This window comes from Rattus rattus, chromosome 3 (assembly GCF_011064425.1).
Source record: "Rattus rattus isolate New Zealand chromosome 3, Rrattus_CSIRO_v1, whole genome shotgun sequence".
In the NCBI taxonomy this organism is placed as follows: Eukaryota; Metazoa; Chordata; class Mammalia; order Rodentia; family Muridae; genus Rattus; species Rattus rattus.
In genome coordinates, this window is record NC_046156.1 from 53,355,747 (window position 1) to 53,427,835 (window position 72,089).

At 47.0% G+C, this 72,089-nt stretch overlaps 2 pseudogenes; both read right to left on the reverse strand.

Moving 5' to 3' along the window:
- Nucleotides 1-37,707: 37,707 nt before the first annotated feature.
- On the reverse strand, nucleotides 37,708-38,061 carry LOC116895373 (annotated as a pseudogene).
- A 27,874-nt stretch (nucleotides 38,062-65,935) lies between these two features.
- Nucleotides 65,936-66,036, reverse strand: LOC116897439 (annotated as a pseudogene).
- Between the last annotated feature and the right edge of the window lie 6,053 nt (nucleotides 66,037-72,089).

Consider the following 72,089-nt stretch of genomic DNA (forward strand, 5'->3'; position numbering starts at 1 on the left):
CCTATGTGGAAGGGAGGGTAGTAGTGGTAGAGGGTGTGGGGGGTGTCCTGGCCGCCTCCTCTAAGGAAGATGGCTGGTTAGCCATTGAGTTACCAGTGGGAACTGCTTTAGTTGCTGATTGTTAAAGAATAAACTGCTGGTAAACTGATTGCCTATCAGTAATCTTCAGAGAGAGAGAGAGAGAGAGAGAGAGAGAATGTTTTAATTAGGTTTAAATAGAACAATTGGTTACAAGCAAAAGCATCTGAAACAGCCCCACTCCTTCTGTTAGGAGTCCCACAAATACAGCAAGCTACACAGCTATGACCTATAGACGAGGTCCTAGGTTAGACCCACGCAGGCTCCCTGACTTTAGTTCAGTCTCAGCGAGTCCCTGTAGGTCCAGGTTTGTTGGTTCTGTGGTTTGTTTGTTTGTTCGTTGTGATGTCCTTGACCCTTTTGTCTCCTACAACCTTTCCTCCCCGCCTTCTGCAGGACCCACTGAGTTCTGCCTAATGTTTGGCTGTCGGTCTCGCTTCTGCTTCCATCATTGCTAGTGGAGCCTCTCCTGCCAGTCTTCTGTCTATGAGTTATAGCATTTACTTATTTATTATATGTGAGTACAATGTGGCTATCTTCAGACACACCAGAAGAGGGCATCAGATCCTATTACAGACGGTTGTGAGCCACCATGTGGTTGCTGGGATTTGAACTCAGGACCTCTGGAAGAACAGTCAGTGCTCTTAACCGCTGAGCCATCTCTCCAGCCCTTCTTTACTTTTTTTTTCCTGGACACGTTTGGTTCTATTCTAGGTCTCTGGGCCACCCAGCCTCCGGTTTCTGATCCTTGAGGTAGTGTCAGGTGTGGGCTCCTTTTCGTCGCACAGATCTCAAGATGGACACAATTTCTGTGCCACCCCAGCACATCATGCTCGCAGGACAAATTGTAGGTCGAGGGTTTTGTGGCTGGGTTGGTGCCCCAGGCCCTCCACTGGAAGTCTTTCTTGGACCCTTGTCCTCCTACTGGGTTGCCTCATCCAGCCTTAATATAAGTGGAGGTGTTAAGACTTCTTGCAACTTGATACACAGCATTTGGTTGATATTCCTGGGAGACCTGCCCTTTTTCTGATGGGAAAGCCAGGAGGTGCAGTTGGGGTGCTGGGGTGTGGGGAAGGGTAGGGACTGGAAGGAGAGAAAGAAGAAACTGTGCTGGGGACAGAATAGATGAGAGAATAAATTAATACATAAAAAGAAACAATTCGTTGCAACTGTAGGCTTTAGTCAATTAAAAGATGTCAGAGAGGCAGAAGTAGGGCCTAGATGGGATGGATACAGACGCAGGATCCGGGGAAGTTAAGAGATATGTGTAAGATTTGGGGAAGGAAATTAGTCTTCCGTTAAGAGCAGGGCAAGGCTGTTCACTGACACATTCTGTGAAGACTGCGGTGCCCTCCTTCCCACTTAGCCTGTGGGGTTAGACTTTCACTCCCAGCGATTCCTACCCCTTTGTCCTGTCCCCCCACCCCGGGACGCGTGGCGCAAGGTCGGGTGGATGGGAGGATCGCAGCTGAGCGCGGATCACCCTACGCCTCCACAGCAGGCGAAGCATACTCGGTTCTGCGCAGAACTCAATCTAGACCCCGGGAGTCTGGACGCGCAGCGCCCCCTCGCGTTAGGACAGGCCAGGTGCCGCAATCGCAAAACTGCGGGGTGCGGGTCAACCCGCACAACCCCCGCTCCAGATCCAGAACCGCTCCCTGTTAACCCCCGACTTCTCTCAAAGCCCAGTCCCGCGGCTCCTGGAGAAAGTCTTCCCGAAGCAAGGTCCTGTGGGTAAAAAGAAATACAAGGGTGCGTGCTAATAATGTCTATTGACGGACAGTGAAAAGATTCACCTCCTTGGTTTTGGTTTCGTTCTAACCAATGTTAAAGTGCATCTTACATGCAATAAAATACTGCTATTTGAAGTAGATATTTAGCTGAGTTTTCACAGGCTTGTAGTACTTCCATGATCGGAATTTCATGATGGAGCTGAGGACGCGTCTGATGGTAGAGTTAGTGCTTACTTAGCAGGCACGAATCCCCGAGTTTATCCCCACAGCAGAAGCCTAGCTTATGGTGCATTTTGCAAACCCAGCACTCAGGAGGCAGAGACACGAAGTTGATCGAATTCACTTTTGAAGCAATCTGACTTTGTCTTTAAATGTTTTTTAAAATTATTCTGTGTGTTATGTGCATTCGTGTGTGTGTGTGTCTGTGTGTGTGTGTCTGTGTGTGTGTGTGTCCTGTATGTAAATACACCTCATACATAGCTGATACTCTTGTAGGGAGAGTGTGTAGAAACTCCTGGAAACAGACAGATGTGAGACTCCATGTGAATGCTGTGAATTAAACCAGGGTCCTCTAGCAGAGCAGTAAATACCACCTGACTATCTCTCTAGTCCTGTTTCTTTATTTCTTTTTAATTTTTTATTTATTTTTTGTGTGTGGGTTTTTGCCTGTATGTTACCCCCTGTATGATCACCCTAGAACTGGAGTTACAGACGTTGTGAGCCACACTTGTGGGTGCTGGGAATCTAACTGGGTCCTCCAGTGAATAGCCTGAGAGCCATCTCTCCAGCCCTCAGATTAACTTTTTAAAAGATTTATTATATATATATATATGTGTGTGTGTGTGTGTGTGTGTGTGTGTGTGTGTGTGTGTATGCACACTGTAACTGTCTTCAGACACACCAGAAGAGGGCATCAGAACTCATTACAGATGGTTGTGAGCCACCATGTGGTTGCTGGGATTTGAACTCAGGACCTCTGGAAGAGCAGTCAGTGCTCTTAACCACTGAGCCATCTCTCCAGCCCTCAGATTAATTTTTAATTGTTATAAAGTCGAGCTGCTCCAACTTGTTCACTGAAAACATTTGACTTGTACTAAAGCTTTATATCCCCAAATTTATATTAAAAACAGCAATACCTCATGCTTATCGCTAATTTTCCACTTGTAAATATACACTTACTTGAAGCAGGAAGATGCCTTAGCAGGTAAGGAATTTAATTCCCAGAATATACAGGGTGAAAGGAGAGAACTTGCATCCTTTGACACATTGCAAGTTGTCCTCTGAGCTCCACATGGTGCTGTATTACAGGATCAGTGTCCCCACTTGCCCCAACACAACACACTAAATATCAAATGGAACAAAGAAATAAAAAGGAAGGACACGGCTGCTCCTGGGTATGGTAGAGCAGAAGGTTTAATGTAGATAAAAGGGAGAACACAGCCAGAGGCACAGCCATCTGGGAAAAACCAGAGTGAACATGACCCTGAGCCTGGCCATATGAGGAGAGGTAGGAAAAGAGGGGAACCTGTAGACCAAGAGGCTAGGAGGCCCAAAAGAGGAGGGACAACCAGAATGTATGGATTATATAGGGAAGAGTCTCTAGGGAAGGGCAGCCCAGCCCTTGGGCTGGAGAAGTTTAGGGTAGGAGATGGAATATGCCAGCCAGAAGGACCCTATAACTGAGGGACTGAGGGATGCTGGGAGAACATGGTGGCCAAGTCTTCTTTGATGTTTAATAAGGTACCTCGGCCATTTGTCCCAGGTTTGAGACCTAACAAATAATATTAATTATATTATATACTTAAACACTTTTTAACCCACAGGGGTCAATATCTAGCATCCAGCTATTGATAACTGGAAAATGGGGGAAATATTTGAGGATAAAATGTTTCTATCATAGCAGACTTTTAAGTATGTTCTCCATATGTGCTGCATGCTAGGGGGATATTTATGGTGTCATTGTCACATGTTTGACATCAATAGTACAGCCAGATAGGCCTCGCTCAACATGTGGAATTCTCTCTCTCTCTCTCTCTCATATGTGCCATGAAACTAGAAAGAGAATTATTTGGGGAGGAGGAAGTGGAGTTAAGGAGAGAGAAGTAGGGAGCAAGGAGAGTTAGAGGAAGACAAATATCACTGTTTTTCCTTATATGCAAATTCTATATTAAATCTATAGACTTATGTATCATGAAATATATATGATACATTTGCATATGTGACATGACAGCAGAAGAAATATTACTTGGATATGAGAGGTAGTGGGGGTGTGAGTATGCATGAAGTACAATGTATGCATATGGGAAATCAACATAATGAAGTCTACCATTTTGTATGTTCATTTTAACGATAGACTGGGAAGGGTTGGAGCTTGAAGTTGTCAGCAGTCAAACATCGGAAGACGCAGCCAAGCTCTTTGCACTTGTCCTGCATTGACTATCGCCCAGGGTCTGAACATAGTTCTTTTTTTTTTTTTTTTTTTTTTTTTTCTTTGGGGCTGGGGGCCGAACCCAGGGCCTTGCGCTCCCCAGGCAAGCGCCCTCCCCCTGGGCCAAATCCCCAACCGTTCTTTTTTTTTTTGTGCCTGTTTTCCAGTTATTTTTAGCTTGGGGGTAGTAGCCATAACAGTTAATCCTTCATGGAGGAAGTAGAAGCCTGTGTGTTCCATTACAAACTGGGTCTGAGGGAGAGCTCATCCAGGTCAGGAGGAGTTCTTTATTCTGATGGGTTGACAGGAAGAACCTGGAGGAAATGGTGTACCAGACAGCCTGGGTCAGGTAGATTCTCTTTGGGGAAATCTCTGTCTGCCTCTCCTGTCTGCCTCTGGCAAGGAAGGCAAAGGCATGAGAACTTGATCTCCCAACATCACTTGTAGAAAAAGGCTTTGCACCAGTCTTGGATGAAAGACTTGTAAAACATTTGGCCATTGACAGAGTATCTTCTATATTTTGTCCCCTGTAGTCCTTATAGTAAGTGGGAGGGAGGCTAGAGGAGCTGGGAGGGACATAGGAGGGGTGACCTCTGACTGCATCTTAAGCTGACAGACCAGTAGATACAGAGAGGACAGGATGTGCCTGACCTGGAAGGAAGGTCAAAAGATTGGCAGTTAGTGTCTTGCCATGCATGTTCAATATGACTTCCCTTGTGGTCTTGGTACTATTATAACAAAGGACAGGCTGTGAATCATCTGGTGCTTAGCCAGGAGCCTCTGGAGAGCTGCACTCTTGAACCTGTTAGAACCACAGACCTGGACTTGGGCCTCCACAGATCAGGAACTTCCAATATTTGAATGTGACTCTAGGGCCTTCTGGGTTGAGCTCCTCCTGCAGGTTTCGCAGGTCATTGTGGGTGATAGCTTGAGGCCCTCTACACTTTTCTCTGCCTAGTGTCTCCACTCCAGCTGGGTCTGGACCTCCTGCCTCCTCTCCGTCCACCCCCTCCACCCAGATCTTTTTGAGATCCTGTTGGCTGGACTTACATTTTATGCCTATATTGCCTGGAAGTAGGTTGTAGCTATTCTGGCTTGTGGAATAAACCTGTGTGCAGTGCAGAATTACATCTGCATGTGGGTGAAGGATAGATGCCCAGTGTGGGAGGGTGAATGCATGAAGTGGCTGTGTAAATGAAGCCCTGAGGACCTATGGGGCCACGGTCTCTCTGTGGGTTAATACATCTGGATTCTCAGCTGGGCAGTGGGGAGCATGCTTAATTCCCTGTACTCAGGGACTGCACATACACACCACTCTCGCCTGGTTTTGCCACTCATGGGGTTGGTTGTTATTGTTTTGGGTCTTTGGTTTGGTTTGGTTTTGGTTTTTATTTGTTTGGCTTTTCAAGGCAGAGTTCCTCCAGATAGTCCTGGCTGTCCTGGAACTTGCTCTGTAGGTCAAGTTCACAACAAGGGTCTGATGGCCTCCAACTCATTAGGGCGTAAGTGTAGATAGAGCATGCATATTCAAAACAAAAGAAAAAAAAAAATTAAAAAAAAAAAAAAGAGTCGTTCTGAATAACTTGTCCCTGAAATGTTAGCCCGGAGAAAGAGGGGCACAGTGTCTTGGAGCTATAGGAGGACACAGAAGCTCCAAGGAAAGGGTACTTGTCCCTGAGCTCTGTGAAATTACTCAGACACACACTCCTCGTGAGCCCAACACTAGGCCACAGAAACATCTGATGCCAGAAAAGAGTGGGAGAGGCGATCTGGGAAGGGTCCTCATTTGGGGAGGACAGAGACCTTAGGAGGGGTGGACGGGGTTGAGTTGCTGACCAGGCCCCATCCCAATCTTTCCTCTCTGCACCCACTAGCTACTCACATGTAAACCCCAACTTTCCACTTTCCGGGGACAAAAAGGGCTGTTTAGCATAGCTACACTGGTTGGATGCTACCCTTAGGAAGTGGCTGTTAGTCCATTGTTTTGGACCTGGGAAGGCAGTATAGCATTGTAGACGAGTGTGGCATAGCAAAACCCCTCACTGTTTCCAGGAAACCCACTATTCTAGAACCCACCACCCCCTTCCAGGACATCTCCCCAGTGGCTTAAAGACTACTGTAAGACCCCACCCTATAGACTCTACCCCCTCCCAGTAGCACAAGGGCCTTTGGGGAACCCGTACCAAAATGGAACAGTTTTGGTCTTTAGGTCTTGAATTTTTGGTTCTGCCTTCTGCCCCCTGACCTCTCTTGTACCAAGTACATGCATGTGCTCCTGAACGCCCCTGACCTCTGTTGTACCAAGTACATGCATGTGCTCCTGAACGCCCCTGACCTCTCTTGTACCAAGTACATGCATGTGCTCCTGAACGTGCCCTTACTCCTTTCCTTCAAAACTTTGCAAAAGTTACAAAGAGCAACACAGAAGTCGCGGCACTCTTCCACTTCTAGTCTCTTTTTACGTTTCCTTTTCCTTTCCTTTTGCTTTTGAGGCAGGGTGTCTTTATGTGGCCCTTGGCTGTTCTGGAACTTGACAAATAGACCAGGCTGGCCTCCAACTCACCAAGATCCTCTTGCCTTGGCTACCCGAGTGCTGGGATTAAAGGCGTGAACCACCACACTCAGCTTCCTCTTTGTGTTTTCTTTGAGGCTTTAATTATTACAGCCAGGTGTTCTGTTAGGAGTGCTTTCTGCTATAAGAAACAGATAAATGGACTGTCAACACAAGTGTGAGAATTAGCTTCAAAAGAAAGGTTTAGGTTTAGGTGCTGCTGCCGGGGACCAGGGAGGCACCTGTGTTGTCTTAGCATTCAAAATGGCACCTGAGATCAAAGCTGTATTCACTCAGAACCCTTTGAAACCACATTAATTTCAATCCTGTAAGGCAGTGTCTCTCCACCTTCCTAATGCTTCGACCCTTTAATACAGTTCCTCATGTTGCAGTGACCTCCAAACATAGCTGTAATTTTGCTATTGTTATGAATTGTAAGGTAAATATCTGGTGTTTTCTGATGGTCTTCAGTGACCCCTGTGAAAGACTCCCCCAGAGGGGTTGCAACCCGCAGATTGAGAGCCACTATTAGTTGGAAAGTGTTCCCTCCACACAACTGTACCCCCGACCCATCCCCTGTGAGGCTTGGCTCTGGCAGCACAGTTATGCCTGAATTATTGGAAGTCAGAGAACAAGTTGAGGGAATTGATTCTCTTCTTCCTCAGTGGGGTCTTAGGTTTGAACTAAGGTTACCAGGCTGGGTCACAATATCTTTACTCACTAAGCCATTTGTCTCATCAGCTCCATGGGCAGGTCTCTGCAGGGTAAAACATGTCCTCTAGTTCTGGAACGATGCTTCCTGATCAGCTTCCTGACCAGCTATGACATGGTGCCTCCAGTTACATGTTCCTGAAATGCCATTCGACTGTGTGCTCTCTCGGGCCCCAGGCTAAGACCCCCTGACATGGATCCAAATGAACGGTTCTTCCTTGTTTTGTCAGATACTTTAGTCACAATGATGCACCTTGTAATAAAGTAAAGAATTTGAGCTATTGTTGGAATTTTTCAGATTTACTTTTCATTTTATGCATGTGAGTGCTTTGCCTGCATATATGCCTATGTACCACATGTGTGTAGTGCCCCAGAGGCAGAATAGGGTGTTGGAACCCCTGGAAGTTGAGTTAAGGGAAGGTTGTGAGCCACCATGTTGGGGATTCGGCACAGCAGTCAGTACTCTTAACTGCTGAGCTGTCTCCACAGCCCCTCAATATTCTTAAAGATTTGTTATTATTTTATATGTACGAGTATTTTGCTTGTATTCATGTAAGTGTACTGCATGCATGTAGCTCCTACAGAGGTCACAAATGGTCTTGGATCTGCTAGAATTGGAATTAAAGATGGTTTGATGAACCATGGATTGTGAGCCCCTGTCCTCAGCCAGAACGAGTGTTGCTCTTAACCTCAGGGCTATCTCTCACCATCTCCCCATTCAGGAACTCCTAATACTATTTTTAGGAATAATGTGGCTTAGTTTAGTTTGTGTGTACGAATGTTTTGTCTGCGTGTTATATGTGTGCACCGTATGTTCCACTGATGTCAAGGAAAGAGAGGGCGTCAAATTCCCTGGATTGGAATTGCAGACAGTTGTTAGCTGCCATGTCGATGCTGGGAATTGAACCCCGGCCCTGTGAAAGAGCAGCCAGTGCTCTTCACCACCGAGCCGTCTCTCCAGCCCCAACACCAAGTATCTTATCTCTACCTCCTAAATTGGGGATTTCAGGCGTGCATCACCAGACCCAGCTCCATGGAAATCTTCATTTTATGACCACTGACTTTAAGATATTAATATTAGAAAATGTAACTTACAAAATAAAATATTTGTTCATACAAAACACTGTTTTCTTTTTTTCAGGATTTATTTATTTTTATGTGCATTGGTGTTTTCCCTGCGTGTCTGTGTGAGGGTTCTAGAGTTAGTTTGTAGAAGGAAGCACCCATGTTTGAAAGTGATGTTTAATTGTGTGGCAGACAAAGTGTCAAATCAGAAAGATTTGACAGAATAGGATACGCCTAACTCTCAGGAAAAGAGAAAGGAAAGGAAGCCACTTAAGAGAGAGCAGTGCAGAGAGAGAGAAGGAAGTAGTTTTACCGGGATAGTTGTACAGAGACAGGTTATTAAAAAAAGAACAACTAGACGCATGTCAAGACAGAAGGAACTGAAAGAATGAAAAATACAGCCAAGAAGTCAGAAATTTAGAAATGCTATCTCACCCCTAAGAAGCCCTAAATACCTCAAATTCCCGACCCTGCTCTCTGCCAGTAAGTAGGTAAAAGGTCACATTTCTTGAGCCTGCTCTCCCAGGAACTAGATAAAAGGGCATAAGATTGGCCCTTAAGTACGTGATCCCAACCTAGTAAGATAACAGGAAGCTTCTCCCAGGAACTAGTTGACCATAAAGTTAGATTAAAATCTTGAAAACACTCTTGAGAGACAGGAAGCTTCTCCTTGTGATTTTTCACTGATCTCGACATTTTCCAATGACGCCATCCTTACCCCCTTGGGTTGTGGCTTCTTCCTTTAAATACTCCTTCTCCCAGCTACTTGGGGTCAAACTTCTCTATCCCTGCGTGGAATACGAGTCTCGACCCCAGTGCGCTGGTTCCTATCAATAAACCTCGTGTGATTACAGCAAGGACGGTCTCACGTGAGTTCCTGGGGGGTTGTGTCATTCTGAGACTTGAGTGAGGGTCTCCCTGCTTTGGGGGTCTTTCAGAGCCAGAGAATGAGAAGGAGCCAGAAGGATTAGAACAGGCTGCTACAGTTACTCTGAGGACCAAACAGAACAATTCAGCCAGAAGTAGAAGAAACCAGTTGGAATCAGTCAGCACAGAGAGGAGTTTTGAGCCAGGCCAGCAGAGGTGACCAGCCAACAAGAGCTCAGAAAGAACAAGAAAGTGTGAGCTTATTCAGCTGCAAGTTCAGAGGCTGAAAACATTCTAGGCCTAGATTAGATTGTACGGAGGATAGACACTTCCAGGACTAGGCCTAGGTTACCAGACAGAGGCAGTGAGCCTCCAAGACTACAAATAACAACAGGAAAGATACTTTTACAATGGGGTTCTGCATGGAGGTAGATTTTAAGAAGTGCCACTATTTGCCCTAAATCTCATACGATCTGTCAGCAATGCTACATACTGCTTTTCTTTCTCATTTTACAAACATGGAAACAGAGATTCTCAGAAATTAACTCATGTGTCTGAGAAAATAAGTAGATTGCAGAGATAGGGCTCAGAGCAACTTCCCCAACTGCAAGTTCAGACTTCCTAATGCACCGGGCTGCCAGGGGTCCCATCCTTGAGCTTGTGGGAGCAGGCAGCCAGCACTGATTCCTGCGTCAAGAGCAGACAGCTAGCCACAGAGATGATGTCTTCTGAAGGAGGGTAAAAGCCACAAAAACAGCGGTGGTGGCAGCAGCTTTGTGAGCCTGGAGATTCTTCTCCTGAGGCCCAGAGCCCCTGGGTTTTATCTGTTTAGGGAGTGCAAATTGATGACCTCTACCCTCCTCAGGAGAGGTAAAGCCTTAGGGGGCTCCATCTTGCCAGGACCAGGGTGGGGAAGCAGTTTCAAGTGCTCCTAAAGAGACTGTGTGAACACGGCCCAGCCTGGCTAAGTGTCTGGAGGCTGCTGAAGAGGGACAGAAGTGAAACCTCTTTTCCAGGGAGGGGCATTAAAACGTCTCTTAGTTTTAGAAGGTTGAGGCAGGGAATTTTAATGTCAGCCCTCTGGGCGCTTTGGAATTCACACACTATTCATCTTCCAGGAGAGAGCCATTAGATACCAGACTGGTCCCATTTACGGGTATTTGTTTCATCTAGTCACAGGCAGTGCCCATTAGAGGGTTATCAATAAATGGATGTGCACTACCCATGATGCTTCTTGGCACAGAGCTTTGGAGCTGAATGGCAGGCAGAGCTCACAAACATCACCTGTCACACTTCAGCCCTGATAACTTCTCAAGCTCGCTCCACTGCTCCTCCTAGCTCCATCTCTCATGGGTGTCTGAACCACTTTGAAGTTTGATTGATTGTTCGATTGATTGATCAATCGATCAATCGATTGATCAATAGATTGATTGGTTTATATGGTTGTTTGCCTGCATTTATACCTGTTTACCACTTGCAGTACCATGTGTTCTTGGAGGTCAGAAGAGGCCATCAGAACTGGAGTTACAGATAGTCAGCCAGTCACCATGTGGAGGGTGGGAATTGAACTGGGGTCCTTGGGGATAGCAGCCAGTGTTCTTAACCACTTAACCATCTCTCCAGCCCCTGGGTTTATCTCTCTCTCTCTCTCTCTCTCTCTCTCTCTCTCTCTCTGTGTCTCTCTCTCTCTCTCTTTTCTCTCCCCCTCTCGCGCGTGTGTGTGTGCGTGTGTGTGTGTGTGTGTGGGTGTGTGTGTGGGCACGGTGGGCAGGTGAGGAGTCTTAGAGATGGAGACGAACCCTTGGAGCTGGAGCTACAGGCAATGGTAAGCCGCCCAACACAGAGGCTGAGCACCGGACCTGGTCTTTTGGGAGAACGGCAGGCACTCCTCACTTTGAGCCTCTTGTCCAGCCCCAGGTTTGCATTTTTTTGCACCCCGGAGTCTCTGATGGGTGTAGTGCTGCCCTCAGAGCAGCTTTCCGCCCCACTGTGAGGTGTGCAGCTTCTCCTTGACGTTAATGTTAATCTCTTTAACAAACACAAGCCACTTTGCAGCTTTAACTGACTGCATTCCTTTCCAGGACAAACTGTACAGTTTTCACTCCAGCTCTGCTTGCTTCCTCCGGATTCTCACCTAACTCTTTCTTTCTTTCTTTCTTTTTTTTTCCGGAGCTGGGGACTGAACCCAGGGCCTTGCGCTTGCTAGGCAAGCGCTCTACCACTGAGCCAAATCCCCAACCCCTCACGTAACTCTTTCTAAAAATCGACAAAGCAGTCACCGTCCCCACAACGTGAATGTTCTGCTGTCGAATCACTGACTAAGTAGAGCTCATCCCAGGGCTTCTCCAGCCCAGATGCAAACTCTTCCTCATTCCTCCTAGAAACCAGTACCGAGGGCCACAGAACTACAGTCAGGCACCTCACCAACCACCTAACTTTCCTGATGCCAGTTTTCTACATTGGTTATTTTTGCGTAGCTGTGACCAACGTATTTGAGAGAAAACAACATAAAGAAGAGAGGGTTGGGGGTTGGGGATTTAGCTCAGTGGTAGAGCGCTTGCCTAGGAAGCGCAAGGCCCTGGGTTCGGTCCCCAGCTCCGAAAAAAAGAACCAAAAAGAAGAAGAGAGGGTTGAATCTGGTCCCTCACCTCAGAAGGATTTTGAATGATTGTGGAGCAAGAGACCACCTGACTGTGGGAGCAGCTTCTTCACCTAGAGTGACCGGGGAGCAGAGAAAACTAGATCAGAATTAGTGTCAAGTAGTGTCAAAGGCCAGGCATAGTGGCCTACTTCCCCCAACCCAGATCTTAGCTTCTAAAGGATCCAAGTCTTCCAAATAGCAAAACAAGCTAGGAACGATGCGTTCAAAACAAGAACCCCAATGTGCAGCCCATGTTCAGAGCTGTTGTTGTTGTTCTCCTCCTCTTCTTCCTCCTCCTCCCTTTCTTACTCCTCCTCCTCTTCCTCCTCCTCTTCTTCCTCCTCCTCCCTTTCTTCCTCCTTCTCCTCCCCCCTTCCTCCTCCTCCTCTTCTTCCTCCTCCTCGCTCTCCTCCACCTCCTTCTTTTCTGTTTATATAAAAGAATAGGAGATGACTCAATAGACAAAACACTTGCTAAATGACCCTGAGGATCTGTGTTCAGATCCACAGAGCCATGTAAGAAGTTGGAAGTGGAGCCAGCAAGATGGCTAAGCAGGTTAAAGGAACTTGCTGCCAAGTCTGGGGACCAGACTTCAATCCCCATGAACCATGTAGTGCGAGGAGGGAACTGACTCCCACGAGTTGTCCTCTGACCTCCACATATACCGTGGCACATATGCACCCACACAGATAGAAAACAAATAAATACAATAATGGTAGTTTTTAAAAGCTGGATACAGTAGCACGAGTGTCTGAGTATGTTCCTTAGGGTATAACAGAGGGAGAGACAGAGCATCACCTGGGCTCACATGATTGCTAATCTGGCTAGGCAGACGTAAACCACAAGAAAGACCTTGTCTCATTGGCTCTCCGACCTCAGCGTGCATACCATAGAACACACATTCACACACGGCAACATACACACATGCAATATTCTGGTTCTTTTCTTTTCTTTCTTTTTTTTTTTTTTAAGAATTATTTATTTATTTATATAAGTACACTGTGGCTGTTATCAGACACCAGAAGAGGGCATCAGATCCCATTACAGATGGTTGTGAGCCACCATGTGGTTGCTGGGATTTGAACTCATGATCTCTGGAAGAGCAGTCAGTTGCTCTTAACCACCAAGCCATCTCTCCAGCCCCTCTGATTCTTCTCTGCTGCTTCCCAACCTCACCTTTGCATGAAGCAGAGAGTATCCAGTAAAGAGCTGCCTGTCCCTGCCAATAAAGGGCATCTTTCTGCTTGTGTCTGCCCCTGTGGAGTTCGTGTTCAAGTAAAGAGTCATGAGTAGAGACACTGTGGAATAGGTCCCTTCTTGCTTTAGTTCTAGAAAGATCATCTGTGCAAGCTCGGTAAATGATATGACTAGGATTTCAATTCAGGTCTGTGTGTCTGCATAGTTTCCACCCACTTTGGATGACCAGAAGTTCTTTCCCATTTTTCCTTCTGGTGGTCATGGCTCCTCCACTGCTAATGTCTCTGACTTAGTCATAAGTCATCACCCCTCCCCTGGATGGCAAAATTTCCTGGTAATGGCCTCTTGGCCTTGCTGCCTCCAGTCCTCCTCCTTCTTCTTCAGAATTATTTCTTTTTTGTATGTATATGAGTACACTATAGCACTGTAGCTGTCTTCAGACACACCAGAAGAGGGCATCAGGTCCCATTACAGATGGTTGTGAGCCACCATGTGGTTGCTGGGAATTGAACTCAGGACCTCTGGAAGAGCAGTCAGTGTTCTTTACTGCCCAGCCATCTCTCCAGGCCCTCCAGTCCATTTCTACATCACTGTCAAAGCCTTCAGAAGCAGAAGTCGACCAGGTCCCTCTTTGTGCCATGACACAAACATCACACTGCTTAAAAAAAAAAAAATGTCCATGCTCAGGTCTCAGTGCCTGCATTTCTTTCTGTCCTCGTGATCGCAGGCCCACCCCTACCTCTATACTCCAGTCCTTCTGAATCCCTACCTCAGTTTCCCAAGCTACCCTCAGGTAAGTTGTTTAACTACTCTGGGTCCCATAGTTCCTCATTTGTAAAGGAAAATTTTCTACATAGGACCATGGCAGGCAGTAAATGAAAGAATGCTTTAGCGAAGCCTTGTAACTGCACCTGCTGTGCTCACACATCCTGTAAGAATGCTGGTATCACTGTAACTGTAGTTGGGACAGCCTCCTCCTCTTCACTTAGCAAACCTTCGGCATCTCTCAGGGCTCACCTTACTATCATCCAGGATTTGGTTCTTTTTTTTTTTTTTTTTTTTTTTCCGGAGCTGGGGACCGAACCCAGGGCCTTGCGCTTCTAGGCAAGCGCTCTACCACTGAGCTAAATCCCCAACCCCACTATCATCCAGTCTTTACAGACATCCAGATTAGAACAGACCATTGAGTCTGCGTGAATAAGACAGCCTTTCAGGGGGGATTCAGCTTAGTCAACCCGTCTGTCTTACTCTTCCTGTACCTGAAGAGCCAGGAGTCCAAAAACTGTGTCTTACTGACTTTGTTTGTTGGCACACAGTACAACATCTGGCCCCTCGTTTGTGCTCAAGACATGGTCAGCTAGTGAGCAAACAGGGTAGTGTGGTCGCTGATGAAGGGACTAGCTATTCAGACAGGGGATACCCACAGTCATTGCCCCAGCTGGGTTATAGATTCTTTGCACAGCGCATCAACATTTATGCTTCCCACCCCTGGAAAAGAGGCTGCTAATCTCCGTCATTCCAACCTCCTAGCAAAGCCTCCACCCCCACCCCCACCCCATCCCAACATCTGGCTCAGCCTGATGAAATGATGGATTACTAAGTCCTTTCAGCATGCCCAGTTAAAGCCACTGCCCACAGCTGTTTGAATTTCATCAGAGCCTTTGGCAACCTTTCTTCCCCAGCCCCCAAAGCCCACAGCTAGAAGGGGAAATTCAGTGAACAACCGTCAGATCAGCCACAGTCTGTTTGCAACTACTTTTTTATCCAACTATCTTCTAGTTTCCAGGCACAGATGAGGCAGATGAGAACCAGGAAGGGAGCTATACACCCAAGGTCCCCACCAACGCATACTCTCCTTCTGAGAAAGGCTGAGTTCCCTGGAGGAGATGTGTGTTAGTTACTGTGATGAAATACATAACAAAATGACTTAAGGAAGAAAGAGTTGATTTTTGGCTTACAGTTTAAGGGAGTAACAAGGCAGCGTGAGCTTGAGGCAGCTGGTCACCCTGCATCCACAGTCAGGAAGCAGAGAGAAAAATGATTTGCTGAGGCTCTGCTCTCTTGCTACTTTGTATTCAGTCTGAAACATTCAGGGAGGGTCTTCCCTCCTCAGCGAAACCTTTGTAGAAACAGCCTCATAAACATGGCCAGAGGTATGTTTCCAGTGTGAATCTATTCAAATGGACAATGAAGACTGACCATGACTGTCTTAGTTAGGGTTTCACTGCTGGGAACAGATACCATGACCAAAGCAACTCTCATAAGGACAACATTTAATTGGGGCTGGCTTACAGTTTCAGAGGTTTAGTTCATTATCGTCAAGGCAGGAACATGGCGGCGTCCATGGAGGCATGGTGCAGGAAGAGTTGAGAGTTCTACATCTTCATCTGAAGGCTACTAGCAGAATACTCACTCCCAGTCAACTAGGACTAGGGTATTAAAGTCCACACTCACAGTGACACACCTACTCCAACAAGGTTACCCTCCTAATAGTGTCACTCCCTGGGTCAAACATATACAAACCATCATAATGACTTAGTGATGGGAGTTGACATAGAAAATGAAAGCCATTTTGATTCAGGTCTGCAGATATCTCAACTCAGCTATCTGTTCTTCCAATGAGACCTTCAGAGGTCTCACTGATGTCCTCTATTCTTTTTTTTTTTTCTTTCTTTTTTTTCGGAGCTGGGGACCGAACCCAGGGCCTTGCGCTTCCTAGGCAAGCGCTCTACCACTGAGCTAAATCCCCAACCCCGATGTCCTCTATTCTTGCCCTGGTGAACCTGGGTGTCTGCATACTGTTGGCCTCAACAGAAAGATCATAGCCGGGGGGGCCCATGAGATGGACATTAAAAGTGCTTGTTGCTGAAACCTGATAACCTGACTTTGATTCTTGGATCCCACGGTGGAAGAAGGACCAACTCCTGAAAGTTGCCCTTTGACCTCCAAATGCATATACAAAGAATGATATATGTATATCTTAAATTAGAAGGACCATGACTGGGGAGATGGCTCAATGGTTAAGAATCCTGGTTGTGCCGGGAAGTGATGGTGCCCAACTTTAAGCCCAGCATTTGGGAGACAAAGGCACATGGATCTCTGAATTCAAGGCTAGCCTGGTCTATAGAACAAGTTCCAGGTCAGCCAAGGCTATACAGAGAAATTCTGCGTCTGAAAGAAAGAAAGGGGGGGGGGGAGGAAGGAAGGGGAAAAGAAAATAGGGGAGAAAAAATGAAAAAGACAAAGAATTCTGGTTGCTCTTCCAGATGACCTGGGTTCAACTCCCTGCAGCACATGGTGACTCATAACTGTCTGTAACTCTAGCTCCAGGGAAATCCACGGCCTTTTCCAGGTATCAGGTATATAAGTAGTGCACATACACGCAGCCAAAACATCTACACAAATTAGGTAGATAGATAGATAGATAGATAGATAGATAGATAGATAGATAGATAAACAGACAGACAGACATTTTCTTAATTTAGAGGGACAATGGCTAGAAAGAGGTCAGAGTAAACTTCAGTATGGTCCCTAGTTCTATCATGATGTAGTTGTGACTTTGAAACCAACTAAGAGTCCTCTCATCTCTGGGCCTCAGTTTCCTTAATAAATCAGAAGGTGGGAGTCTCAGTTGGTCCACTCTCTGTGGCTGCTGTGAATGTGGCATGACAGGACAAGATGGACTATTTCCCATCAGCCCTACCTAAGCTGCCTTTCCCTCTCAGCATTGTATTCCCAGCACCTGAAAAAATGCTAGGCATGAAGGAGCCACTCCTTAAAGCCTTGCTGACCAAGCCACTTGGAAGAGCTGGGTGTGGTAGGGCAGGCCTGCACTCCCAGCACACAGGCAACCATTCCACTTTATCTGTTACTGGGATGAACAGCACCTTTACTGAAAGCAACTTGGAGGAGGGAGGGTTAACTTCTTTTCACCCTTTCAGGTCACAATCCATCACCGAGGGAGGACGGGGCAGGAACTGAAGGAACACTGTCCGTGAAGGAGCACTGCTTACTGGCTTGCTTCCTCTGGCTTGCTCAGCCATTTTTCTGATACAGACGAGCCTACCTGCCCAGGGATGCCACCATCCACAGCACTCCGGGCCCTTCCTGCCCAAATCAATTAGCGACCAAGAAAACGTCTCACAGACATGCCCACAAGTCTTTCTAATGGAAGCAACTCCTTAACTGAGGTTTTCTCTTCCCACGTCTGTCAAACTGACTGCCAGGGTTAAGGCAGAGCTACAGGATCAGGTATAAGAATGAAGCCTCAAGCTGAACACCCAGAAGCGTGGGCAATCCTAGGACTGCAGGGCAGGACAGACTGCCACTTCTGCCCACTTTTGCCCACATCCCTGGCCCAAGAGGAAACTGCATAGTGCCTCTGGACACAGGAATATAGGAGCAGTCAGCTGCAGGAGTTCCACAGTCCAGATCTGCGCCCGAATCTGAACTGGTCAAACAGCTCCTTGCACACAAATCCCCTGGTGGGGGAGAGTTAGACCCTCAGAAGTGCAGACACTCCTGTGAAACCAGAGGAGACTACTCTCTGCTCACATTCCCGACTCAAGAGGAAAATGCCTAGTGCCATCTGTGCCCCCTGTGCACAGGAACCTAGGAGCAGTAGGGGCAGGAACCTTCCGGTTGCTGCCCTCACCGAGAGCTGAAAGCCAGCCACCAGGAGTGCTTACACGCCTGAGAGCAGAACACTCTGTTCCCATAACTGGCTGAAGAAAACAGAAAAACAGGTCTACAGGAGTGCTGACACACAGGCCCACAGGAGGGTCAAGCCACCATCAGAAACATCAAGACGAGCTAACACCAGAGACAACCGGATGGCGAGAAGCAAGTGCAGGAACCCAAGCAATAGAAACCAAGACTACATGGCATCATCAGAACCCAGCTCTCCCACCAAAGCAAACACTGGATATCCAAACACACCGGAAAAGCAAGATTTAGATTTAAAATCACATTTTATCATGATGATGGAGGGCTTTAAGAATGTCATAAATAACTCCCTTAAGGAAATGCAGGACAACACGAGTAAACAAGTAGAAGCCCTTAAAGAGGAAACACACACACACACACACACACACACACACACACACACAAAAGAGGAAACACAAAAATCCCTTAAAGAACTACAGGAAAACATAACCAAACAAGAGAAGAAAATGAATAAAACCATCCAGGAGTTAAAAATAGAAATAGAAACAAACAAACAAAAAATAATGAAGCCTCAGCTATATATCAAGCTTGGGACCAGGATTGTATAATACGTGATGTCCTGTCTCCAAACGACAGCAAAACCAACTCTAAAGGAATTTACCAGGCCAGGTGTGGTGGGATACATCCTTAATCCCAGTACTTTCAGCCCAGTGAAAGCTCGAAAGGTGGCTCATTGGTTAAGAGCTTGGTCACTTATCCTCTTCCAGAGGATCTGGGTTCAGTTCCCAGCACCTGACCGTTCACCTCTGTGACTCTATTCCCAGGGGATCAAACACACACAGGCAGAACACCTAGTCATATAAAATAAAAATAAAGGTTAGAAAACATTTTTTTTAAAGGGGAATGGAGAAATGGCCCAGTGGTTAAGATCTCTGGCTCTTCTCCCATAGAACTAGGGTTCAGTTCCAAGCACCCACATGGTGTCTCACAGCTGTCTGGAGAAGGGTATCTGACACTCTCACACAGACATACACATAAGCCAAACACCAATGCATAACATAAAATATTTTTTAAGAAGATGGCTTAGCAGTAAAGTGCTTGCCACCACGCCTGACAACTTCCGGAGTTAGAGCCCCAGCATCCACAAAGTGGAAGGAGAGAACTGACTCCTGCATGTGAACTGTCCTCTGACCTCCACATGTGCACCATGGTGTACACTCACAAAATAAAAATTTAAGTGTCTAATAAATATAAGTGTCTGAGAAGGACTGGCAGTGTAGGTCAATGGTAGAGCATTTGCCCTGGTTCAATTGAAAGACCCCACCTTAAAAGGAATTGTACGAGCTTAAGGTCCACAACTATAAAAGTAAAAAGTAAGTTTTAAGATCCACAGACTCAGAGCTGAAACAGGCCTGGGCGAGCCCAGGCACGCCCAGGCCCTGTGGGACCTGCCCCTCGGTTAAAACTGACAGACCACAAAGATAAGGAAGAAGGAATGCAGAACCAGCCCGAGGTATCGGAACTGACTCATAGGCCATCTGGCAGGAAGGGATAAGCCCATAGCCCCTGACCTTCCGGACGCCCCAGCCTGCACGTACTCTTTTGCTGTGTTTTAACCTCATTTGAATATGATTGAAATAGCCAATTGGGTGTAACCATGCATCCGCGCCTCATTTGAATCCACCAATCAAGTCCCTGTAACCATGCATCTGCTTCTGTATGCCTGCTTCTGCTCCCCAGAACCCTATAAAAACCCGTCCCTGGTTCTGCTGGGCGCGCCAGTCCTTCCGAGCTGACTGAGATGCCCGCAGGTACCTGTGTATCCTGACAATAAACCCTCTTGCTGATTGCATCTGGTGGTCTCAGCCTGGTCATTGGGCTTGGGGATCTCCTTCCTGAGGGAAGATTCTCTCTGAGGGTCTTTCACAATCACCAGTACCACAAGAGGGGGAGAGAAGAGGAGGAGGAAGAGGTGAGTAGGGACAAGGAGAGGAAGGGGATGGGGAGGATGAGGACAAGAATGAGGACAAGGAGGATAAAGAAAGAAAGGAGAGGGGAGAGATAAGAGACCTGCACATAAACTCATCTAGGATTATCGACAAGGAAAACAATCATGAAAAGTAATTGAATAAATGCCCACAAATTCAGGATTCTCCAAGTACTGTCCCATGTCTCCTGACAAGGGCCTTGGCCCCTAGTGTAGTATTGTTCTCTCCTAAGTGCCCATTGCAGAATGGGTGGCTATACTGGACGTTAAGCCTCCAGGACCTGTCATTTCTAGCCAGAGCAAGTCCTACTCCTGGAAGGTTTTCTTCAGCCTCCTTGCTGATGGGTATGGCTAAGGGTCAAGGACTTCTACCTGCTTTGTACAATCCATGCCTCATAAGCCAAGCAGTGGGCATGCCGGCTGTGGTCTGTGGTGTTTGACTCCTGGACTTCCTAACTCTTCAGTAGAGCTAAGCAACGACGTCTGTGATCTGAGGCTCTACCTGCTGCCCAAGACAAGAGCTGTGCTCCATGGTGATCTGGGCCCTTCAAGCATCAGTTAGCAATCAAGAAAATGTTTCCCATTCAGAGCCTGCCCCACATGTGGCCCATACATATACAACCACCAAAACTAGATAAGATTGATGAAGCTAAGAAATCCATGTTAACAGGAACCGGATATAGATCTCTCCTGAGAGACACAACCAGAGCATGTCAAATACGGAGGTGAATGCTAACAGCAAACCACTGAACTGAGAAGGGGACCCCTGCTGGAGGAATAAAGAAAGGATTGAAAGAGCCAAAGGGGCCTGCAACCCCTTAAGAACAACAATGCCAACCAACCAGAGCTTCCAGGGACTAAACCACTACCCAAAGACTACACACGGACAGACCCGTGGCTTCAACTGTATATGTAGCAGAGAATAGCCTTGTTAGGGGCACCAGTGGAAGGAGAAGCCCCTGGTCCTTCCAAGGTTGGACCCTCCAGTGCAGGGGAATATCAGGAGTGGTGCGGTAAGGGGAGTGGAAGATGGGGAAAACACCCTTATGGGGGAGGGGAAGGGGATAGGGAGCTTATGGACAGGAAACCTGGAAAGGGAATAACATTTGAAAACCAGAAAAGGGAATAACATTTCAAATGTAAGTAAAGAAATATATTATATTAATTAATTTATTCTATATTATTATAATATATTAGACTATAATAGAATGAATATAATACAAATTCATTCTATTAACATATTATATATGATATATTATATTTTTTAAATATTATATAAAGAAAATGTTGACAGACATGCCCACAAGCCAGTCTGATGGAGGTCTGAATGCACTGTGTGGACCCAGCCTGAAGCCCACTGCAGGTTAGAAATTGGGGTACCAGAAATCCAAGTGTCTTGTTTTGGTTTGTGTTCTCCTGGAACAGACCAGAGAGAGAGAGACTCGAGTGTGATCGAAAAGAGGTTTTTTTGAGAGTTAATTGTGGGAGGCCTCATTGTAGTGGGAAGTGAGTTAGAACAAAAGAAAAATAAACTTTAATAGGGGTGGGGGGAGGTTACTTGGGTGGGGACTGCATTGCCTCTGTGTGTGCAAGTGTGTTCACACACATGTGTATGTGTGAATGAGTTGTGTGCATTCGTACACATGTGTGCATGGGCTGTGTGCACAGGACAACCTCAGATGTTGTTCTTCAGGCACCATCCACCTCATAGGACAATTACTAATTGAGCTTTTTCCCACTGGTTCTGAGATGGGCATTGAACTCTAGTCCTCATGTTCATGTGGTAGGCATTTTACTGACTGAGTTTGCTCCCGGCCCCTAAAGGCATGCAATTAAGTCCACCACTGTGGGCAACTGAAGCTTCATAATACTGAATAATTTTAGAAGATGGTCTGGGGTATGCTGTGGAGTCAGCTAGGTGTAGCTTTGTGCCTGCATCCTGTCTACCCTCTTCGAATTGGCTGCAGAACTCTTCCGGGGCCTTCAGCATGCTGACACAGCCGGCTTTGCTAAGTACACCGATGTTTTTAGTAGGCAACCTTGCATATGGAGAGGTGACTGCCAAAGGCATGTCGACGCAGTCTGGATACATAAATGGCTCAGGGTCATTTTACTCAACAGAAAAGGAGCTCCCTTTTCATTGGAAGCAGTGAACTCTTGAGTATCAGAGACTTCTAGGCTTCACTTACAAACCCAGGGACTTACAGATCTCGACCAGGGGTTCTCACCTTCCCAATGCTGTGACCCTTTAAAACAGTTCCTCATGATGTGGTGACCCCCAATCATAAAATTTTTCATTGCTACTTCATAACTATAATTCTGCTACTGTTATGAATCATAATGTAAATTTCTGATATGCAGGATATCTGATGTGACTCCCAGTGGGGTCATAGCCGACAGGTTGAGCACTGCTACTCTAACCTGTGAGAATTCAAGAATTATGGCTCCAGACTTGAACAGCCAGAGGCTCTAGGCCCTAAGAACTAGAGGCTTATTATTCCAAGTCTTCAAATCCAGAGTCAGTTCTAGGTGCCCAGGTCAGAAGTGTATGTTCTGGGCTTGCCAGCTATCCAGCCCTCAGCAGTTGCTCTTACAGTTTTGACTTCCATGTTGGAACTTTGGCATTTAATTCCTGACGTTGTTCAAGAATGCCAGGTACAGGGGCTTGCAGATCTTGCTTTTGGCTCTTCGTAGAATCTCTCCTTCTTTCACCTCAGCTTTTCAGAATGGGAATTCCCAGCTGCTCTCTGAAACTCTTCAGCCTCCCTTCTCGGTGCTGCTGGGTGAGCCTGTGCTAATACCCATAGGAACCTTTTTGTTCTTTAGGCAACCAGCTTGACCCACTCTGTCCATGATAAAGACCACACAGACAATCAAAAAAAACAAAACAAACAAACAAACAAAAACACCCAAGAGAAGTCTTTACTGGACCCTGGGGAGCAGTTCTGGGACGAGAAGTCTGGACTGACCTGAGGAAGCAGCCCGCTTGAAAAGCTGGGGAAAGAGGATTGCATGTTCGCTTGGATTATAACTCTACCCATCAGTCTCTGTTCAATGCCTCTGTCAGTCAACACATTTCACACAGTCAGAAACATATCGTGTTGCACACATCATCGGTCTTTGTTGAAATGCTGGACAAGTATATCCCTTCTGCTCTAAATAAGACTAGAGCAGAGCCACCTAGAGAAGTCTTCCTAAGCTGCTACAGGTTGCCTGGAGCGGTCATGACTGGAGCAGGCCTCCTGAAGTAGCAGCCATAGCTTCATCTCTGGTTTCCAGTGTCCTTCCCACGTGAATGGCGGTTCCTTAGTGTGCTTGTTGATTGTTCAGAATAGTGGGTTAGTTACTGAAGAAGGGACTGCTTAGCTGATAGATCCCAGCCCACAGCAGCTAGGCAAAGGGGAAGCATCATCAGCTGTCCTTTGAGGGGCAGTTTTTTTTAAATAGTAAAAATCTTTGAAATGAATACTATTAAGAGACAACACTCAACTTATAACCCCACTGATCTCTGTTAAGCAGAAGCCCTGAGGTTTCACCAGACCTCTGTGTACCTTTTATACTTCGACTCCATCTTCTTCTATGAAGGGGAGTTAACAATCCATGTCCTCAGATGGTCCTTAGTGCAGTTGAGAAAATGAAGGTTTTTATGACTTTAACATCCATGAAGGTATATGGTATGTGAAAGTATATAAGGTATACATGATAACACAGAGTACTTGTTAGTTTTCTGTTGCACTAAGATACCCATGACCAAAAACTGCTTAAGGAAGAAAGGATTTATTTTAAGGCATGGTTCTAAAGGGAGAGTTTTAGAATTTGTTTGATTTTCAGTGTGAAATGTCCGCTATAGGTCCATGCGTTTGAACACTTGTCCTCAGCAGGTGACCTGGTTCTGGAAGATTGTGGGAACTTTAGGAGTGGAGCCTCATTGGAGGAAATGAGCCATGGGTGAGGCAGATCAGAGGTGGGACCTTGAGGTTTTGTAGCTGGACCCCACTGCTTAATCATTCTCTCTGATTCCTGACTGCAGATGTAATGTGACCTGTAGCCTCCAGGGTCTGCCCCAGTGCTCTTCTGGCCATGCCAGGCTGGATCCTCTCAAACCTTAAACCCTTCCTGCCGGGCTGGAGAGATGGCTCAGCGGTTAAGAGCACCGACTGCTCTTCCAGAGGTCCTGAGTTCAATTCCCAGCAACCACATGGTGGCTCACAACCATCCGTAATGGGATCTGATGTTCCCTTCTGGTGTGTCTGAAGACAGCTACAGTATACTCATATACAAAATAAATAAATAAATCTTTAAAAAAAATAAAAAAACCCTTCCTGCCTCAAGCTGCCTCTTGTCAGGCACTCTGTCACAGCCACAAGAAAAAACAGCTGATACATATGGCGGAGTGGAGGGGGCAAGGACCGTTGACAATTTGGGCTAATGACAACTCCATTTCCTGGCACGTTAAAGAGAGGCTTAGAAATCAAATACCAAAGAGGATATCAAGCTGGTTGACTCCGAGGGGAAAGGGCTTTAGGCTTTGATCTTGATTACATTTAGATCTTGATTAAGTTGGGTAATGCTGGAGGCATACCGCCTTAGGCTGACCGATTACTGGTCAGCTCACACTCAATTCATGCCCAGACCTCAGGAAGGGAAAAGCCACCTTCATCCCAGCTCCGATTTTAGATTCTATTATTACTCTGCGGTGGACCAGAACTTCCTAGGAAGCCGGGCTGCTGAGGTAGTGAAGGACTGTTATCCCTCTACAGGAAGGATGTCCCCTCACACTGCAGTCAGTGACAGGTGAACTGTGTCCCATGAGATGTTGAATGGTGGCAGGTGCAATTTCAGGCTCTCTCCCTTGAAGATCTCTAAATTCCAGGGTGGAGTGGGAAGAGATTAAGAAGGAGAAGCATTCTGTTCTGTTTTCCCTAGCCATGACAACTGACAATAAATTCAATGAATCTACCTGATTCTCATCTCAGAGGAAGAACAGACAGTTCACTGTGGGGATAACCAGGCTGTCTATAAACTTTCAAAATAGCCTGCAGATGCTTCATATGCCTTGACAGATCTTAGGAGAAGAAGGAAACACAGCAGACTGGAGAGGGGTGTGGTTCTGTAGTTTACAGGCACACGGACTTGTGGGTCTCCCCTGCAACCTCACTCCAGGCCTTTAATCCCTCTCTCCTTATAACCCGGTTCCAAAGCCAATGGGGTCCCTTTGATGTACAAGCCTGAGAGCAGCCTGGGTTGGCAAGACAGGGTTTCTCTGGGTATCCCTGACTGTCCTGGAACTCATTCTGTAGACCAGGCTGACTTCAAATTCTCAGAGATCCGCCTACCTCTGCCTCCCAAGCGCTGGGTGGTGCCACCACCACCTAGAAAGAAACAATCTCTTAAGGTAGTCACTTCACATCCTTCCTGCTCAATCTGGAATATCTGCCTCATAATTAGTCTGTGAGAAAGACTAATTTTTCCAGCCTTGTGGCACAAACCTATAATCCCAGCCACTCGAGAAGTTGTGGTTTGGCTGGAGAGATGGCTCAGTGGTTAAAAGCACTGACTGTTTGTCCAGAGGTCCTGAGTTCAATTCCCAGCACCCACATGGTGACTCAATATTTGTAATGGGAGCTGATCCTCTTCTGGTGTATCTGAAGACAGCAACGCTTTACTCATACATAAAACAAATAAGTAAATCTTTAAGAAACAAAGAAGCTGAGGGATGGAAATCAGGTTCAAGGCCTACCTGAGCGTATAGAAAAGGCAAACAGGGATCATTATTCAAAAAGATACACAGAAGTTGTTAAAAGCTAGGCATGATGTACACATCTGTAATCTCAGTGCTTGGGTGGTACAAGCAGGAAAATCAGAAGTTCAAAGTCATCCTCGGCTGTATAGCAAGTTCAAGGCCAGTCTAAGCTATACAGGAGCCTGCCTCAAATTAAAAATAAAAATAAATGCTACTAATAAAGTTAGCCAGGTACAGTAAAAACCTTAGGGCATTCGTTTGAGCAAAACAATCAGGCAGCACCAAACTGTCAGCTGTTCAGAGGCTGAGAGGTACCAGGGGAAGCCTTTGCTAAGCGCCCAGGAATCAAGAAAAAGGAAACACTAAATGGAAGGTGTTAGTGAGGGATTGAGGGCAGTGTCTAATAACTGAATGAAAGTTTTGGTTTTCCAGTTATGCTAGGTTAGGTTTCATTTTGCCTGTATAGGAACCTAGAGCTCTGGGATCATCTCAGCCCGAAAAACCAATTAATCTGTCTATGTGTAATGCTAGCTATTCACATGCAAACACATAACACATCAAACATGCCAGGAAAACACTACCACTAGGCCACATCCCCAGCCACCAATGTTTTAAACTTTGGCTGTTTATTATTATTTTTGTGCGTGCGTGTGTGTGTGTAAGCATGCATGCGTGTGTGTGTGTGTGTGTGTGTGTGTGCATAACAGCAAGTACTACAGTGTGCATGTGGAGATTAGAAGATTTGTAGAGTTGATTTTCTTCTCCCTTCACCTGGTGTCTTAGTTACTGTCCCTTTGCTGTGAAGAGACACCGTGACCATGGCAACTCTTATAAAAGAAAGCATTTTTTAATTGGGGTCTTGCTTACAGTTTTAAAGGGTTGGTTCATGTGCATTGTGGCAGCAAGCAGGTAGGGATGGCACTACATCCAGACTTGAAGACAAGACGGAGGGAGGAAGGGAGGGAGGGAGGGAGAGAGAGAGAGAGACAGAGACACAGAGACACAGAGACACAGAGACACAGGGACAGGGACTGAGCCTGGGTTGGCCTTTTAATCCTCAGATCTCCCCCTAGAGGCACCCTTCGTTAACAAGGCCAACGTCACATAATCCTTCTCACTCTATCAAAGAGTTTCACTCTCTGGCAACCAAGCATTTATAAATATGAGCCTGTATAGGTAATTCTTTTTGTTTTTCCCAACAGGGTTTCTCTGTGTAGCCCTGGCTGGTCTTGAACTCAGAGACCACCTACCTCTGCATCCGGAGTGTTGGGACTGAAGGCATGCACCACCTCCATGGATCCTATGTGGGTAATTCTTATTCAAATTACCACAGGCTTCCAGCATTTCTGAGGGCACTACTTCCCCCTCTCCAGGTGAGGCCTGTGTGCTGGGGCACACAGGAAAGTCAACTACTTCCTCCTGTGGTACTGAGAGAACAGGCAGAGGTTTGCGTTCCTCTGGGAGACCTGGCAGAACCAAGAGGATTCAAGTGTCCAACAGAAAAACATAGGTCTTAAGCCAGAGGGGTGGGTCTCACACAAGAGAAAGCCATTGTTCAATACAGGAAAACTGTTTGGAGTGGCCAGGGCCTCTGGTTACCATGTTCCAGACTGAACAATCTGAGGGTCCAGAGATCCTTCACTGGGTCACCAGACTCCAAAGGAGGCCAGCTGAGTTCACAGGTCTGAGGTTTTCCAGGTGAGAAGTGGACACCATTACCTCCTTGGAGTGTTTTGCAGGCATTTCTACGATGTCTTGGGGCTACTCACTCCCCTTACCATTTTAGATCTGTTTCTCCAACAGACAGAAACACACAGACAGGCAGACAGTAGAGACAAGCAGGGGAGGCCACCACACAGACTTAAACCAGGTGGACCAGTGATATCTTATGCAGATTCCAGACACTGCTATGTCCAGCCTTTTCTAAGTGTTCTATTCAGAAGGCACCTTAGAAAGACTTTCAGAGGCAGCCGATTTGGGTGACTCTCTGTAAATGTCTCATTCTAAGGTGGAAATTTCAGGAGCCTCTGGGCTACTAGGACTAGAAGCAGAAGTTTGTGGGACCCTGGAATGTCTCTCTGGTATGTACCCTCTAGAAACTTTCTTTTTTTATGCTATTGCCTCAGAGGGAATCCAAGACCCCCAATGTCCTGGCATCCCAGTTTCTGGGGATCTTGCTGGGGCCTCCAGAATGTCCCCAAGTAAGTCTACCAAAGACTACCACACAGACATTCTTAAAGCCCAAAAGAAAGTCTTTATTGACAGCCATCGACTGCATGGAGAACTTGCCCAAATCAACCAGCCCTGAGTCTTACAGTCCTTTGTCTTTTATGCACAAAACCCACATCCTGGTTGGCACACTTCAGTTCTACAGGAGCTAGAAAGCAAGGTTAGTACACCTAGGGACTTTTCTGGAACTATGGACTAGATCTTTGATCGATTATGTCGATTGATCGATGATTACTGTTCTTGACAGATGTTGGGTCCTTCTCCATCAACTATTAATTAAGAAAATGTCCCACAAACATGCCCACAGGCCAATCTGATGGAGGCTATTCCTCAACTGAGATTCCCTCTTCCCAGCCACATCCAATTGGCAACAAAACCAGCTGTCTACGGGCAGTGTGTATGCATGCGTGCATTCACATGAGAGCACTGTGTGTATGCATGCTCGCATTGGTGTGGGAGCACTGTGTGTATGCATGCTCGCATTGGTGTGGGAGCACTGTGTGTATGCATGCCCGCATTGGTGTGGGAGCACTGTGTGTGCATGCTCGCATTGGTGTAGGAGCACTGTGTGTGTGCATGCTCTCATTCGCGTGGGAGCACTGTGTGTATGCATTCGCGCATTCACACGGGAGCACTGTGTGTATGCATTCGCGCATTGGTGTGGGAGCACTGTGTGTATGCATGCTCGCATTCGCGTGGGAGCACTGTGTGTATGCATGCTCGCATTGGCGTGGGAGCACTGTGTGTATGCATGCTCGCATTGGCGTGGGAGCACTGTGTGTATGCATGCTCGCATTGGCGTGGGAGCACTGTGTGTATGCATGCTCGCATTGGTGTGGGAGCACTGTGTGTATGCATGCTCGCATTGGTGTGGGAGCACTGTGTGTATGCATGCTCGCATTGGTGTGGGAGCACTGTGTGTATGCATGCCCGCATTGGTGTGGGAGCACCGTGTGTATGCATGCTCACATTCACACGGGAGCACTGTGTGTATGCATGCCCGCATTCGTGTGGGAGCACTGTGTGTATGCATGCGCGCATTGGTGTGGGAGCACTGTGTGTATGCATGCTCGAATTGGCGTGGGAGCACGCATTCACATGGGAGCACTGTGTGTATGCATTCGCGCATTGGCGGGGGAGCACTGTGTGTATGCATTCGCGCATTGGCGTGGGAGCACTGTGTGTATGCATGCTCGCATTGACGCGGGAGCACTGTGTGTATGCATGCTCGCATTGGCGGGGGAGCACTGTGTGTATGCATGCTCACATTCACAGGGAGCACTGTGTGTATGCATGCCCGCGATTCGCGTGGGAGCACTGTGTGTATGCATGCTCGCATTGGCGTGGGAGCACTGTGTGTATGCATGCGTGCATTGGCGTGGGAGCACTGTGTGTATGCATGCTCGCATTGGTGTGGGAGCACTGTGTGTATGCATGCTCGAATTGGTGTGGGAGCACTGTGTGTGTGCATGCTTGCATTGGTGTGGGAGCACTGTGTGTATGCATGCGTGCATTGGCGTGGGAGCACTGTGTGTATGCATGCTCACATTCACACGGGAGCACTGTGTGTATGCATGCTCACATTGGCGTGGGAGCACTGTGTGTATGCATGCTCGCATTGGCGTGGGAGCACTGTGTGTATGCATGCTCGCATTGGCGTGGGAGCACTGTGTGTATGCATGCTCGCATTGGCGTGGGAGCACTGTGTGTATGCATGCTCGCATTGGTGTGGGAGCACTGTGTGTATGCATGCTCGCATTGGCGTGGGAGCACTGTGTGTATGCATGCTCGCATTGGCGTGGGAGCAGCACTGTGTGTATGCATGCTCACATTCACACGGGAGCACTGTGTGTATGCATGCTCACATTCACACGGGAGCACTGTGTGTATGCATGCTCACATTCACACGGGAGCACTGTGTGTATGCATGCCCGCATTCGCGTGGGAGCACTGTGTGTATGCATGCTCGCATTGGCGTGGGAGCACTGTGTGTATGCATGCTCGAATTGGCGTGGGAGCACTGTGTGTATGCATGCGTGCATTGGCATGGGAGCACTGTGTGTATGCATGCTCGCATTGGTGTGGGAGCACTGTGTGTATGCATGCTCGCACTGTGTGTTCGCATTGTGGGAGCACTGTGTGTATGCATGCGCGCATTGGCGTGGGAGCACTGTGTGTATGCATGCTCGCATTGGTGTGGGAGCACTGTGTGTATGCATGCTCGCATTGGCGTGGGAGCACTGTGTGTATGCATCCTCGCATTGGCGTGGGAGCACTGTGTGTATGCATGCTCGCATTGGTGTGGGAGCACTGTGTGTATGCATGCTCGAATTGGCGTGGGAGCACTGTGTGTATGCATGCTCGCATTGGCGTGGGAGCACTGTGTGTATGCATGCTCGCATTGGCGTGGGAGCACTGTGTGTATGCATGCTGGCATTGGCGTGGGAGCACTGTGGGTATGCATGCGTGCATTGGCGTGGGAGCACTGTGTGTATGCATGCTTGCATTGGCGTGGGAGCATTGTGTGTATGCATGCTCGCATTGGTGTGGGAGCACTGTGTGTATGCATGCTCGAATTGGCGTGGGAGCACTGTGTGTATGCATGCTCGCATTGGTGTGGGAGCACTGTGTGTATGCATGCTCGAATTGGCGTGGGAGCACTGTGTGTATGCATGCTCGCATTGGTGTGGGAGCACTGTGTGTATGCATGCTCGAATTGGCGTGGGAGCACTGTGTGTATGCATGCTCGCATTGGCGTGGGAGCACTGTGTGACTGTGTGTTACGGATAAGGTTGATGTTGCCACCTTCCTTGATTGTGCTTCATCTTGTGTATTGAGGCAGGGTCTCTTGATGACGAGCTTTCCTCCTTGCTTGGTAGACTCATCATTTCTACCTCCTGAGCACTGGGATTATAGTTGGGCAGCCATAGTTGCTGTCATTTACTTGGGTGCTGGGTGTCAAAACTCTGGTCCTCATGCATGCAGAGCAATGTCTTACTCAGTAAAGCGCTCTCTCTCTCTCTCTCTCTCTCTCTCTCTCTCTCTGTCTCTCTCTCTCTGTCTCTCTCTCTCTGTCTCTCTGTCTGTCTGTCTCTCTCTCTCTCTCTCTCTCTCTCTCTCTCTCTCTCTCTCTGTTGCTTTGTTTTTTTTTCTAGTGTGGTTTCTTTGTGTAGCCCTGGCTGTCTTGGAGCTCACTCTTCAGACCAGGCTGGCCTTGAACTCAGAAATTTGCCTGCCTCTCCCTTCCAAGCGCAGTGATTAAAAGCATGTGCCACTACTGCCTTGCTGCCCCTTATCTATTAACCTTTTAAAAAGTTTCCTTTGGCCTCCTTTCCTCTGCACTTTTGATTTTCTTTACGACCCCTTCACAGATGTATTAGAAAGAAACGACCTTCACCTCAAAAGGAGAAAAGATGTGATTTATTCTGGAGCAAAATATGAGTGACCGTGGCCTGAGAGCATAGATTTAGCTCTCCCCAAATGTAATGTTCCTACATGGAAGCAGTTTCATGGAGTTTTTATAGTAACAGAGAAAAGAAAATTATAAATCAAGACATTGGTGGGAACATCAGAACGGCAGGTTGCACCAAGTAGGGAGCTTGTCTCCTACAGCCTCAGATGCTATCCAACGGTATCCAGCTCATCGATACAGAGTAAGGTTTTGGTAAATTAATACAGTTCAAAGGTTCTTTTATCAGGAAGGTAAGTCTGATACAGACATGGGCCAGGAGTGAAACTGTAATTAGGCTATTGAGTCAACAACATTCCAAACTTCATAGGCTTTGAGGCTTTTAAACACTGACCAGGCTAAGCAGAGAGGTTCTTCCCTGAAATTGTCAGTCACAAAGAGAACCTCGCCATTTAAATACAACCAGGAAGAGACCACAGGCTCCTTGGTGAGTAGTGGACCTGGAAAGGATCTTTCTAGGTCTGAGCTCATTTTCCTGGGGGAGAGGACATGTTCTCATGGTCACTGTTACACTCTTCGACCAAGACAGAATATCAGGGTGGGTCTGGTGGCTACTCAGCCTTCCCTTACTGGCCGCTGCTTCCTGTAACAAATCCCCAGCCTTCCCACAGCTCTGCCTTGTTAGAGGCAACCCAGAGCTTGGCCATCCCTGGGCTGATCCTGGGTGGTATAAGAAAGCTGGATGAGTAAGCCAGGGCAGTAATCGAGGAAGCAGTGACCCTCTGTGGTCTCTGATTCAATTCCTCCAAGTTCCTGCTTGAGTTCCTGCCCCGCCTTCCCTCAGTGATGAACCTATAAACCAAATAAACCCTCTCATCTCTGTCTTAGGGTTTGGTTTCACTGCTGTGAAGAGACACCGTGATCAGGGCAACTTTTGTAAGGGACAGCATTTAATCGAGGCTGGCTTACAGGTTCAGAGATTCAGTCCATTATCATCAAGGTAGGAGCATGGCAGCGTCTAGGCAGGCATGGCATGGGGGAGCTGAGTTCTACATCTTGTTCCAAAGGCAAACAGGAGAAAACTAACTCCCAGGAAGCTAGGAGAAAGGTCTCAAAGCCCACCCCACAGTGACACACTTCTTCAGTTACAGTCAAGAAGGACACCTCTGCCTTGAGCCTCAGGTGCTGTCTGGTGACATTATTAACCTGTAGGTTGCTGGAAGCTAGTAGTCTGCTCAGTTAACATATTCCCAAAAGTTCCACCTGGTAGTCACAAAGATTTTAGGCCAGACCTAGAGGTGGGAAAGAGTCACTAATGTAGGAGGCTTCAGGCAGCCCAAGGTAAGTTGTGATTGGCTGTGGACTGGCAACATTCCAATCTTACCACAATCCCAGCAGCCCAGTTAATTAGCCTTGTAGAAAGTTCAGGGTAAAGTGAGGTTTCTTTCCCCAAACATCCCTTTTTCTCAAGTGTCAATGTGCCATGTTTAGGGATGTCTTTTCCTGTACCCCATCATGTGGGATGGAGTGGTGGGGCACTGACGAAGCATAGAGGCCACCCTTTCTGTTCAAACCTGGAGCAACATGCTAGAATTGTAAGAAGGATGACTAACCAGGAAGCTGCAATCTTTTCTTGCTTCTGTTACTTCCCTGTACCAAGAAGCCCTTCAGACTGAAAGCGATGGCAGGGAGAGACAAGAATGGAGCCCCAAGCCTGGTTCCCTTTCTCATTCTTACGCCATCAGTAAGTGCAGGTCGGATGTGCATGTCTGGAGATATGGAATGAGCGGGGCAGGATGAATGACTCAGAACTGTCACCAACCCCAGCATTCAGCAGAGGCAAGAAAACTGTCGTGAGCTTGAGGCCAACTTGAGCTACATAGCTAGTTCCTAGGCTGTAGAGTGAGAATCCCCCTAAAAAAGAGGAAGAGGTGGAAGACAGGAAGGAAGGGTGAGGGAATATCTGAGTCAGCTTCAAGGACTGTGTCCACTGTTTTAGTCAGAAACAAATATGGACACACAGCCCCACAGTGTGAGTTGTTTGACTAGGGTGAGTTGACTGACGTGTGAACTCAGGGCTCTCCTGTTTGCATTTAAAAGTGGAACATAAAGATGAACAATAGAAAGTAAGCTGATAACTCATTCGACATTAAACAACAAACACTGTAGGAGAAGCTCTCGAAGGGCAAAAGGCTTTCTTTGGGTTCTTCCTGTGGTTCTGCCTTGATCTTCCCTTGCACTCCCTCCAGTACCCCTGCTTCAGTCTGCCAAGCTCTGACACCCGATTCTCTGTCTGTGTATCTCCGTGTCTCTGTCTCTGTCTCTTTCTGTGTCTGTCTGTGTGTGCATGTGTGTGTCTGTGTATGTGACTGTGTGTGTGCATGTGTGTGTGTCTGCGTGTTTAAGCCAGAGAACAACACCTTGGGTATTGTTTCTCTTGTGCCACCAGCCCCATGGATCCACCTGCCCGTTCCGCCAAGGAGAGCAATCGTGTACAGCCACGCACTGCTTTTCTTACGTGGCTTCTGGGAACTGAAGAGTCCTTGTGCTTTACTGGCTGAGGCATCCCCAGCCCCTTCGGTTTACTCTGTGAGACCCTGTCAGTTCAAGCTGCCTGCAAATTTGATTCTTCCTGTGTCAGTCTCATCCTTCGTGCTGGGATTACGGCATGAGCTGTCATGCCCATGGACTCAGTGTTCTAATGACACTTCTTGTTCTGTTATTTCAACCAAATGCAGCTCAGTTCTATGGACATGTCAGACTGGAGCTACCACAGGTATCCTGGCAAAGGAGAGCTCAGCTGTGAACTGGATCCCATGGCTACTATGTGGACTACTAACTGTGGATACGTGTTTGTTTGTTTCTTTGGTTGGTTGGTTGGTTGGTTTTGGTTTTTCGAGATAGGGTTTCTCCATGTAGTCCTAGCTGTCCTGGAACTCGCTCTGTCAGAGACCAGGCTGGCCTCAAACTCAGAGATCTGCCTGCCTCTGTTTCCCAAGTTCAGGGATTAAAGGTGGGCAGCACCATTCCAAGCTACAACTGTGGAGTCTCCATTGAACTGACTCCTCATGTTATAGAACTTTTTGTGGAGTAAAAATGTAACAACATAGATATTATTCTACAGGACTATTATCAAAGCCAGACAATTGCCATCTTGGGGCATTCCACTGTGCCTGTTTGCAAAAGATCATCCCAGCTCGACTTGTTAGCTGTTTATACAGTCTCGTGGGGGGCAGGGAGGGCCACAGGACCCTCACTTGAACATCTCACTTTTCCATATCAGCTGCTGCACGAAGCTCTTCCCTCTCTGGTAGCCTTGGTGAGAGGCTGGAGTAATGGACGGGGAAGACAGAGGAGTGGGGCTCCACCTACCTGGCTATGGGGAAGCTGCCACATCTGCTAGGTAAAGACTTTCTAATGAGGCCTTTAAGGGGAGGCGCCCACATAGGCCCACATAGGCAATCCCTGGCTTCCACTCTGTAAGCTCAATAAATTCATTGATTCCCCAGAGTAAACTTTGGTGGAATCTCACCTGAGTTTGTGGTAGGGACCTTAGGAGGAAGAGTAGACCTTGTTTCTATCTCTCCCCCAGGAAGTAATTTTAGTAAAAACATAATTGTTCCTATGTATGCTGTTTCCCTACTCATTTAGAGGCAGAGTCAGGAAAGATGACTCCAAAGGGAAGACGACGTACTGAAGGATGGGGAGTCTTAGCTGACACAGAAGAGAGACTCCATTACACTAGGATGTTCTAGGGACCCTGACTCTCTTGGTCACTGTTGTGGCTCTAGCATGCAGAACGAACATTGCCTGAAAAAAACATTTGCTGAGAGGGTGAAGGAGGTGTTTATATGGAAGCAGGATGTTGGAGGAGGGAATAGAGTCTGGAGGTGGGAGAGTCCTGTCCTCTGCTCCCAAGGCAGGTTCCTTGAGAGGAACTGGGACCCTGGAGGAACAGGAGATCAGGGCTGGGAGGGTCCAGGTGTGTAGAGGGCAATGTAGATATATGGCCCCTCAGGGCTGATGGCATGCACCCAGAGGCAATGTAGGTATATGGCCCCTCAGGGCTGATGGCATGCACCCAGAGGCAATGTAGGTATATGGCCCCTCAGGGCTGATGGCATGCACCCAGAAGCAAATATGCTCGCTTGCACACTATAAATTAATAAAATGAAATTTTTAAAAATTGTCAATAAGAAGCTAACACAGGTTAGAGAAATGGCTCAGAAGTTACAAGCATTGGCTGCTCTTGCCCAGGACCCAGGTTCAGTTCCCAGCACCCACATAAAAGCTTACAACCATCTGTAACTTCAGTTCTAAGGAAACTGATCCTCTGAAGGGATTCAATGCCCTCTTTTGGCCTCTGCGGGTACTGCACACATATCGTGCACATACATGCAGGCAAAACATACTCTCATAAAATAAATCTTTTTTTAAAGAAATAAAAACAGAAAAAATAAAGCAGCTCACAAAAACTTATGTGATAAAAATCAACAGGCTTCAAAGACTAAAATCTATACAACATAAATATCTAATTTTAAGATCATTTTAGTTTTGTGTTTGTTCTGTTTTGTGGATGATTGTTTTGCTCCATGAATATCTATGTAGTACTTGTGTGCCTGGTGTCTGCAGAGGCCAGGAGAGCTGTCGGAGCCCCTGAAACTAGAGTTATGAATGGTAATAAGCCCCCTTGCGGATGCTGGGAGTCAAATCTGGACCCTCCTGAAGAGTAGTCAGTGCTCTTAGTGCAGAGCAATCTTTCCAGCACCTTAAACTATTAAAAAAAACAACAACTAGAATAAGAAAGGACAACTCAGAAGGAAGAAAGTGAGGACAAGAGAGACGGCTCAGTAGGAAAGAGCATTTGCTGGGTGCACATGAGGGCCTGAGTTCAAACACCTAATACAAAGTCAAGCACAGCTTGACAGGCTGTGTCTGACACTGGGCTATGGGGTGGGGAGGCAGAGAAAAGAGGATCGATGGAGTTTGCTATCAGCTTAGCTCTGGGCTCAGTGAGACTCTGTCTCAAAGGAACAAGGGAGAGTGACCGAACAGGACTCCTGATATCCTCCTCTGGCCTCCATAGGAACACACAATCACTGTGTGTGTGTGTGTGTGTGTGTGTGTGTGTGTGTGTGTGTGTGTGTGTGTGTGTGTTGAATACGCGTGGCCCAGGGAGCGGCACTATTAGGAGGGGTGGCCTTGTTGGAGTAGGTGTGGGCTTGTTCGAGGAAATGTGTCACTGTAGGGGTTTGAGATCCTTCTCCGAGCTGTCTGAACACTAGTCTTCTCCTGTTTGCAGTTGGATCAAGATATAGAGCTCTCAGCTCCTTCTCAAGAACCGTATCTGCCTGGGTGCTGCCATGCTTCTGTCCTCGATAATAACGGGCTGAGCCTCAGAACCTGTAAGCCAGCCCCAATTAAACGTTATCCTTATAAGAGTGGCCTTGGTCATGGTGTCTGTTCACAGCGACAGAACCCTAACTAAGACAGTAAGCATATGAGAGAGAGAGAGAGAGAGAGAGAGAGAGAGAGAGAGAGAGAGAGAGAACTGTATTCTGTATTTGTGGTAGATATTGGGGGAAATGTCACTTTGGCTTAGCGACTTTTCTACTGCTGTGATAAAATACCTTAACTAAGGCAACTTAAAGAGGGGAGGGTTTATTTGGACTTATGGTTCTAGGTGGATAAGAGTCTGCCACCACGTGGTAGGGGAGATATGGCATCGGGCAAGCATTTTATTTTTTGCCTTTATAAGGAGGCTTTTTTGTTAATTATTTACCTTACTAGTCTCAGAAAGAAGAACAGATTAGCTCAGTCCACCACGATTTGCAGTTGGCAGAATCTAGTGAGGCAGGCGTTCTGATTGCTAAGGTTTTGATTTGGGGGCTTTTAATACTTAGCTGTCTCACACTTCAAACATAACCCAGAACAGTGCCACAGCCCCTCCTTCTCACTTTAATACCCCACCTACTGCCCTCCATTACGGAAATATCTTCATTAAATATGATTCCCAGGACAGGTTCCCTGGAGCATATAGCCATGAGGACAGTGCACAAAAAGAAAACTGAAAATAAAACTCTGTATGGTAATTTACTGATCTAAGGAAACAAAACCTTCCGATATAGTAAGAAATAAATCCAGTTACAAATGCACTACTAGGGGTTGGGGATTTAGCTCAGTGGTAGAGCTCTTGCCTAGCAAGCGCAAGGCCCTGGGTTTGGTCCCCAGCTCCGAAAAAAAAAGAAAAGAAAAGAAAAGAAAAGAAAAGAAGAAAAAAAAACCCACAATAACAAATGCACTACTAGGTCTGTGTGGCGGCTCTGGCGGAGTAACTGAGAACAGCCAGTTATTTATTTACAAGATACACAGGCAGGAAGGGTGCACCCAGCCCAGCAAGGTCTCAGAAGCCAGAGGTGTTCTCTCTGCTGTAGGCCACATACAAGAATCCGTCTTCATCTTCTTCCTTCTCGTAAAGCTGTCCCATAGTTAGGCTGGACTGTGGGACTGTCTTGTCCACAAACAAGAAGATGTCCTTCTCAGAAGGAAGCTGGATCCTTTTCCTGATGATCCACATGAACTGAGCCACAGCCGTACAGATGGGACCAAGTACTTCCCGTGTCGATGTCAACAATCTGAGAGCCGGAGACTTTTTCCACGATCACGGGAACCCTGTCAGGGTACCTCGCTCTGATCTTCGCAGATTTCATGCATCTGTGTTCCAGCACAAGTGGTTCTCCTTAAACATCCACTTCATGGCGGCGGAAAGCGACGGAGCCGGCTCTGAGCCGCAGACTTCCGGCAAAGCGCCCACAGCCCAGGCAAGCATCTTAGCGGGAGCAGCAGCTGAGAGCTCATATCACAAACACAAAGGTGTCTGAAAACTCAGAGCCCGCTCGCAGCTACACACTTCATCCAGCAAGGCCACACCCCTCATCCTCCAAATAGCTCCATTAACTGGGGATTAAGTAATCAAACATCTGAACCTATGGAGGAACATCCTCCTTTATTTTATTTATTTATTTATTTATTTATTTATTTATTTATTTATTTATTTATTGTGGTGGCACATGCTCTTATTTTGGCATCCTCCTTTAAAATGAAGATGGAATAGCATTCTACTAGAGAGCAATCCTGTTACTAAAACCCGCTCTCTAGGAGAAAGGTAGATAAAGTCTACCCCTTTCCTTAAGATGCCAAAGACAAACCAAGGTACAATTCCTCAATGTTCACGGCCGGGGAATCAATGAATTTATCCTGCTTACTTACAGAGCTATGGGTGAGAGAGGTTACAGGCAGAAGCACAGGTGACCTTAAAGCAGACAGACACTCTGGATCCCATGGCTGCCAAAAGAAACGCACTCACTTTATCCCTCTTCTAGAGCAAAACCTCTCAACTTCCATAATGCTTCAACCCTTTAATACAGTTCCTTGTGTATCAAACCAAAAAATTATTTCATCATTACTTCCTTACTGTGATTTGGCTACTGCTATAAGTCATTTGGCCTGCATGCTGGAGGTTTTCCACAGAGATCTCTGGTCCGGCTAGGTGTGCGGGTTCAGGCAGAGGGGAGAGAACTCGGTCAGGGAGTGGGGACTGCTTTTGCCTCCTCTGCTACTGGTGCTGCTCCGCTGCTGCCAGCCACTTCAGTTTGGGCCAGGCTGAGCCAGCTGGAGGCTGCGAGCCAGCGAGCCAGCAGGGGTTGACGGCGATTTGGGGAGAGCAGATCTCTTCCGGAAGGCGGTGTTACAGCTCTTGTGGCAGAAGCTCTCAGACAATGGAGTAATTCCTACACATGTTTAATCCTTCTGGATAGGATCCTTATATACAATTTTGGAATAGGTCAGGTCTAACAGCAGGTACTTCCTATTGGCTTGGCCTGAGAGTTTGGGAAGACTTCATCTACATATTTGGGGGCGTGGTCCTGCTTCTACTTGACTGATCTGCCTTGAGCCTGTATGACCTGTGCTCACATCCTCACCTGTGGAGGAGGGGCTTTGGGCATTGCCCTACGTGACTGATCTTTCTCAAACCTCTCTACAGGGAGTTGTGGGGGGGCTGTAGCTACGTGAGAAGGCCCTGATCTCCTGATCTCAACCAGGAATCAGGGTACCTTTCACAGTCCACTGCCCCACAAATTACATGATCAGATTTGCTCTAGACTTTCTCCAGGACCACATGAAATTAGGACAAACTGCATATAAGTGACTGGGAGGGGTGTCTGGATACTCAGGTGAGGGTGCCATCTCCTATCTCCTTTCTTTCATGAGGAATGGTAGAAAGTCAACAGGCCCAGCTGTGATGGTTTCTATGAGCAAACCCAACAGCTCCTGAAAATGGTGGTAGTTTGGCTGGGAGGATAGACCTGTACAGCAAATGTTAATGACCACACCAGATTCTGAAGAAATTAGAAAGAAACAAACAAGAATGAAGAGCTGGACCAAACAAGCTAGTGTAACCCTTTTGAAAAAAGCCTGTATTGAGAATTATGAACTTAGGCTAGAGACTCCTCAGTGGTTAAGAGCATTGGCTGCTCTTCCAGGAAACTCAGGTTCAATTCCTAGCACCTTCATGGCAGCTCACAACTGTCTATAACCCCAGTTCTGGGAATCCAACACTCTCTCCTGAACTCCATGGGCACTGAACATATGTGACACATAGACATATATACAGGCAAAGCATTCATAGACATAAAATAAACATATCGGTTAAAATTTCAAAAGAATACCTAGTTATAATTCATACTATGAAATAGAGGATAACGAGTCCCACCACTTTCACAGTGCAGGAGAGGTTCGTACGATGTTAGACTTGTCCCTCTGCAGAAGAATGAAACTCAGGGAAAGACCACTTTAAACGTGTTGGTTTGAATAGGTTTGGCCCCCATGAATTCATGTGTTTGAATGCTTGGCCAAATGGAGAGGCACTGTTATGAGATGTGGCCTTGGAGAAGGAAGTGTGTCACTGTGGGGATGGCTTTGAGGTCTCCTATGCTCAGGCTCTGCCCAGTGTGGAACGGCACTCTCCTGGCTGTGTGTGGGTCAAGCTATAGAATATTGGCACCTCCAGCACCAAATCTGCCTGCAGGCTGCCACGCTTTCCACCATGATGATGATGGACAGAACGTTGGAAATGGTAAGCCAGCGCTAGTTAAAGGTCCTTGGTTAAGAGTTGCCTTGGTCATGGTGTCTCTTCACAGCAATAAAATCCTGACAAGACAGATGATGTAACCAAACAAATGCTGATGGGGGCAGAGAGGTGTCTGTATGAGAATATGCACAGATGTTTGTCCGTGGACCCTGTAACCAACTAATCCCTATGGATACCAAGAGGTTCCTCTATGGTCTTTCTTCCTTTCACAGAATCTCACACATCCCAGGGTGGCTCAAACTCAATAGTATTAGCAGAGGATAACCTTGAACTTTTGATCCTCCTGCCTCTGCCTCCCCAGAGCTAGAATGACAGGTGTGTGTGCTTAGGGTTGAACCAGGGCTTCAGACTTGAAACACAAGCACTCTACCATGTGAGCCATAGCCTCAACTCCATGGCCCTTTCCTGTGTAGTTTGATTCTGATGCTGTTTAAGGATTATTATTATTATTATTATTATTATCATTATTATTATGTCAATTTATCATATGAGTATGATCATGTGCTTATCACAGTGTGTGTGTAGAGATCAAAGCAAGAACGGGGGATGGGGGACACACATTCCATGTGTGGAGGCCAGAAGATATATTTCTAGAACTTTCCAGAGCCCTTTCTTTCCATCATGTGGATTCCAGGGCTATCCCTGAGTTCTGTCTCAGGTCATGGGGCTTGACAGCAATCCACTGAGCCATGTTTCCTTCCTTCTGTGCGTTCCTAACATTCCTCATAGTAAGCTGACATCAGCAAAGCCGTAAACTAATGAGTAGACCCTACCTTCGCTGAATCAACTCTGCAAAGTCTCATGTGTTGCCTCCGACACTGCCGAATGATTTTTTTTTTAAAGATTTATTTATTTATTATATATAAGTACACTGTAGCTGTCTTCAGACACACCAGAAGAGGGCATCAGATCTCTTTACAGATGGTTGTGAGCCACCATGTGGTTGCTGGGAATTGAACTCATGACCTCTGGAAGAGCAGTCGGGTGCTCTTAACCGCTGAGCCATCTCTCCAGCCCTGCCGAATGATTTTTAAGAGTTCAGTTTCCTTATGGGTTTTGGTTTTGTCGGACTGTTTTTATTTTGGGGGATGTTTGAAGATGTTTTTGCATTTTTACGGGTAGATGATACAAGCCACAGCATATGTGTAGAAGTCAAAGGACAGTTTGTGGGAGTCCCTTCTCCCTGTCCACGTACGTCCCAGGGATCAAACTCAGGTCATCAGGCCTGACAGCAAGCACCTTTACCAGTGGTGCCATCTCCTTTGTTTGTTGTTGTTGTTGTTTTATGCTGGGAACTGAATCACGGTACATGTTAGTCAAGTGCTCCATCACTGAGCTCTATCCCCAGATCCCTGTGTAAGGGATTTGTTTCCTAAACAGTGTCTGGCAAACGGGTTTGAGTAACTTGGACAAAGGGAGCAATCCACGTCAGACTGTCTGTGATGACCAAACCGTGCTACCAAAAGAGATCGGACTGCTCATGGCGGTGCATTTCATTTTCATATCAATCAAGTTCTCCCTTTGTCTCATGGTCCTCTGCAGAAGCTGGCTGATTACCAGCTGCTGGAGGAAACTGCCGAGTCTAGCCTGTTTATGCAGGGTGTGACCGTGGGTCTCAGAGATTGATGGTCATGGGCAGGCTATCCTGATGAGCCTTCCAGAAGTTTTGATAGATGCCAAAGTGAAGACCAGCAAGATGTTTCAGCTAAGAAGGACACCAGCCAGAGTTCAATCCCAGGACTCGCATGCTGGGAGGAGAGAACTGGCTGTACCAAATTGTCTTCTGGACTCCACAAAAGAGTTGAATGGGCCTCCCCTCCCCCACCCCTGCCACTTGTACACACAAAAAAATAGATAAATAAATATTGCAAAAGTTTTAAAGAGCCCAAAGTGAGATAGGATAATAACATTGGGCCACACCTTCCATCCATATGACATATTTATAATTCCTCAGGAAAAGTACCTAGGAAGCCAAAAACTCCCCATATTACCTACCCCCTCAAAGCCAATTTCCCACTAACTTAATACTCAATATGGGTGATCAGCCTTGAATAAATCATGTTCCTGTTCTAATGTGCCTGGCATGAAATATTCAAAGACGTTAATGCATTTTGCCTTAAGCTATCAACACAGCTTTTGTCCAAATCTGTGGTGAGCTTTGGTTCTGTTATCTTTGTTCCTTTGTATATATTAGATGTAGAGAGCAGGATGAAGTTTCCAGGAAGAGAAACCAGGCAATTGGCTCCCTACAGGTGGGGAGCTATGCCACGTGGGGATAAATGATAAACTGAGTGACCAGAGTCCTGGCTTCCAGTCAAGCAATCCTGAGCCCCGCTCCCAGGATACCTTGAACAACTCTGGGCCATCTTGTCAGGAAAACGCAGATCGGAATACAATAGGAAGTCTTTTCCAGCCCTTCCCTGACTGCGAACATTGAAAGTGTTTGATGCCATGCAGAGGGGTGGAGACCATAGAGACTGAGAGTAATATTCAATGGAGTAAGCAAGCGTGACTCTGCCAGAAACTTCATCAGTTCAGGGAAGAAGGCCCAGCTCAGACAGCCCATTGGTAGAGAAATAACTGACAGTCTGTAAGTCATGCTTGGGGGCTGTGGTCTTGACTGGCAGGCAGTGAGCGTGAGGAGAGTCTGAAGAGTAAGCTAATGGAAGTAGGCCACATCATGCCCACTACAACAGAGCTGCTTGCCTTGACCCTTGTGATCTTTTGTTTTAAGATTTATTTACTTTATATGAGTACATAAAAAGAGGGCATCAGATCTCATTACAGATGGTTGTGAGCCACCATGTGGTTGCTGGGATTTGAACTCAGGACCTCTGGAAGGGCAGTCAGTGCTCTTAACCTCTGAGCCATCTCTCCAGTCCAGCCCTTGTGATCTTATGATGGTTTTTAGGGTAAAGGGTTAGCAAGTGATCGCTGGTATGGGGAGCTACCTTGCTTCCCTATTCCCGGTCAGGACCCCTCCCCAGGCTTGTCTCCCACCTTCTCTTGCCCAAGATGCAGTCCATTAAGACCTAACCTGAGGGGGCTTGAAAGCAAAGGCAAGAGCACATTATTTAATTTCACAGAACCCTCCCTGTCTCCTTCCTTTATTCAGCCAGAGAGAGAACAATTGGCTTGAAGGAGAATTAGCCTTCGGTGCTCTGTGGAGCCCCAGCTTCTTCCCTGTCTTCCTCGTGGGATGTGTTGACCTCCCTCCCTCTCGTCATTCTCAGTTTCACTGAGATCCTTCAGCGTCCACCCTGGGAGCGTCTTTCCTTGGCATTTTGTACCAGCTCTGTTTCATTTCTGGACCTGGTGGATTGATGTATTTCCCCACCTTGACAGCTCTCTCCGCATATGCCTGCCTACATCCCGTGAGGTTTGCCATATGCAGCCCCTTAGCAATCCAAAGCCCAGGAGGAGTATGGGGAAAGAACTCAGATTGGCCCTAGACATTATACAGATACCTCAGTATATGGGCTTTTGCTCAACTAATGTCTCCCAACTTCAGGCCCACCCTTCTCCACTAGGACGGAGATGGCGGGGAGGGAACTTGTACAAACACATTTCTGTGTCACTAGTTGGTTCTACCAGTACAGGGACCAGAAGGTTGGCTCCCAGAAGGCTGTCCCCATTGCTTCTTCACAAGGCACAGGAGGTCCGCCCAGCAGCAGCTCTTAGTCCATCTTCTCTCCATCTCCTCCATGGTGGAGAGCCCTGGACCAAGGCTTAGGTCTGCAGGCCGTCACTTCCTCTGTGCACAGTCTCGGGACGTCGTTTCAGTCAGTTGTACATTATACACTTCTAGAGCTGACCCATTCTTGAGGCCCAGAGGGGAAGTATTAGATACTTGGGTCTGCCAACAGTTACCTTGGATTTACCAAGACAAACTTAATTTTCTAAATATTCCTTCTTCTTTGAAACAGACTTTTGCTCCCTCCTCCATTTTTCCCCCCAGTCTCTCCTTTTCCTTCTCTTTTCAAGAAGAAGATGTATTTATTTTTATTTTCTGTGTATAAGTGTTTTGCCTGCATGTGTGTCTGTGCACTGCTGGGTGCCTGGTACTGTAGGAGGCCAAAAGAGGGTGTTGGATCCCTTGTAACCGGAGTTACAGATGTGGGTGCTGGGAATTAACCTGGACCTTCTGATAAAGCAGCCAGCGCTCAACTTCTGAGCCATCTCTCCAGCTCTCTTTTTGAGGCACAGTCTTCCTATGTACTCCTGGCCGGTCTGAAGTTGCAGTAATCCCCCTGCCTCCGAAGTGCTGGGATCCCATGTATGGGCCACATGACTAGCTGTCTTCTATATCTTAATACATGCAACCACTACCCACCCAGCTGCTCAAAATCCCCTGATGCTTGATGCTTCTGCCTGTCACTAACCCCTTCCCCATCCAATCCCTGAGCAAGTGTAATCCAACACTCCACCATCTTCTCCCTTTCATCCTGGACAAGCAGCCATCAGCTTAGAGTGAGTTGGCTGAAAAGTCAGGGAGTCTTTAAGGCTTCGGTTGCAGACTCAGACCACAGTGGCTTTTCTTGATAAACAAATGAAAGGGAATCTGAGAAATGGGATCTGGTGGGGTTCAGGGGTCACCAGGAATGTTCACAAAAGCAAGCTGGAAGAGAACTACGTGCAGAAAGTTGGAAGCTGTCCTTTCTGATGACTGCTCTGCCTTGGAGGACATATCCTCCCTGTGCAGGACTGAGACGGGGCAGTGCTAGAAGACACCTAATTACCCATAAGGGCTTCACAGGGTTCAGCCCAGGTAGGAGGCCCAGGCATTTGAAGATAACAGCTTTTCTTTCCTTTTTATTCTGAGCGTGTTAGCTCTCTGCATGACTTGAAAGGCACTTTTTTTAACATGAGTACATTCAATAATTAGGTCCTGGATTCATTAAACACTGATAAGCTTCTGGCTTCTGGGTCTAGACAAGAGAAAGCTAGAAAAATGGATTTTTTCCCCCAAATGAGTTTCTAAGATGCAAAGAAGATGTGGTAGTTTGATTAGGTATGGCCCCATAGAGTCATGTGTTTGAATGCTTGGCTCATAGGGGGTGGCCTTGTTGGAGTGGGTGTAGCCATGTTGGAGTGGGTGTGGCCTTGTTGGGTGGGTGTGGCCTTGTTGAAGGAAGATGTCACTGTGGGAGCAAGTTTTGAGGTTATGTATGCTCAGGCTATAGTCAGTGAGACAGACAGACGGTCCCCTTTATCCTGCCTGTGGAACAAGATGTAAAACTCAGCTCCTTCTCCAGCACCATGCCTGTCTGCAGGCTGCCATGCTTCTCGTCATGATAATGGACTATACCTCTGAACCGTAAGCCAGCCCCAATTAAATGTTTTCTTTTATAACAGTTACCGTGGTCATGGTGTCTCTTCACAGCAATGAAACCCAAACTAAGCCAGAGGGCAAGGGGCAGCTTCCCTGTCATGATCCCCTGAGTTGAATTGAGAGGAAGTGGGAGAGGAGGAGGAGGAGGAAGAACAAGAGGAGGAGGAGGAGGCAGGAAGCAGAAAACAGATGTGTTCCTCGTGGAACAAAATGCAAGTGACCTTCCCTCTACTCAGACCTTTAATAAGGTTGACCTTGATTCTTCTTATCTCCTTGTTGTAGCCTAGAAACAGAGATCATCAGACTAGATAAGTTTAATTTTTCAATTTTTATTATTTCATGTGTATATAGGAGATAGGGTACAGGGTGGTTGTGGTGCACACCTTTAGTCCCAACACTTGGGAGGCAGAGGCAGGTGGATCTCTGAGCTCTAGGCCATCCTGGTCTACAGGGCAAGTTCCAGGATAGCCAGAGTTACACAGAAAAACCTGTCTTATAAAACCAAAACCAGAGTGTGTGTGTGTGTGTGTGTGTGTGTGTGTGTGTGTGTGTGTGTGTGTGTGTGTAAGGGGTGGGGGAGATGTATAACCCAGGGTGGACTAAGTAGCCAAGGATGACTTTAAACACCTGACCCTCTGGCCTCTACCTTCTAAGAGCTGGCATTATGGGAATGCGCCATTGTACCCAACTCAGTCCAGCTAGTGATGCTCACTTCTATGTCTTAAGGAAAAGTGAAGCCTTTGAAGGACCAGAGAGGGTATAAAACTTTCTCAGGATCACACAGCTGTATAAAGTTAGCCAGGTCTTGGCTCAATGGGTAGTATACTTGCTGTGCAAACGTGATGGCCCAAGTTCAAATCCTCAATACCCAAGTTAAAAAACTGGACGCAGTTGTGTGATTCTGAAATCCCAGTGCTCCAATGGTGAGATGAGAAGAGAGAGATGAATCCTCAGAAGCTTGAGGGCTGAAGAGGCTGGCATATCCAGTGGGGACAACAGACACCCTGTTTCAAACAAAGAAGGCAAGAACTGGTGTTGGAGATTGTCCTCTGATCTCTGATTGTAAGTGTGCTGTGACATCTGTGTGTACACACACACTCACACATACCCCCATTCACACACTGGTACATAAAAAAACCACACACTCATACGATCACATACACATCACACATAAAAACAAACCAAAGGCAAACACAACAAAAAAACAAAACCCCACACCACAGTTTTTGGGTTTTTTTTTTTGTTTTGTTTTGTTTTTTTTTGTTTTTTTTTTTGGATACTCCGTAATCAGCAATGTGTTGTTTCTCTCACTGGATCCCACAGGGTGTAGGGGAGAAGTAAGAGGAGTCTGAGGCATGAACAAGGCTATGTAGAGGCGAGGTTTTCTGGTTGGCTGGTGGTCAGGGGCCCTGGGCTCCAGGCCAGCATGGCCAGGCTGAAACACCTCCTCTCACAGGGCCCTGGAAGGGAGGAGGAAGTGAGAGGGAAGGCTTGTAAGAAGCATTTTGAGAAGCAAAGCCAGCCCGCCCCTGTCCTGGCTTGCACCCTCTTCCAGGAGGTTGGGTGCAGCTGCGAGTTCAGCCAGCACGAACCTCGGTCGGTCGGTACTGGCAATGTCTCTCCTTCCGCTTTCTGAATTATTTATTCGTCCTTTCCTCATCGCCCCCTAGACCTTTTGTAACATTAAAGCTTTAAATAGGTCTGGGTGTTGGTTTGGGCCACGGCGTTTCACCATCCCTCCTGCCAGACAGTCTCCGAGAAGCCGCATCTCAGCAGATTGATCCCCTCGGTCATGGTTATCGGCTGTGCCTGGGTCCTAGGGAACAGCCGCAGTCCTGCCTGGGGCTCTTTGGCCTGTCTCTGCTGACACTTGCTCGATATATCAAACCTTTACTCAGCTGACGGCGATTGTGGGGCCAAGAGACTCTCAGGGAAGAATCTCCTCCCTCCTTCCCTGAGGCTGGAGCTGGGCTAACCCAGCACCCACAGGTGGCACCTTAGCTGTGCAGGGACTCTGCCCCACCCTCACCCCTCAGCCCAGGGAAGAGTTAGGGTTTCCTTAAAGACCTGGAGAGGCTTTTTTTTGTGAACCACCCAGAAACTGCTGGTTACTGTAGGATGGGGACCATTATAGAGACAGGGTAGAGATATGGTTTGGGGAGTCTCCAAGGTCCAGAGGAGGACGTGCTCTGCGGGATGCCGCTCAGGGGAGTTCAGGCCAGGCTGGAAATCCTATCTGACTTTCTGCATCTTTTTGGTACACATTGTTTGTTGGTTGCAGCCTGGACAATCCACCATCCTGCCCTCCTCTCTGCTCCCTTCTGGCTTCTGGATCCAACTGTAAAAAAAAGAAAAAAAGCTACAGTCTAGCCTCAGTCCCAGATGAGAACATTCTTTTCCTCTAGCCTTCAGCACGCCCACTCACTTTGCTCTTCTGGGGATCTCCTGGCTTGCTTTCTATCACTATAATGAAATCCATGAGCCTGGATAAAGTTTTGTTAAGAAAATAGGTTTATTTAGCTCTCAGTTTTGGAGGCTTAAACTCCAAGATTTGGTAACTCCATCTATTTAGTCTCTGATGAGACACTTCCTACTCCATATTGTGGTCGAAAGCATCAGAGGAAGGAGAGAAAGGAGAGGGGGAACTCACAAGGCAAAATGGAGACTAGAGAGAGGCCAGGTTTGCTTTTCAATAACGAATCTCTCATAACCCCACAAGAATTGCTTTAATCCCGTCTCAGGATTAAAAAATCTTCTGTCTCAGGACAGAAGCCCAAATGGTCTAAACTCTTCCTACTCGATCTCCTCTTTTTTTTTTTTTTTTTTTTTTTGGTTCTTTTTTTCGGAGCTGGGGGCCGAACCCACGGCCTTTCGCTTCCTAGGCAAGCCCTCTACCCCTGAGCTAAATCCCAACCCCTCGATCTCCTCTTAATGTCACTACGTTGAAAACCAAGCTTCTAACACTTGACCCCAGCGGGAGCCTGCTGCTGACGTCATGGCCCGCTCTTTCCTTTTCAGTCCAACCTGTAGATGGCACTGTGGAGCTAGCCATCACTACATTGCTCACTCTGATGTTTCTCACAGATCTGGCTTGAGCCTCCCCTGCTGCAGTTTGAATCTGCTCTGTTCCCTCAGCAGAGTGTTAGAAGAGTTGCCTCAAAGGGAATGTGACTTCCTTGCTTTTCTCTACTTATTGTACTTATTTGCCTAGGGACACAGGGTTGTGTCACAGCTGGTGCCTGGGACCTAGATACTCTCCCTCCCAGCACAGCCTACCACCCCATCCAAACAGAGACTGAGCCCAGCCCAGGGAAAGGCTGCTGTTCTCCTTGATCTCTCTATCACCTCTCAAATTTCCTATTAGCAATGAAGTCAAAGAAGTCCCGGAGACCCGGGAACCCAGTGCAGCTACCAGAGAGGAAAGGGCCCTGGCCCCTGCCTTCCTGCCAGACACCCCTGCTGGACTGCACAGGCTCATCCAGGGTTAGAAATGGCACTGCTATCTCTTGGGGCAGCAGAAATTGGGCTTTTAGAGTCCAAAAGCAGCTCTTCCCTGTCAGAAAGACACACAGGTATGTACAGGGACTGCACCCCCAAGACCCGGCTTCTTGCCAAGGCTTAGCTGCATAGACAGCTGGGCATTCCCTACCCATCCTCCTGGTGAGGGTCTTCAAATGAGCCGTGACCACAGCCTCAGTGACAGTCCACGGCTTGCAGCATCATGGAACCGGGTGTGGCCCTCTTCTTCCTCATAGTCATAGAGCTGATGGCTTGGCGAGCCTGGCCAACCAGGCAAAGCCAGGCATCTGGTGTGGTAGAATAGTGCCATCTACCTGTGACTGGAGCAATGGCAGGAATCAGCCAGCTTGGCCAGAGAGGTGTCATCCCAAGAGTCCCTGGACATGACTAATTCCTTAACAGAGCAGTAGTCTTTCCTGTACACAAAGGCTGACACAATCTCCATGAGTTGGTCCCCAGCTCAGAGACCACGGCTGTTGTAAAAATCATCCAGTGTCAAGCTGAGGACACACTTGAAGGAGACCCAGCAAGAGAGCCCAGAGGAACCAGGAGACAGTGCACAGGCGTTGGGTAACCACTCTACTATAAGCCAATCATCAGGACTTGGTGCAGTGCACAGTGTGTGTGCACCCATGCATGAATATGTGCATATATGTTTGAGCGGGTTTGCATGTGACTGCACAGGTGTGCCTGCATATGTGCGCATAGGTGTGGAAGCCAGAGGGCAATCTCAGGTGTCATTCCTTAGGTGGTATCCACTTCGGTCTTTTGAAACAGGATCTCTCTTACTGGTCTGGAATTCTTAAGTGGCCTGGTCTGTTGGCAGGCAAACACCAAGGACAGACTTGTCCCCACCTCCCCAGCACAGGGATCCCAACTGAGATCAAACTCAGATCCTGATGTAGGGCAAGCCTTTCTCCCCAGGCCTCAGTGGGAAACTTTTAATATGTCCAAGGACAACGAAGGCCTCTGGAAGCCATAAACTACTCCCACTTTACTCTGGACCTAATCTGTTCTGATAATCTGTCCTGAGGGCAGCCTTTGCTTTTCTGCCTTCAGAGAAGCTAAGCAGTAGAAGTTCTCCAAGGATCAGAACAGTTGGTTCCCAAGGTTATGCTGGAGGAGGATAGGCCATGGCCCAGATTTTTTTTTTCTGCTGCTGTAACCAACATTCTAACAAAAAGCAATTTAGGGGAGAAAAAGATTTATTCCCAGGTTACAGTTTACATCATCAGAATTTACATCGTTATGGAGAAGTCAAGGCAGGAACTTCAAACTGCTAGTCACTGGTCACATCACATCCATAGGTTCAGAGCAGAGAAAGGGGGTTGGAGAGACAACTTATTGGTTAAGTGCTCTGGCTGCTCTTCCAGAGGACCTGGGTTTAATTCCCAGAATCCATTTGAGCCTTATAACTACCTATAAATTCAGTTTTTGGGGATTTGCCACTCTTCCATGGTCTCTCTGAGTACCAGGCAGGCAGACGGTACACAGACACACATATAGGCAAAATATGTATGCATGTGAAATAAATAACATTTTTTAAAAGAGAAGACAAAACCAGGGTACACCTTTAATCCTAGGACTTGGGAGGCAGAGGCAGGCCAATCTCTGGTCTACAAAGCAAGTTGCAGGATAGCCAGGGCTATTGCATAAGAAACCTTCATTTAAAAACAAAACAAAACAAAACAAAGATCATCTTTCTAGGGAATAGTGCCACCTACAGTGGGCTGAGTTTCCCACATCAATTAATACTACACAGGCCAACCCAGTGTAGACAATCCCTCTCGCATCGCTCTTCTCAGGTGATTCTGGGTTGTGCCAAGCTGACAGTTGAAGACAACCATCACAGGCCACCACTCAGGTTCCAGCACCGGGCCAAGCAGTAAATGCAAGTCACTGTGTTGGGAGGGAGGCTGACCTAGATGCCTTTTGAGAGGTGCTTAGCTCAATGACTATAAAACGTGAGTCGGTTAGTGTATATCACTTCCTTGCATCTTAACTCTGTTCCTAAGGTTCAAATCTGCATTCTCTGATGGCGCTCCCCAAGAAGCAATTCATTAGTTAGGAATGATCACCAAATATCATCAATGGGCTCTCCTGGGCAGAGGGAGAAGCTGAGTTGCATGTGATCTAGACCCCAGCCCCAGGTATCTTTGCAGGGAACTCAGGAACCAATGTGACCTGTTGATTTGTCATCATGTGCAGGCTCCTCTGGGAAGGGCTGTCTGTGGTACTCTCTGCAGCTGGGAATGTGTCCTGCACTCCCGGGAGGTCTGTCTGCAGAGCACCATAGTTGGAATCACAATTCCAATGTGACACTTTAATGGCAGTGAGCCAGGGCAAGAAAGGTCATGTGGCAAGGGTCCTTGTCCAAGGGGAGTTTTCTTTGTTTTGTTTATCTATTGTGTACATATAAGTGTGTATCTATGTGTACAGTCTATGTGCAGAGACTGATGGGGGCCAGAAGAGGGCGCTAAGTCCACTGAACTGGAGTTATACAGGCAGTTGTGATTTGTCATATGGGTGCTGAGAATTGAACCCAAGCACTCTGTAAGAGCAGTCAGTGCTTTTAACCACTGACCTCCAGCCCTCGTTCCAGCTTTCTTAATCCCTGCACCTGCCTAAGAGGAGATGGCTAAAGCCTACCTTGTCCCTTCCTCCTCCCAGTCCCAAGACCCACGAACAGACCAGAGCTCTTCCTTTAGTCGCCAATGAGCAGATCCAAGCATAAACAGCTCATTCTCATTTCAGTCCCACAGAAGCCCAGATTAAAATTCATACTCATGTTTCCTTTCTTCTTTCTACAATAGGTAATTAGTTTTTCATTTCCATGGATAAGCAATTAATTAATGCTCTGTTAATGATGATGGAACTCGGAATTTGAAATATGCTCAGTTTGTTTCTTTCCACTTTTCAAAAGAAAGGGGAGCAGGAATGTGGAAAGAAAACAAAGGTGGGGTTGTCCAAGTTAGGGTACTACTTCTGTGATGAGCCACCAAGACCAAAGCACCTTGGGAAGGAAAGGGTGTGTTTGCCTTAGCTTCCACATTACTGTTCATCATACAGGGAAGCCAGGACAGGAACTCAGAGCAGGAACTTGGAGGCAGGAGCTGATGCAGAGGGCAGGGAGGGCGCTGCTTACTTTCCTGCTTCTTCTGACTTGCTCAGCCTGCTTTCTTACAGACCCCAGAGCCACTAGCCCAGGGATGACCCTATTCATAATGGGCCTGGCCCTCCCCCATCGATCACTAATTAAGAAAATGCCTTAACATTTTAACATTAAAAGTCTAACAGGCTTGCCTGCAGACTGATCTTATGGAAACATTTTCTCAGTTGGAAATCCCTTCCCTCGGATGACTTTAGCTTATGTCAAGTTGGCCTAAAACTACGCAGGACAGAGCTGGAGTGGTTACTCAGCCATGAAGAGCTCTTGTTGCTCTTCCAGAGGATCAGCACTCTCTCCCCAGCATCCATGTTGGGCAACTCACAGTCACCGGTTTGGTACTCTAACTCTAGGGAATCCGATACCCTCTATTGGCCTCTGAGGGCACAGAAGCAAAGAACCAAGGCCTTCGTATTTCCTCTGGTTTCCACATATGTCCCATGATATATATATATATTCACACACAATACATCTTAAAAAGAAAGATGAGGGCTGCAGAGACGGCTCTGAGGTTAAGGGCACTGTCTGCTCTTCCAAAGGTCCTGAGTTCGATTCCCAGCAACCACATGGTGGCTCACAACCATCTGTTATGAGATCTGGTGCCCTCTGCTGGCCTGCAGCCATACATGCAGGCAGAATGCTGTATACATAATAAATGAAAGAGGAGAGAGAAGAGAGAAGAGGAGGAGGAAAAGAAAAAAGGAAGGCAGGAAGGAAGAAGAAAGGAAAGAAGAAAAGACGCCTAAAAATCTTCTCTATTAGGACTGTCTTGACATCCTTGGGATGTGAAAGGAAGGCACACCTCACCAGGACAGATTAAATGATCTCCTGGGCCCATAAGTGCCATTGGATACAAAAATATAGCCCTCAGAGTGAGTATTCATCAGAGAGGCCAGCCACATTCTTCTCCACATACAGTCCAAGCTTAGTGCCCCCCCCACTGCCGGCCCCAGAACCCTCCACCTTTCCTTCCTCCCCAGATGCCTGAGTCCTTGCCCCAGCCTCCTCCAGCGCGCTTGCCTCAGGAGAGGGTGTCCAGCAACAGGATCTTGTGCAGGTTGCACGTGGGAGTGTGAATTGATACAACCACTTTGGAAAACAAGTTGTCGTTACCTTTGAAGCTGGAATGTTTGCTCACCATGAGACCCAACCCCCTCCTTACAGAGAAACCACAAAGATGAATGTGTGCCCCAGCAGAGGTGGACAAAGGAGTGGAAATGTCCCATGCACCCGTGGACAAGCGTGGATGAGTAAAGGAGCTGAGATGACCCAGAAATAAGAAGGGCAGGGAGAGCCACCCCTCTCCAGCGTGAGGCTGGGGGGGGGGGACGGACGGGACAGGACGGGACGGGACAGGAACTGCGGGGCTCAGATGCCTGAGGTACCTGCCAGCTGCATCGCTGGCCACTTCTACAAAGATCAAAAGGCAAAGCTAGAGCTGGTGAGATGCTGCCGAGGGCCAAGCCCTTTGCCGCCAAACCTAACGACCTTAGTTCGATCCCAGGGACCCACGTGGAGAAAACCAAATGCTGAAGGTTGTCCTTTGACCCCCAACATGTACACCACACACAAACAAATGATGTAATTTTTTTTTTTCGGAGCTGGGGACCGAACCCAGGGCCTTGCGCTTCCTAGGCAAGCGCTCTACCACTGAGCTAAATCCCCAACCCCCAAATGATGTAATTTTAAGAGACCATTTCCATATTAAAAAGTAAAACAAACATCTTAGTCACACCTACCGATGTGGCAGAAGATTAAAAACCCACAAAATTCAAGCAATTTTTCAAATTAAAATTCAAATTAAAAAATTTTGCCTTTTACATGGGGATTGATAGAAAACACAGCTGTTATCTGAACTTCTAATTCTTGTGCATGACAGGCTCATGGGCTGATCACATTTTATTTTGCACTAAAGAAACGCTTTGTGAAAGCATTTCTCTTTAGCCCATGCTGGGTTGGAGCTCTCTACATAATCTAGGCTGGCCTCGAACTTAGAGCAATCCTTCTGCTTCATCCTATGTCGGGATTACAAGTGAGAGCCGTCTATAAACTCCAGCTGTAACTAACAGTTGTAAATGGTTTCGTGGAGCCAGGCAGTGACCCTGCACACCTTTAATCCCAGCATTCAAGAGGCACCGGCAGGCAGATTTCTGAGTTCAAGGCTGGCCTGGGCTACATAAGTGAGTTCCAGGACAGCCAGGGCTAAATATAGAAACTGTCTCAAAAAAACAAAAAAAAACAAAAAAAAAACAAAAAACAAAAACAAACCTAACTAAGTAGATAATTAATTAATTGATTGATTAGTTAAAGTAGTTTTGTGGATCTGGTCAGGTAGTTCAATTGGCACCTCTCATACCCTAAGCCCGAGGTTCATTCCCCTATCACAACGTCAAACCAGGGTGGGGGCTCATGCCTGTAATCCCAGCATCCTAGAAGCAGGAAGATTAAAAACAAACAAACAAACAAACAAACAAAACCCCTCAAGGTCATCTTCTCATCCTCTGCTCAGCTAGTCAAGGCCTCTTGGACTCTGCCTTAACACACACGCACAAACGCACGCACGCACGCACGCACACACACACACACACACACACACACACACACACACACACACACACAGACACAGTTGAGGAAAGAGAAACAGCTCAAGGTAGTAGGAGGAAGGGAGTCTAGCTTGAGGAAAGCAGTTGGGAGTGAGGAGCCCTGACTGCTGGGAACAGCTCTGGAGTGAAGGGACAATGCAGGTAAAGAGGGGAACTAAGACTCTGGTAGCAAGGCTGCAGGGCGGATCTGGGGGTAGTTAATATTAGTTTGGTTATGTCATGGAATTTGTGCCGAAAGTGGCTTGGGAACCTAGGTACCTAAAAAGTCTCTTTCAGTCGTTTTCAATGGGGGCTCCCCCATGACTGTTTACCCTTCCTACTCAGGTAGTCGAGAGTGTTAGGACAAAGAAATGTCCAGCCTCAGCCACGTCTTGAGTTTAAGGCCAGCCTGTTCTACAAAGCAAGTTCCAGGACAGGGAAGGCTACACAGAGAAACCCTGTCTCAAAAACCAAAAACCAAAAACAAGGGGTTGGAGAGATGGCTCAGTGGTTAAGAGCACTGACGGTTCTTCCAGGGGACCTGAGTACAATTCCCAGCAACCACAGCCATTTGTAATGGGATCCTATGCCATTTTCCAATGTGTCTGAAGATAGTGACATTGTACACACATACATAAAATAAGTAAATAAATCTTTTAAAAAAGTCAGCCTCGGGGCTGGGGATTTAGCTCAGCGGTAGAGCGCTTACCTAGGAAGCGCAAGGCCCTGGGTTCGGTCCCCAGCTCCAAAAAAAAAACAAAAAAAAAAAAAAAAAAAAAGTCAGCCTCAACTCCCGAGCTTTCAAGCCTCTATAGATGTTCCCTCTAGGTATAATGGATAGAAACCTCGGGCTTCTGGTACACTACAGATGTTTCTTAATTGTTAAGGAACTGAAATGCTGGAAAGCTTTATGGCTGAGGGCTGGGACCCAAGAGGCTAATGTATCTCTTGGAGATGTTCATCCTTCAACACGGAGGTAGCGGTAGGCCCCAGCTGGTTTGCTCCTGGCCTTTTCCTGTCTCTTGTCTCATGTTTTGGACTTCTCTCAAGCCACTCATAGAAATAGGAACTTTCTCACCCAAAAGAAGCCGCAGCAACGTAAAAGGTCACTCTTCCCTCTCCCTTATCCCTTGAGGGCCTCTTCCAGAGGTCCTGAGTTCAATTCCAGCAACCACATGGTGGCTCACAACCATCTGTAATGGGATCTGATGCCCTCTTCTGATGTGTCTGAAGACAGCAGTGGTGTACTCATAAAAAATAAAATAATTAAACTTTTTTTTTTTAAAGAAAAGAAAAGAAAACAGAATCTCAAGGCTGGAGAGATGGCTCAGTGGTTAAGAGCACATAGTACTTTTGCAGAGAAGCTGAGCTCAGTTCCCAGGACCCACATTGGACATCTGCCTGTAATTGCAGCCCCATGGGGGATGCTACCACTCGGGCTCCTTAGGCATCTACACTCACCACACACCACACATACAAATTGCTTAAAAAATGATCAAAGCCCAGAATCTTATGCATCTCAGGTGGGCCTTGAACTCCCCATGCAGCTGAAGATGACTTTGGGTCCTCCTGCCTCGGCCTGTAACACTGGGATCACAGATATGGGACACTGTGGTTTAGGTGGTGCTAGGACCAATCACAGGACTTTGTAGATGCTGGACAAGCACGCTACTCAGCCCCAGCCCCAGTCCCAGATCATAACTTTTTATCCAACATATTCTTCCTTGAACCTAAGCATCAAGAACAATTTCCCCTGGATCTTCGGGTCTTTTCTGGGACTTCCAGGATTACATAAGATTTTGATTAAATAAACTTGCTATGATGTCTTTGTTAGTCTGCCTCTTGTTACAGGAGTGTAAGTTGGGACCTTAGGTTGCTGTGAGGGTTTCAGTTCTGCCAGAGCAGGGTTTTTGATGAACTCTGTGGGAGGGGAATCTGTCTTTCTTGCTGTTGAACCTCCCCGGGCTCAGCCCAGCGCTTGCACACGGGCGGCGGGCATGAATCGCTACAGCAGGGATGGGGACAGGAGCCCACATTTACTCAGCTCTCCTGGGTGAGTGCCAGGAACGGTTCAGGGTGCCCTCCAGGCATAACACAATCCACACCAGGCCCAGGAGCAGACCCAGCCCACCCCCACCTGTTTCCTGTCTGCCTGGCGAAAGGCTTTTTAAAAGGCTGCGCTTCCCCCAGGCCTTGCCTCATGCAGGCCCCTGCAGTAGGATCAATATTGAGACCCTCACACGGGATCTGGAAGGGGGAAGAGGGCCAAGGCCTTGGTGTCCTGCAGCTGTGGCTGGTGCTCTGGCAAGCAGGGCCATGCAGATGTGAGTTCTTTCCTGAAGCAGGGTCTGGTACCCAGTTACCACCTCGGAGCCAGAGGACAGTTGGCAGAGCTGCAGGACAGTGTGACTTCTGCCACACAGCCAGGTGGGTGGAGCCTGGACCTCAGCAGGGCTCCTGGTAGCTTTGGACCCTTGCCAGCCTCCCTCCCCTGTTCAGACAGAGCAGAGGACCCTCCGGGACTCAGCCCTGCCTCTGCCTGCAGCCCCACCCCATATCTCAAACCACTTTCTGTTCAAAATTCCCCCTGCAGTGGCTGCAGTGAGCTGAACCCTGCTGACTCACTCAGTGTGAACACTACCCTGGTTTTACAGGCCCAGAGCCACAAGGCCAGCAAGTAACAAAGGCAGGTTTGACTCCAGGTTTTCCTGACCTCAGTCCTCACCCCTCCTCACAAGGGCCATTGATGCTGGGTGTCAGATGAGGGAGGAGGACAAGCGGACTTCTACTTAGAGGGTGGGGCTGACGCCATGGCAGCAGGTTCTGCCACGGTGCTTGGTGCTTCCACCTGAGCACCACAGAACAGCTCCCTGGCGACAGCCCCAAGGCTGGCATGATTCTTATGGAACTGAGGGTGTTCAACGGCTGCCTAGAAGAGCCAGGCTCACCAAAATGGTGGGGCTAGGGGTTGCCAATGCAGATTGGTAGTGTTGACAGAAACACTTCAGAGGTCATTTCAAAACTGACAGAGATCGGAGCTCAGGAGACGCGTCACCAGGCTCGTGGCTTGGGAGGTCGGCTTAGACGACCACCTTGGTTTCTTCAGGGTTTTGGGGTTGACTGGCACCCAGGATCCCAACAAGCATGTTCCGTACTCACTGAGTCTGTACACCAGGACACCTAGTGGAGACTGTCAGCTCCCTGGACTGGAATGTTCCTGCCTGTTGACAGAGTGGCTCAAATGACACAGGCCTTGTTCTAAGAACACCAAAGGTGTTCAGATAAGGCAGCCAGGTGGGCCGGAGGCCCAACTCCATCCCTGGGATCTCAAGTTATCCATTCACTGCCTTACGCATTCAGCAAATATTTGAGCACCACTCATACCTCGCTCGCCCTCAGCTGCTCAGAATGGAACGTTCAGGCATTGTGAGCGGAGCCTGAGGCTCTTACATTCCCAGGTGGAAAGCATTTTCTTGCCTCCTTTTTTAAAAGATTAATTAATTAATTTAATTAATTAATTTAGATTTATTAATGTCTCTAATGTATGTGAGTACACTGTCCCTGTCTTCAGACACACCAGAAGAGGGCATCGGATCCCACTACAGATGGTTGTGAGCCACCATGTGGTTGCTGGGAATTGAACTCGGGACCTCTGGAAGAGCAGTCAGTGCTCTTAACCTCTGAGCCATCTCTCCAGCCCCATTTTCCTGTTTCCTGTTGTCTTGGAAACTACTTCTCCTTTTATCGATTACCTCAGGCAGGTGAGCTCCATTTCTTTCTTTCTTTCTCTCTCTCTCTCTCTCTCTCTCTCTCTCTCTCTCTCTCTCTCTCTGTCCCTCCCTCCCTCCCTCCCTCCCTCCCTTCCTTCCACAATTTCTTTAGATGTGTCCCAGGACCACCGGTTTGGTTATCAGGTGGTCAGTACTCAACCTCACTGATAAAAGTGCACGAACCAAGATAAGGTGCTCAGGTGGGTTCCTGGCACAAAGGAAGAAAGGAAGGAAAGAAAAGTACCAGGAAAACAAGCCAGGGAAGTCATCAATGTTTGTACAGCACAGGCAAACAAACAAAACACTAAGGATAACATGGGACACTGGAATCGGCTCAGAGAGATGTCCCTGCAGTTGGGACAGGTACTGCTCTTGTAGAAGACCCACATTTGGCTCCCAGCACCCCAGAAGGAGGATCACAGTGTCTGTAACTCCAGCTGCAGGGCATCCAACCCCTTCTTCTGGACTCTGAGAGCATTTGCACTCACCCATGCACATTCCCACACACAGAGACAATAAATCTTTTTTAAAGTGAATATGAGGGTGGAGAGATGCTCTTCCAGAGGTCCTGAATTCAATTCCCAGCAACCACATGGTGGCTCACAACCATCTGTAATGGGATCTGATGTCCTCTTCTGGTGTGTGAAGACAGCAACAGTGCACTTATATAAATAAAAATTAATGAAAAAATATATCTCGCCAGGTAGTAGCACATGTCTTTAGTCCTAGCACTTGGGAGGCAGAAGCAGGAAAATCTCTGAGTTTGAGGCCAGCCTGAGCTACAGAGTTAAGTTCCAGGACAGCCAGGGATACAACAGATACAACCCTGTGTCAAACAAACAAACAAAGAATATATCTCGCTGGGCATGATGGCACAGACCTTTAATCCCAGCACTCAGAAGGCGGAGGCAGGCAGATAAATCTCTGTGAGCTCGAGGCCAGCCTGGTCTACATAGGGCTCCAGGATAGCCAGCACTACGTAGAGAGAGCCTGTCTTAGAACAGAAGGGATCTATCTCAGCAGGGAGAGTTATCTCTCTGATTCCCTCACATCTTCAGGTGTACAGCGTTTCTTCCCACCTTCTGGCCCCAGGCTGGTCTATTTACAGTTGTAAAGCAGAATTTTCCTTGGGCCTTTGAAACAGCTCAGAGGGTAAAGGTGCCCGTAGCACAGGCCTAACAACCTAAATTCAATCTTCAGAGCCCAGGGAAGATGGAGAACAGGCTCCCAAAAGTCGGTCTCTGGTTTCCACATGCATACTATGACATGTAAACACAGACACAACACACACACACACACACATACACACACACACACACACACACACACACACACACACACGCACACACCACAATTATAACGTTTAAAAACAAATACTTACACAGAAAAATCCCCACTACTTCCTCTGAGCCACATCAAAAGATGTTAACTGCCGACCCAGCCATTTGTGACATATGCTGTGTCTCAGAGGAAGCTAACATCTCTATATTGCTATTTGTGTCTCAGCCTGGAACACAGCTGCTCCCCAGGGGTCTTTCACTTTGGCATTCGTGCCTCCCATGCCCTGTGAAGTAGAATACGATGGCATCGGAACCACTTGAATCTGAGCGCGGTTGAGCATGCCTCGAGTCCTAGCACTCGGGAGGTGGTGGCAGGTAGATTCTCTGTGAGTTCTCAAGGCTAGCCTGGTCTACACAGTGAATCCCAGGAGACCCAGGACTGGTAGAGAGATCCTGTCTCAATAAAAGGGAATTTCTTGAAAACAACAGCAGTGGGTTTCCGTAGTTCATTTTCACAACTATGGCATGCTTATTTTTTTTTTTTTTTTTGGTTCTTTTTTTGGTTCTTTTTTTTGGAGTTGGGGGCCGAACCCATGGCGTGCTTATTTTATCGATAGCAATCAGTCAGCCTGCTGGAGAATGTTCCATAGACCTGTCTTCAACCTCTCCAGGTTAGTGTAGAGACCGTGCTATGCCTGGCCTTGGCCTCATCCCAGCTCTTAACTACAGCTCATCTTGAGAGCCCAGACCCTGCAGGTGCCTGGTGTTCTTTTTGCTCACTGCTAGGCTCTTCCCCATTGCAGAGTCAAAACCGGGATCACGTCTCCTGAAACACCGTGCGAACGAAAGAGTGAAGGATAATCATAACTACTGGTTTGTTAGTTTGTTGTACTCGTTTTAGTTTTTGGGTTTACTTGGAATTTTTTTCATTTGTTTTTTGTTTGTTTGTTTGACTGGTTCTTGTTTCTTGTGACACAGGGTTTCTCTGTGTAGCCCTGGCTGCCTGGAACTTGCTCTGTAGACCAGGCTAGCCTTGAACTCCAACTGCCTCTGCCTCCCAAGTGCTGAGAATAAAGGTATGCACCACCTCTGCCCAGGTTGGTTGCTGTTTTGGGGAGAGCTTCTCACTCTATAGCCCACACTAGCCTTGGACTTTCAGTGGTCTCTTCCTTTTTTAAGGGGTGTTTCATTTTTCATTGTTTCTTGGTTTGAGTCAGGGTCTCTCTTGGTAGCTCTGGATGTCCTGGAACCAGTCTATGTTTATCAGTCTGACCTAGTACTCAGAAAGATTCTCTGCCCCTGCCTCTGCCTCTGCCCCTGCCCCTGCCCCTGCCCCTGCCCTGCCCTGCCCTGCCCTTGCCCTATTAAAGGCAAAAGCCACCACATCCTGTTCTTCAGTCTTTTTTTTTTTTTTTTTTTTGTAAGAGTTTGTCTGGCCTGGCTTATCCTGGATCCAACTATCCCTAAACCAGCCCCCAGGAAAGAGCTGGGATCCCCAACCCCTCTTCAGTCTTCTTGACTCAGTCTTTCTTTCATGTGCTGGCTAAGAATCCAGATGGTAGTCATGACACAGTCTTTTTTTTTTTTTTTTTTTTGGAGCTGGGGACCAACCCAGGGCCTTGCGCTTGCTAGGCAAGTGCTCTACCACTGAGCTAAATCCCCAACCCCCGACACAGTCTTAAGAGGGTTGTCCCATCCACATTACTGTTTATCTTAGGGTTGCTATGGCTACGAAGAAACACTGTGGGGAGGAAGTGGTTATCACTTCCACATCATGGTCCATCACTGAGGGAAGTCAGGACAGGAACTCAAACAGGGTGGAGCTTGGAGGCAGAAGCTGGTGCAAAGGCCATAGAAGGGTGCTACTTACTGACTTGCTCCTCATGGCTGGCTCAGCCTGCTTTCTGATGGAATCCAGGACTGCCATCCCAAGGGGTAGCCCCACCCACAATGGGTTGGGCTCTCCCCCTTCAATCTCTAATTAAGAAAGTGCCCTAGAGCTGGATCTTATTGAGATATTTTCTCAACTGAGGTTCTCTCTTCAATGACTCTAGCTCCTGTCAAGTTGACACAAAACCAGCCAGCAAACTGTTCATGATCTGTCTTTCCCTAAAGTTTGTAGGAAGCCAATGATTATGATTTACTCCTGTGAAATACTCCGGGCATAGCATGGTGGTTGGAGCTGCACGACGTCGGTGATGTTTTTAACAAAGGTTAGAAAGGCTATTCCCTTCCTGTTACACCTGTATTCCAGTGTGCGGCTCTCAGGGGAGTAAGGCTCCACGCCAGCCCTGCTACCCAGGTGTGCGAATGCTCTGCCTGGGTCTCCAGAGCTAAGCATTCACCTGTTGCCTGGTGCTCAGAGGAGAGCCACAGCAGTGTGGGCTGCAGGACACCTGCTGTTTGTCTCGGAGGAGCCTGAAAAGCACCTGGTTGCCCATGGGAGGAGGCCCTGGGGCTGGAGTCCACAGTGTTCCCAGTCTCAGGTCACTTCACTCAAGTGCAATTCCTCAGTACAGCTGTCTGTCTCTATTCTACAGCTGTTCTCTGCCGACAGCCCTTGCTCTGCCTGTCACTCAGAGTGATTCACCTGCCTCGGCCTACTGAGCGCTGCACCACCACACTCAGCGAATTAATATTTAACATTTTTAAATAATCATAATTTCATTTTATGTGTGTGCCTGTTTTGCCAGTGTATGTGTGTGTGTGTGTCTATGCACACATGACTATACATGTATACATATACATGCCTGCTACCTGAGGAAGCCAGAAAAAGGCAAGGCGGATCCCCTAGAACTGGGGTTGCAATCAGGTGAGCTATTATATGTGTCCTGCGAACTGAACCTGGGTCTTCTTTTTGTCTTTTTTTTTTTCTGTCCCGGAACTTGCTATTTAGAGCAGGCTGACCTTGAACTCACAAAGATGACCAGCCTTTGCCTACTGGGATCAAAGGCATGTGCCACCACTTCTAGCTTAGAAGATGGCTTTGCCACTGAGACAACTCTCTGGCTGGGGCTCACCACTTATTTGTTTGTTTGTTTGTTTGTTTGTTTATCTTTGAGATAGGATCTCATCGTGTAGCTCTGGGTGGCCTAGAACTTGCTATATATATAGTGAAATCCCTGAAGCCTGAAACCCACAGAGACTGCTCGCCTCTGCTTCTCCAGGGATGGGATTAAACCCATGAGCCACTACTAAGCCGCTGACTTAAAGACGGAGCTGTTAATGCACACATGCCAATGAGCTGCCTGTGCGGATGCTAAAACGGAACCCCAGTCAACATCGAGGGCAGCAGCTTTTCTAAACTATGGGGCCATCATCCCTCCAGCCCCGGGATTTCAAGTGTTAATCAAATCCAATTTATCTATTTTCTAAATTTCTTTGTGTCCTTCAAGGTTCATTCCAAGCCAGGAGGTGGTAGAAATAACCTTTGATGCACTTGGGAGGCAGAGGCAGGCAGATCTCTGAGTTTGAGGCCAGCCTTAGCTACAGAGCAAATTTCAGGACAGCCAAGGCTACACAGAGAACGCCTGTCTCAAAAAACCAAAAAACCAAACCCAAACAAAACAGAAACGATTTATTCTAACCCTACCTCTACATAACTCGGCTAAGATAAACACTGGTGCAATAAACACGGTAGTGGGTGTGTATGGTCACACACACACACACACACACACACACACACAAACACACACGACTTTAATGCTTGCAAAGGGGAACCTACCTCTGTGAGTTTGAGGCCAGCCTGATCTATCTGTCGAGTTCCAAGACAGAAAGTTCTACATAAAAAGATCCGGTTCTAAAACTAATAATAGGGGCTGGAGAGATGGCTCAGCGATTAAGAGCACTGACTGCTCTTCCAGAGGTCCTGAGTTCAATTCCCAGCAACCACATGGTGGCTCACAACCATCTGTAATAGGATCTGATGCCCTCTTCTGGTGTGTCTGAAGCAGCGACAGTGTAGTCATATACATAATATAAATAAATAAATAAAAATCTTAAAAAAACTAATAATAATAATAAATGTGGAAGTCTACAGTACAAAGATATTTGCTCACCCTAAACCTTTAGTTTAGACTTACAGCTTTTGTGTTTGTGTCTACAACATATCGCAAATTAATTTTTGCACTATATGCTGACTATGAAACTAGTGTTGAGAGTTTCTAGTAATTTTTTTCCCTTGCCAACTGATGTCGAGCAATTTCAGCACTGCTTGTTGGCACCCTTTCCCCTTAATTCTTGATCAGGGGATCTAAGGTGGCACTGGTTAAGCGGTTTCCGCAGGGGTTAGGGTCGCAGCACCTGTTCGCTCCCGCCGCGAGAGGGCGCTGCGTGACCAGACGCCAGAGGTACGGAGCACAGAACCCGGTGTGTGTAGCCTGCTACCTGAGCTCGGGAGCCTGACTTTAGCCTGAACCCTCAATCCGCCTTGCATCTTCTGCCCCAGAGAGAAGCAGAAGGGAGGAATCCTAGGGAGTGAATGTTCAACCCCACAGGGTAGGGGTAAGGATGGAAGGACACTGCATTGTCTGCAGAACTTGTCCTGGGACAGGTGTCCTCACGTCAGTGATCTGAGACCCTTTGTCTTCTGGTGCAAAAAAACGCCCCTGTTCCCCACTCCCTGGACCTCAACCGGAGTCCTTGCTCCTCTACATAAATCAAAGTCCATTCATCCCAATTCCACAAACTCCTCCCCTCGGTTATTTAATTTTCATCTTCTAAAAAACTAATATTTACAATTGCAAACATTTTAAAGTGCATTTGATTGGACTAATTACCAGAGGATCTTTCTGGAAAGATCATTAGTATGCATTCATCAGCAATTCAGTCTTTACAACACCGATAATTAAAACGCAGCTTTCGTTGTGGTGCAGAGAGATAGAAACTGCAACAACTATTTTATTGTCAATTTTTTTCTTTTTTTTCAGAGCTGAGGACCGAACCCAGGGCCTTGTGCTTGCTAGGCAAGCACTCTACCACTGAGCTAAATCCCCAACCCCTTATTGTCAATATTTTAAACTATCAAACTGTCCCCATGCAGACATGGCAGCAGGCAATAGGTCCATTGAAATTTCTAGAACTCTCTGAAGAGTTTGGACTTTCCCATTTTAAAAAGCAGCTGGGACGCTGCAAAGCAAATAGCTCTAGTCTTAAAAATAAAAACTAAAAGATGTCCCCTTCAATAGAAAAGACTTTTCCCTTTGAGACTGGATTCACTGTGTAACCCGAGTTGTATTACAGGGTGCACCACAACACCTAGGCAAAGAACACTTTTTAAAAAGAGTTTTTACTTATGTATACAAGTGCTCTATTTGTATGTATGCCTGCATGACAGAAGACAGCATCAGACTGAAGAGGGCATCAGATCCCCTTACAGATGATTGTGAGACACCATGTGGGTGCTGGGATTTGAACTCATGACCTCTGGAAGAGCAGTCAGTGCTCTTAACCAGCCATCTCTCCAGCCCCTCAAAGAACACTTTTCATGTTGCATAGAGAATAAGCCAGCTATTAGTAAAGAAGGTGGGTTTAAAATTAGTTTCTACTTAAGCTGAAGACAGAGAAATGAGCTGTCTGTATAAGCCCGCTATTTTCCATTCTGTGTATATCACAGAACCACTTTCAGTCGCTGGCATAGCCTCAGGTCACATTATATTTACGGGGCCACTGACTTAGGCCTGTGTGTGTGTGTGTGTGTGTGTGTGTGTGTGTGTGTGTGTGTGTGTGTTTTGTTTGTTTGTTTGTTTTGGAGCTGAGGACGGAACCCAGGGCCTTGCGCTTGCTAGGCAAGCGCTCTACCACTGAGCTAAATCCCCAACCCCTATATATTTTTAAATATGGAACACTTTACAAATGTTCGTGTCATCCTTGTGCAGGGGTCATGCTAATCTCTGTATTCTCATTTCAGTTTATGTGGTGCTGGAGAGAGTACTTCTATATACATCTAAAATTAAATTCAGGGTAGATATTTCTCCAAAGAAGATAACCAACCAGGGTCAGCAGGCAGATGGGATGCTGCTCCAATCACAATCATCAGGCAAATGCAAATCAAAACTAACTGATTTGCACCCACTAGAATAGCTGTTAATACCCCAGGGTGTGCTTGGCCATGGTAGAGAGTGCGCTGGGCTCATAATTCCGGGTCTAAAAAGCAAACGAAGGAAAAACAAAATAATAGTGTTGACTGTGGAAGAATTAGAGCGCGCGTGCACTGCTGCTGGGAAGTCAAGGGCCACAATGATCGTGCAGAATTTTACAGAGATTCTTGGAAGAAAAAGAAAGGATTACTATGGCATCCAGCTGTTACACTTCTGGATAAAAATACCAAAAAAAAAAAAGTGAAAGTAAGATTAAAATTAAAAAATTCTGGTTTTTCCAGACATGGCTCTCTGTGTAGCCCTGGTTGTTCTGGAACTCACTCTGTAGACCAGACTGGCCTTGAACTTACAGAAATTCACCTGCCTCTGTCTCTCTGTGCTGGCTAAATTTTTATTTTTAAGATTTAATTTTATTCTACGTGCATGTGTCTATATGCATGCAATTCCCCAGAATTGGAATTCCTGAGGATTTGAGGGTTTTGTTTGCTTGTTTGTTTGTTTATTTATTTCACGTGCTTTGGTGTTTTACCTTCATGTACGTCTGTCTGAGGGTATCAGAGCCTCTGAAACTGGAGTTACGAACTGCTATGAGCTGCCATGTAGGTACTGGGAACTGAACCCAGGTCCTCTGGAAGAGCAGCCAGTGCTCTTAACACCTGTGGGTGTTTTTTAACTGTTAAGTCATCTCTTAGCCCATCAAACAAATCTTATTTGTTTGTTTGTTTGTTTAAGACAGGATCTCTCCCTGGAGCCCTGGCTAACCTGGAACTCTCTATGTAAATCCGGCTGGTCTTGAACTCACAGAGATCTGCCTGACTCTGCCTCCCCAGTGCTTGGATTAAAGGTGCGGGGTGTCTTTGTGGGTGGGTGTCCATGTGCCAAGCATGAGTGCAGACGAAGGAAAACAACCTGAAGAAGCCAGTTATGGTCTCTCCTCCCACCATGTGTGTCCCAGGGATAGAACTCAGATCTCCAGGCTTAGTGGTAAACACTTTTATACCCTGAGCCGTCATGCCAGCCCAGCTTCATCCACTTCTGCCATAAAAGGCAGAAGGCCTGGGCTTCCAGCTCTGCTAGGATATGAAAAGGTAGCCCAACCTTCCTTTGAGGGTACGTTGAGGGAACTGCCAAATGGGAGGATGAGACTCACCCTCCCTGGGCACTGTTGAACTCACTTCTCCTCCCCAGATATTCCCATCTGAAAAAGCTGGACTTCATTCACCCTACCAGGAAAGAACAAAGTGCTCTCCCCTTCTTGCTAGTGACAGAGGCCATGCACACAGTAGAGTTAGAGCTTCCCAATAGTGGTGTGGCCATAGAAGGACCACGTGATAAAACTCGGCAGGTGCCTAGAAAGGACCCTGAATCCTTTCTGCCCAGCAGTGAGTGTCAGCAGAGACTGACTAGACAATACCAGAGTCTCTCTCTCTCTCTCTCTCTCTCTCTCTCTCTCTCTCTCTCTCTCTCTCTCTCTCTCTCCTTCCTCCACCATGACAGTGTCACAGGAGGTTTGCTGCAACAGGAAGGTTAAGAAACATTGTACCCCAAAGTCCATGTTTCCATCAAAAAACATTTACATTGTTGTTGAGCAACGACTTAAGTTTATAAACTTGCCCCTGCTTTCCCATACTTCAAAGAAATTAGGAACCAGATATTGGTAAAGGAAAATGAGCTTCCTTCTATTGGGGCTTAACCAAAGTGAGAGGGACTCCTGGTCTCTCTTTACCCTTCCCAGTTTAACCGTGTTGATCAACCAGAACTTTGAAATCTCTTCCAGGGAAGAAAGCTCCACCTTCTGAGCCAGGGCGGGGCGACCCTTTCCTCTTCCTGGTTGAGACTTCTGAGGAAACTTTTTCTTCAGGGACCACTGCTCTAGGGCCCCTATTTCAATAATGCCACTAGTAGAGCAGGCCTAGCTAAGAGAAAAGCCAAGGTTTTGCCCAGGGTGACTCATCTATACAGAATGACCTATGATGGGGCTGGAGAGATGGCTTAGCGGTTAAGAGCACTGACTGCTCTTCCAGAGGTCCGAGTTCAAATCCCAGCAGCCACATGGTGGCTCACAACCATCTGTAATGAGATCTGATGCCCTCTTCTGGTGTGTCTGAAGACAGCTACAGTGTGCTTATATAGAATAGATAAATAAATCTTTAAAAAAAAAAAAGAATGACCTATGATATTTATATTTTTACTTTTGCACAAGTAAGTTTATTAAGTATATAGCAAGCCAAAGTGAAAGAATAAATAGCAGGGCTGGAGAGATGTCTCAGTGGTTAGGAGCACTGACTGTTCTTCCAGAGATCCTGAGTTCAAATCCCAGCAACCACATGGTGGCTCACAACCATCTGTAATGGGATCCAATGTCCCCTTCTGGTGTGTGTGAAGACAGCTACAGTATACCCACATATATGAAATAAATTTTAAAAAAGAATAGATAGTAAGTGATAGGTGATAGACAGACAGACGGGCAGACAGAATAGCATCATTGACCTAGGTGCTCACAACATACTGCAGGAAACAATTGGGGAAGTTGAGGCAATTAGCCAGGGCTCCCTGTTGTACTTTCTCTACATGGCTGAGTTTCCTTCCCATAGCTGAGCTTCCAACTTCTCTTACCCATACAAGGCACTTTTATATCATCGAAAAAGAAGCGACCTTGGGGCCTAGAGAGATAATTCAGCAGTTAGGAGCGTTGGCTGCTCTTCCAGAGTTCCTGAGTTCAACTCCCAGCAACCACATGGTGGCTCACAACCATCTGTATAATGAGTTCTAATGCTCTCTTCTGACACGAAGGTGTACATGCAGATAGAGCACTCATATACATAAAATAAATAGATCCTTAAAAAGTCATAGTGACCTCCGTTGATCCTGTGTGGCCTCCTGATTTTAAGGATGTGACATCTTAACTCTTGGGTTGCTTTGCAGCTCTTTCTCCCTGTTACAGCTCCGGAAGACATTTTGAGATGAACAAATTTGGGTCTGAAACGGGGAGTAAGGCAACCCCAATTTCCAGAGCCTGCTTCTCAGAAAGCTCAAATGACATAAGCAATTTACCAGTTTAATATACGTTGCTATGACCTGGGCACAGGACTTAAACTCAAAGCATCCCAGGGTGAGCACTAAACACATGTATAACCTTGTTTAATAAACTTTAGACAGTCCACCACGGGTAAACTTTAAAATAAGCGATTTTTAAAAATCACTTGTATCTACATCTAGGAAAAGCTCAAGAGGAATGAGGGAAGATTGAAACAAGATGGACAAGAAAGGGAGGGTCCGGGGCGGGAAGGAGGCGCTGGCCCTGGGACCTAGCTTCCTGTTAATCTTGGAGTCAAAAGTTTCAACACAGCTGATAAAATTGCAATTGCCTCCAGAGATAGCGCTCCCTAACGTCCTGCAAACAAGGATGTTAAGAACAACAATCTAACCTTAAATGGCGACAGTGTTTGCAGTTGCGACTTTAGCAGAATCCAAACCCTCTTTCATCCCCAACACCTAAACAATGCACCTCGTAAAACCACCTTTACCTCATTTGCTGAAGGAACTTCCTTAGAGGAAAGTCAACTGACTCATACATTGTTTACCTTACTTTGAAATGCTACCTCAACTTTAAGCTTTGGTTAATCTTGTTATAAATCACATCCCCTGAATGATGTGCCTTAGAAAGCCACGGGATGGTACTGTTACCAGAGTTTCTAGAGAACCAGCCTCTGTGCTGGCAGCTGCAACGAGCTAAGGGTAACCCCCCCCCCCAGTATGCCAATTAAAAGAGAAGCAGAGAGGAGGTTTATCCAATATGGCCATGTGGGAAAGAGGAATAAACAGAGGGGATCCAATAGTCCCGAAGTTCATCTGCGGAGTGCTGGCATGAGGTTTAGTTTGAACCAGGGGCAAGAGCTGTGCAGAACTAAGCCGTTCTGGAATAGGGGTGCTATTAATCCATGGCAGACCCATCCTTGTCCCTACTCCAGTTTTTCCTGCAGGTGGTCATGAGTTGCCAACGCATAGTGGCACAGCCAACCCTAGAAGCCATTATAACAGGGTTTAGTGAGCAACCACGAGCACAGTTAAAACAAAGAGCCAAATGGAGATTATTTAGAAAATAAACACACGGGGTTGGGGATTTAGCTCAGTGGTAGAGCGCTTGCCTAGCAAGTGCAAGGCCCTGGGTTTGGTCCCCTGCTCCGAAAAAAAAGAAAAAAGAAAGAAAGAAAATAAACACACACACACAAACACACACACACACACACACACACACACACACACACACACACTTTTCTGTGGATAGACTCAACAGCTCTAAAGAGGGACTGAGGAAAGACTAAGAGAAATAGACTTCTGAATGGATAAGAAAGAAAGCACACATGGGAAAGGACCGAAAGGGACAGTGGCCAATAGTAAGATGGTTGGGGGCCAACCTGGGCTACATAGCAAGGCCCTGTTTTTGTTTTTTGTTTGTTTTTTAAATTTTATTTATTTCATGTGAGTAACTGTCGCTGTCTTCAGTCACACCAGAAGAGGGCATCAGATCCCCATTACAGATGGTTGTGAGCCACCATGTGGTTGCTGGGAATTGAACTCAGGACCTCTGAAAGAGCAGTCAGTGCTCTTAACCTCTGAGCCATCTCTGCAGACCCAAGACCCTGTTTCAAAACTCCAAATATGACAGCTAAGTCCCTATGGTAGCACACACATTATCTCAGCATTTCGAAGGCCACGGCAGAAAGATTAGGAATTTGGGGTCAGCCTGAGCTACACAAAGACCTTGTCTCCCAACAGACAAATTCAAACATCAAGAATGATTCTCTCTCTCTCTCTTTTTAAGTACTCATGAAAGAATCCAATCTGATGGTGTCATAGAATGGCCACGTTCACGTAAGCTCCAGCAGCTCAAATTAATACCAAATACGACTGAAAATTAGTTTCACCAAAAGCTTATCTAAAATAACATAGACTTTGTATTACGTTCTTCTCAGAATAAGCTTTTTTTTTTTTTTTTTTTTGGTTTTTTTTTTTGGAGCTGGGGACCGAACCCAGGGCCTTGGCCTTCCTTGGCAAGCGCTCTACCCCTTAGCTAAATCCCCAACCTTAGAATAAGCTTTTTTTATTCGGGGAGAGAGGTGTTAAAACAGGGTCGCAGGTAGCCCATACCCATGTTGGCCTTGACTAAGATCCCCCTGCCTCAGCTTCCCTAGTGTTGGTAGACCATCACTCCCAGTTCCTGGGAATAGATTTTTAGCAGTTTCCTAAAACGTTAATGCAACAACCATTAACTGAAAGATCAGGTTTGGGCTGGTATTTGTATTGGGAGCCTCAGAGGCAGATGAGTTGAGCGGACTCTGGGGAGTTAGCCCACCCGTTGGGTCCCTCCAGTACATTTCTACATTTCCTGTATGGAATCCTTTCTGTTCAGAATGCTCAAAATTCCCTGGGGTGGTTCAAGCTCCTCCTCTGAGTCCTGCTTGCTGAATGGTCTGACAAGGGTAAGGGACTCGAGGGGATGAACGGCATTCCATCAAGACCTGGGAGAGCTGCTTAGAGCAGCGAGTTTCCCTCAGGTCACGGCAAATCCTTTCTAATACAGCTAAGCCTATTTACTTCTTTTGTACCCATGGTTGAAGCACTTTGCACTGAGTTCTAAGCCAAACATAGATAGTGCAGTCTCTCATGCAGGGAGACTGCATGAAGTCCAAGGTTCCCAACAAGAGCCTGACGCTGCAAACCTATGTAGTCTGTGATTTTTTTCCTATATCTATACAATTTAATTTATAATTAAAGCTCAATTAGGCGATCAACAGTTACTACTAATAAAATAGAGCAGTCTGACAGCACAGTGGCCCACCGAGGTGAATGCCACCAAGACAATATCTCAGTTTGATTGCCCAGG